Below are 69,133 nucleotides of genomic sequence, written 5' to 3'. Positions count from 1 at the left end.
TACAGTGCCAGATGGGGGTGGGGGGAGTCTACGCAGGCTCTACATGGGCACCTTTGCTCCTGCAAGCACACCTGAGCCGTGTTTGGTTGGATGCAGACCCAGCACTGCCGAGGCCTAGAGAGTGCCATGTGTCACTTCAGGCTGACGCCTGGGCTGCCGTGTCACCCCCGCTATGCCTCTGGGCTGTGTGGAACCACAGAACTGTCTGACAGCCACCAGGCCACGGACTCAGCACAGGCACTGGGAGCTGGTGAGGATCGGGAGGGAGGGAGGGGCCGTGCCTTCCCGGCCAGAGACGAGCCTGCTTAGCAGCCCCCTCCCCGCCACCGCACTCTCCATGCCAGTCAAGAGGACTCGGCACGCAGCCAGGCTGTGCCAGCATCGTCCGTGGGAGCCTTCCTCTCCCTCTCTTTTTTCTTTCTCTCTCCCCTCTACCTTCTGGCCACAGACCACAGAGCTTCAGCGTCCCAGTCCCTACCAGAGTCACCACCCACAGCCAAGTGTTAATTGTGCACCCACTGTGTGCCAGCCACGGGGGGTGGGGGGGGCAGACACATCCCAAACCCAGGCCCTGCCTTTGACAGGTTTCTAGGGGAAGGGCACGAAGGACTGACGGAGCCTGGAGCCGGGACTGCAGCACCAGTGGCCCGGTTTAACCCTCAGGGCAGCCCAGCTGGGAGGCTGAGCAGGGGGCAGCTCAGACGGGGAGCTGTCTCCACGTTGAGACACATCGTGTCCCCTGCAGAAGCCACACAGAACAGGGGGCACACTCGGGGCAGAACCCTGGACCTGGGGGTAAAGGAAGTGGGGAGTCCCTGTCTCCCCTCTCAGCCCCCAACCCGTCTCTGTCCACACTAATCCTCCTCCACTCCAACCCGCCAGTGCCCCACCATTCATTCATCCATTCATTCAGCCCCAGAAAGCACCACTCAGCCCTTCACCACGCCAGGGGCGTCATGGTTATCCCCATCTCACAGAGCAGGAAAGTGAGACCAGGAGGGTTTGATCGTAGGTGGGGGGGGGGGGGGGACAGCCCAGGGCTGTCCAGGGGGAAGCCTCCTGAGCCACCTTCCCACAGGGGGCCTCTGTCTGCTCTGCCCCCAGTCCCTGGCTGTCCCTTAGAAGATCGCACAGCCCGGCCCCTCCTTCCTCTCCACCCCACACCCCGCTAAGGGCCGCGCCTGCCTCCCGTGGCAAGGACACTTATCTCCATCGCTGGGCGGGCGGGCAAAGGCAGGCAGAGGATTAATTAGCAGTTTGCTGAGGGCTTTGAAGATTGAAAAGCAGCCTTCAAGTGGCAGCTATTATCCTAAGCCACACGTGGGAAATCGTGAAATTCCAGGTTCCAAGTGAGGAGCCGAATCCTTTAACAAGGTGATAAAGGAAGGGAGAGAGGGGCTCACTCTCCTCTTCCCTCTGCAGCTCCAAGGGTCAAGGGCTCCCAGCTGACCTGGGCCAGTGACCTCCCCGGCCCCCCGGGACCCCCAGGCAAGTGGAAGTGTTGAAAGGGGCAGGGCTGGGGGTAAGGAGCCAGGTTTCTTGTCCATTCCTGACCTTGCGGGGGTCCAGCTCTCCTGGAGCTTACTTGACCTTGGGAGTTGATGTATGTCATTCCACGCAGCATGGGTGTCCTCAGAGGAGGGGCCTTGCCTTGCGCCACGGGGTCCCCAGCACTGAGCACCGATCAAGTGCCCGCGACTACTCGTGGCCCGAGAGCTGAGCTTGGTGCTGGTTTCCTGGGTTCCTGGACTCCAGGGATGCAGTCTGTCCTTACCCGTCCCCTCAGGGAACGTCATGGCTGGCCTGGCCGGGGAGTGCACACACACACACACACACACACCACACACATACACACAATACACACAATACACATACACACCACACACACACCACACACATACAATACACATGCACACCACATACACAAACACACCACACACATGCACATAATGCACACCCACACCTCACACACACCATACAACATACACATACACACCATACACATGCACACAATACACACCCACACCCCACACTCACCATACAACACACATACACACAATACACATGCACACCTCAGATACACACACCACACACTCCATACACATCATATACCATACACACCTTACACACATACACACACCACACACATACACACAATACACATGCACACCACACACATACACAAATACACATGCACACCACACACACACCACACACATCAATACACATGCACACCACACACACCACACACACATACACACAATACACATGCACACCACACACATACACAAATACACATGCACACCTCACACACACCACACACATCAATACACATGCACACCACACACACCACACACACATACACACAATACACATGCACACCACACACATACCACACACATGCACACAATACACACCCACACCTCACACACACCGTGCAACACACACACAATATACATGCACACCTCACATACAAAAACACACCACACACTCCATGTACATCACATACCACACACCTTACACATACATACACACCACACACATACACACAATATGCACGCACAGTTCACACACATGCACATCACACACTATACATACCACACACACATATACATGCCATGCACACATTACACATGCATACCTCACACACATACATACACCACATACTCACATACACATACCACACACATGCACACTACATACACATCACATGCACTCACACACCCTACACACATATATATCCACACAGAACCCACACATAGACATTATACACACTACATACATACATGCACACATACCACACACACCCCATACACCTCATACACACACATCACACATACACACCTCACACACATATACACACCACACACACAACACATGCATACACACCACACACACAGGTCATACACACACATACACATCACCCACACATAATACATACAACACATGCCACACACATACACAACACACGTAGTATATACATACACAACATACACATCACACACACCACACACATACACACACCACACACATCACATGCACACCATACACACACATATACACACAAACCACACACCACACGCACACACCACACAATTCCCCAGGGGCAGCTGTCACCATGAAAAAGGTCCCCTCAGGGTCTGCACACCAGGCTGTCTCCCACCCTGGGCCCAGCGTTCCCTAGAGCTGGGGTCGCACAGAAACCCCGGGTGGCAGCAACCCAGTGATTATAAAGTGCAATTGGCCAAGTTGTCCATGGCACGGATTTCAGAGAAGTCCCCTCAGAACTGAAGCTCAGCCTCAGCTTCCCCTTAGACAAGTTCCCTCTACCTCTCTGGGCCTTGGCTTCCTCGCCTGTGGCATGGGGACCAGGATAGGACCCGGACACACCAGGTTGCCCTGAGGCTGACCGAGCTCCTCCCTGCAAGGCACTGAGAACAAATTGCAGGTAGAATTTAACAGAGCTGAGAGCAGTCAATTAGTGATTGCTCGTATTACTATAAGTAATACTGTGTTCTCTTTGCTGCTGCCTGAAGTTGCTGTAACCCTTTCACTGTGGGAGGGTGGGGGTGGGGCGGAGCAGGTGCCACCTGGGCTGTCCTGTATCTGCTAAGTCCTGGGGTCCCAACAGCACGTAGCAGGTGTGCAGAACCCCCACTCAGCGTCACATTTGTTCTTCACAAGCTTGAAACCCAGAAAGCTGGGTCCTGTCACCCCGGCCCCCATTTACAGATGAGAATGTTGAGGCACAGAGAACAGGGAGCCGTGTCCAGCAAGCCAGCTGGGCAGGGCGGCGTGCAGATTTGAACACAGATGAGCAATCATTGTGCAGGCGAGAACCGTGTCTTGAACACCAGGCGCCAGGAAAGGGAGCGTGCAAACACAGACAGGTTCCCTACCCTTCCAGAGCTGGCGTTGTAATAAACAGAAGGCAAATAAACAAATATCACCGCTTGTGGTCAGGCTGCAGATCAAGCAAACAAGCAAGATTCAGTGATCCAGAGAAGCGGTTCTTTGAAGAAAACTTCTCTGAGGACGTATGAGCTGAGTCCTGCAACGAGAGGGGCCAGGAACCAGCAGCCTTCCACTGCTCCTGGCTGCCTCGCTGCTCATTCTTACTACAATGTAAGTGGCCGACTGCAGGTCTGAGCCTGGGAACAACATCTTGTTCCGGGAAGGGAAGAAGGAATCTGCGGTCAGTATGGGGACCCTAAGGGAAAGGGGAGGTGGTGCTGGAGAAGGAGAGGATTTGACTGGGCAGGGGAGCAAACACTAAGGACTTGGCTAAACTCAGAAATCCGGAAACCCAGGCTTGCTGGTCCAGGGAGGCAGTGCTGGTCCTGGGAGCAGGGAGGTGGGGAGAAGTCTTCTTAACCAGAGCGGATGGAGGTAGTGCTGCCCAGCAGGTGCCCCAACAGGGAGGCCCCTGCTCCTTTCTTCTCCCAGCCATGCACCTGCCCACAGCCCTAAGGAGTCCCTGCCGTGGGCCCCACACTCTTCTCAGAGAATTAAGCCTGCAGCGGCAGGTGCCTGGAGGCCCCGTGTGCAGGGAGGTGCAGGAAGCCGGAGGACTGCCGGTGAGCATCCGACCGCCGGTTCTAGGGAAGCGGACGGCCGGTGGGGAGCATTTGCTCGCGCTCCTGGTGGTGCAATGCTGCTTGCACGTGAGCGGCTCCGCGACCCGGCTCACTGCCGACCCAGCCAGGCAGAAGCATTTGCTTGTAGGAAGGGGAGGAGGGTGCAGCAGCAGGTGCCTGTGGGCCTTGGAGGCAGGCTGGGATGTCACCGCTCAGTGGCTTTTGTATGGATCCTGACTTCTGGCCTCTCTCACATCGCCCCACCCGCCTCAGGGTTCCTGGTGTTAGGTAGCAAGGAGAGAGTGAACTCGGCATTGCTGGTCTTCCACCTGCAGAAAGAGGGTGGGAGCCTGGGAGCGCCTCTGGGTCCCTCCCCCGGGGGCAGGCCTCAGGCTCCCCATCCCTTCCTGCCTGCAGTCCTGCTGGGCAGTCCGATAGCCCTGGGTGACCTTGGCCTGGGGGACAGCTTGTCATTCCCTTCTCAGAGGAGGCTGGAGCAGGGGTGAGGGTCAGGGGAGGGCACACAGGAGGCTCGGCTGCTCCCAGGCAGGTATGCAGGGCTATTGTTTGAACTGGAGTTGGGGGGGGACCTTCAACCCCCACACTGCCCGAGACAGGCCTGGCACCAGCCCCAAGGCCATCCTAGTCCCCTTAGTCTCACCCTCTAGGTGAGGAGAGGGGTTGCAGAGGAGGAGCTAGGCCTGCACCTGGAGTTAGGAGACTGAGGCAGCTGCATCCACACAGCTGTGAGACTGAGGGTCCTCACTGCCCTCCCAACCCCAGTTCTCACAGAGCCGGGCAGTGACCCCAATGCAGTCCTTGACCTCTAACCTCTGAGAGTCAAGAAGGTCATGCCCCAGGGGAAAGTGAGCAGAATCCTCCAGTGGTGGTCTCGGACTAGGGTTGTGGGGCTGGAGTGCAGAGCTAGGGGTGTGGCCTGGGGGTGCAGGCTGGGATGCGGACTGGGGTACGGGCTAGGGTGGAAGATGGGCTATGTGGGGAACCTCCAGGAGCTTTGACTTCCAGGATCAGAATCTGTGAACTCCATCTGTGCTCAGGTGTGTTTCCGGGGTTAATTCTGAGGTCATTTTTTATAAAGTTTTTAAAATAGACTCTACTTTAAAAAAATATTTATTTACTTACTTGAGAGGCAGAGTTACAGAGAGAAAGGGAGAGACAGAGAAAGAGGTCTTCCATCTGCTGGTTCACTCCCTAAATGGCCACAATGGCCAGAGTTGAACTGATCCAAAACCAGAAGCCAGGAGCTTCTTCTGGGTCTCCACATGGGTGCAGGGGCCCAAGTAGAGAGCTGGATGAGCCGAGGAGCAACCAGGAACCAGCGCCCACATGGGATGCCGACACCTGGAGGTGGAGGCTTAACCTACTACTACACCACAGCGCTGGCCCCTTGATTTTTATTTTTATTTTTTAAGAATTTAAGAAGGCCAGCGCCGTGGCTCACTAGGCTAATCCTCCGCCTTGTGGCGCCAGCACACAGGGTTCTAGTCCCGGTCGGGGCACCGGATTCTGTCCTGGTTGCCCCTCTTCCAGGCCAGCTCTCTGCTGTGGCCAGGGAGTGCAGTGGAGGATGGCCCAAGTGCTTGGGCCCTGCACCCCATGGGAGACCAGGAGAAGCACCTGGCTCCTGCCATCAGATCAGCGCAGTGTGCCGGCCGCGGCGGCCATTGGAGGGTGAACGAATGGCAAAGGAAGACCTTTTTCTCTCTCTCTCTCTCTCACTGTCCACTCTGCCTGTCAAAAAAAAAAAAGAATTTAAGAACAGCTTTGGAGTTCACAGCAAAGTTGAGTGGAAGATGCAGAGGTTTCCCATATGCCTTTGCTTGCACCCCACCGTCCGCACACACTCCCTGTTCTCAACACAACCCCTCACCACAGAGCACGCTTGTTAGAGCTGAGAACCTGCACCCACATCCCATTTCCTCTGGGAGCCCACAGCTCACTTTAGGGCCCACTCTTAGGGCTGAATGTTCTACGGATTTTGTCGAATGCATGGTGACGTCCACCCACCCCATGGTACCATCCGGAGGAGCTGCACCGCCCCAGATGGCCTCTGTACTCTGCCTGTTCCTCCCTCCCTTCCCCCAACTGCTGGCCACTACTGATTTTTTTTCCCGGACTGCAGAGTTTTGCCTTTTCCAGAAGGCCGTGTGGTTGGAGTGAGGGTTGGTAGCCTTTTCAGGTTGATTTCTTCCACTTAGCACTATGCATCGAAGGTCCTTCTGTGTCTCTTTGTGGTTTAACAGCACCTATGGTTTTTTGTCGCTGAATAATGTTCCGTGCCCGGATGCACCCCAGTGTTTATCTGTTCACGACTGAAGGACATCTGAGTCCAGGTTTTGGCAATGATGAATATAAAGCTGCTTTAAACCTTCAGATGTGAGAGTCTTTTTTAAAGATGTATTTGTATTTATGTGAAAAGCAGAGTGACAGAGAGAAAGAGAGAGAGAGAGAGAGAGAGCTCTCCCAACTTCTAGCTCACTCCCCAAAAGCCTGCAATAGCCATGGCTGGGCCAGAGGCTCAATCTGGGTCCCCCACGTGGGTGGTAGGGACCCAAGTACTTGAGCCATCACCTGCTGTTTTCCAGGTTATGCATTAAAGGGGAAATGGAACCAGGAGCAGATTCGGGACTCAAATCTAAGTACTCCTCCTATATGGGATGCAGGTGCCCCACGCAGGGTCTTTTTGGTTTTAATCAATTAATTTATTTGAAAGGCAGAGCTCTCCCACATGGGTGCAAGGGCCCAAGCACTTAGGTGTCCAACACCTGCTTTCCCAAGCCATTAGCAGGGAGCTGGATCAGAAGTGGAGCAGCTGGGACTCGAACCGGCGCCTACATGGGATCACAAGTGATGGCTTTACCTGCTATTCCACAACGCCGACCCTAGCCCTTGCCCAAGCAAGGTCTTAACCACTACACCAAACACCCCAGCCCCCTAACTAGTGTTTAAACTGCCCGGCCCCTGGATGTAAGTTTTCAGCTCATTTGGGTAAACCAAGGGGTGTGATTGCTGGATTGTCATGGTGCTGTTCTTCATTATGTCCCAACCTCAGCCACCCTCAGCTACAAGACTGCAAAGGCAGACACTAAATTTCTCTGTCTCCAAGACTTATGCATGCCAGGTCATCGATACACATCCATCGCAGTGAAAAATGCGAATAGACCATCACAGAGCTCAGGGTTTCCAGGGAACTTGAAGTTTCGTATCATTTCACTCTTTGCAACAAGGGTGATTCAATAAAACCACAGTCAGATGAGGACCGAAACTGCCTGCGAAAGGTTTCCTCTAAACATTCCACACACCCAAGTCCTTGGCCAGATACTGATGCCTGCATGGGGTTTCCAGACAGATGTGCAGTGGCTGGGGGTGCAAGGGCAGGGACCCAGGCTGGGCACCCATGGTTCTGAGCTGGGCCTAGTCCCTTTCCTGCGTGGGGTCTCAGGGCCCACCAATGAAGCAAACACAGGGGTTACACCAGCTGGCCTCCAAGTTCTTTCAAGCAAAACTGTCTTAGGGACCCCTACCAGGTAACACCCCGATCCCCACCCCCGCCTCGGCCCCCCACCCTCTGGGGACACCAGAGGCTGACAAGGTGACAAGGCAGCTGTGCAGCAAGAACCTGAGGTCCCAGTCTCCGGGTGCCCGGCAACAGGAAGGGGTAGGAGCACCCTTTCCCGGGGGTACCCCTTTGCCTTTGTAACTGTTCCTTTTAGCATAGTGATCCTAAGAATATTCACTGAGCACTTACCGTGTGCCGGCACTACCGTGTGTGTTCTTGGTATTGGCTTAATTCTTAATTCTCCATTTTTGGGGGTTGGGGTGTGGTGGGAAGATGTATTTACTTATTTGAAAGCAGAATGACAGAGAGAGAGGCAGACAGAGAGAGAAAGAGAGAGATCTTCCATCTGCTAGTTCACTCCCCAAATAGCTGCAGTGGCTGGGGCTGGGCCAGGCCAAAGCCAGGAGCCTGAAATTCCATCCCAGTCTCCCATGAGGGCCACAGGGACTCGAATATTTGAGCCATCATCTTCTTCTTCTTTTTCTTCTTCTTTTTTTTTTTTTTTTTTTTTTGACAGGCAGAGTAGACAGTGAGAGAGAGAGACAGAAGAGAAAGGTCTTCCTTTTCTGTTGGTTCACCCCCCAGTGGCCTCTGCGGCTGGCACACTGCGCTGATCCGAAGCCAGGAGCCAGGTGCTTCTCCTGGTCTCCCATGCGGGTGCAGGGCCCAAGCACCTGGGCCATCCTCCACTGCCTTCCCGGGCCACAGCAGAGAGCTGGCCTGGAAGAGGAGCAACCGGGACAGAATCCGGCGCCCCGACCGGGACTAGAACCCGGGGTGCCGGTGCCGCAGGCAGAGGATTAGCCTAGTGAGCAGCGGCACTGGCTGCCATCATCTACCTCTTCCCAGACTCACTGGCAGGGAGCTGAATCAGATGCAGAGCTGTCAGGATTCAAACCAGCGCTCCAATATGGATGCATACTGTCCCCTGAAATGACTTCAGCCACTGCCTCACAACCTATCTGAATGAATCTCACAGCTTGTCGGAAGGTCAGAGTGCCACCAAAACCCAAAAAGGGATGCAAGGAGAGAGGGCCAGAGTGATGGGGCCAGGAGGGGCTGACTTCAGTAGGAAGTAGGGTGGCCAGGTTATGCCTTGGGGGAAAGTGAGGAGCAAGAGGAATCTAGCCAAGCGGATTTCTGGGGATAGAACCTTCCAGACAGAAGCATCAGCCAGAGAAGGACTGTTGGGGGGGTGGGGGGGTCTGGCACAGGGGTGTGGGCAAGGAGGGACGAGGCTGAGGACAACAGGGCAGATCACGGCAGCCATGTAAAGATTTGGGCTTTTTTCGGCTGGGAGCTCAGAGCTGGGGGCTAGGTGCCAGACTCGGCAGCCCTGCAGGGGGCCTGTGGGGAAAGGGGAGATACCGGGTCTGCTGCTTCCCCAGGTAGGCTAGAGATGCTGGGGCCACCCAGAGGTGGAAAGCACCCCACCCCGCCCCGCCCTGCCTCCGGGCTGCGTGGGTCCCGTCCCAGTTCCGCTTTGCTTTACCGTCAGTGGCACAAGGGGGGGATAGCGTGTTGCACCCTGAGGCTGACCTCCCCGGCACTGCACTTAAAGAGGAAGCAGGCGGAACCACCGCCCGAGCATCCCCAAACCCTGCCCAGGCTCTGGGGAAGTGGCTCCTCTCCCTGTCATTGGGACTGCGCGCGCGCTTACCCAGGGAGCCAGGTGGGGGTTGCACGCAAGATCCCTCCTGGAAGCCCTGGAAGTGGCCCCTAGGTCTGGGTAACTGAGTCCTGGTGTGCAGTCACCAGCTGCCTGCCGTTGTCACGCCGGGTCTGCTCCAGGGCTTTGACCGCATCTGCTTTAGAATGGGGACAGCGACAAGGTCTGCTTTTGGTGCAGCTGCTAAGATCCTGCTTAGGACATCAGCATCCCGTGGTGGACGCCTCAGGTCTGGGCTCTGCTTCTCATTCCAGCTTCAGACTCGCCCCCTGCCACCCACAAGGCAGACCTGGATGGAGCCATGTGTTCCTGACTTCAGACTGGCCTGGCCCTGGCTCTTTAAGGCATTTGGGGAATGAACCAGCAGATGGAAGATCTCTGTCTGCTTGCCTCTGGCTCTGTCTCCCCGCCATTTCAACAAATAAAATGAATATATACTTTTTCATAGGGACAGCGGTGTGTGGCCAAAGAGAGCATGGATGTGAACACCACTTTATAAACTGCACAAGGTCAGAAAATGAGTGCTCACGGCACAGCGGGAAGCGACCCACACATGCCCAGCTGGACAGGAGCGCAGGGTAAGGGCAGCAAACACCAGGACCCCAGAGAATCCAGAGGGAAAGGGGCTGGGACTGTGACAATCCAGGTCAGGCAGGAGGGAAGAGCATGGGCACAGGCTCAGAGCTAGGGGAGGGTTCCGGATGGCAGAGTGGCACCCTGGCTGCTGGGAGGGACAGAGCCGCACTGCTAGGGCCCAGCTGAGCCGGCCCAGGTCCTCCCGCCCCCCTGTAGTCCAGGTCTGCAGGGGGAAAGGCAGATGGCAGGGGGCAGCCAGCGAGGGTGGGCGCCCGCTCCCCTCCCCCAAGCCTCCCTCCCGCCCAGCCCTTGGAGCCCAGAGACCTGTTTGTTTTCCTTGTCAAGAGGGGAGCCCTGCCCTTTCTGAGATTGCTGCTGGGGAAGGAGCGAGAAATGTCTGCTTGTGCTGCTGCCTGCATTTCCAGCTATTGACACAGACTCTGACAATGAAAGCAAAGGCCAGGAGAGGCAGAGACAAGGTGGCTGATTAAAATGTTCTTCCCGGGGGTTGTCTAGCCCTGCCCTGGCCAGGCTGGCAGGAAAACCCGGGCTGGAGCCTTTGCTGCGGGCCTGAGACCCCCAGGCACTCACAGGTGGCTGGAAGCCATTGAGTTTCCGTGGCCCAGCCGCAACCCTGCAGAGCCAGCTTCCAAACCCACCACCTCTGCTTCATTCCTCCCTCAGCAACCAAGCCACAAGACACAGGTTCCTAAAATGGGGCAAGAATGTGTATCTTCTTTGTGGGTTTGTTCTGGGTCAAATTCTAGAAAAAAAAAAAAACAAGACTCTGAGATGGAGCTGGGTTGCCAGCCAAAACATAGGATGCCCAGTTACATTTGAATTCCAGATAATTGTGGGTTTTTTCTTGTAAATGTAGCCCGTGCAATATTTGGGAAACAGTATGTCCATATTTCATATTGCAATTGTTTAAACGAAAGTCAAGTTCAGCCGGGGGTCTTGTACTTGGTTTGCACACTCTGGCAGCCGGAAGTGGAGGATGTTCCCTGGCAGGGTGGGGGGGTTTGGAAAAGTGCTCTCAGTGTTGGCACCTGTGTGGGGAAGCAGAAGGGGGCAGAGAGAGAAGCAAGGGTGATGATGTCACACAAAAGCCTCAGGGACCCCATGCATGACCCAGTGAGCAGCTCTGAAGGTGGGGACTGGAGCCCTGGCCTCTCCATCCCACCCCTCCTCAGAAGCTGGCTCGCATGGGGAGGGGCATGACCTCAGCGAGGTGGCTGTCTCCACCAAGGGCCATTCTGTGAGGGGAGCTCCCGGCTATGGGCTCCCAATATAGCCTCTAGCCACGGCATGGGGGCTTCAGTTCTAGGGAGGGGCGTGGTCTGGGCAGCAGTATCCACGCCAGCCGTGACCCTGTGCTTAGGCAATTTGCTGCAATGGTTGTATAAACAGCTGGCCACAAGCCTGACCCTACCAGGCAGTGATTCCCCTATCCCTCAAAGAAAGGTCAGGTCACTGAGCCTGATGGCCATCGGCAAGGCCATCAGCCATCCAGGGCCACACACCTGTGTTCCCAGAGCCCCAGTGTGAGTGGGCCTTACCCAGCCTCGGGCCTGTGAATCCTGACTGACATGGCCCTAGGAAGATGGCCGTGGAAACTTCACTCTTCCTGTCTGTCTGGCCTCTCTGAGCCACAAGTCTGCAGGTAATTAGGCTACAGGGGGCTGGGCTGGGCTTTGGCCAACAGGGTGTCCCTACGTGCCCAGCGTGGGGGTGGGCAGAGCCTGGATCTGTCTGCCAGGTTCTGCAGGTTTGGGCTCAGAGGGGAGGGTGGCTGCAGGCAGGTGGCAGGGGCTGCCTCTCTGCATTTGGCCCTGGCTGGCTCCAGATGAGCAATCCATGCCCTGCCCCCCATACACACACACACACACATCCGCGTCCAGAGGGCAGCCACCCACCCCTGCCTCCTCATCTTTCCAGGACAGCTCAGGGTCTCTGCAACTGACACCGACTTCCAGCATTCGAGCCTCCGAATCCCAGCTTCCTTTTTTTCCTTGTCTCCCACTAATGTGAGCCATCCGAGCATTTACGTGAGCTGAGAATCTGGCTTTAGGTAGAAAAGCATCCAAGCTGGAATTCAGAGAGAGGGAGAGAGAGGCTGGGGAGTCTGAACACATTGAGACAAAGCACTTGACATGTCCCCATGCGCTCAGAGCCACTAACAGTCACGGAAGGCTTGCTGCTAGCCCGTGTGCTTCGCTGAGTCCTCACACCTGTGAGCAAGGCACTGTCATCACCCCCAATTTACAGGTCAGGAAACTGAGGCTTGGCAGAACAGTAGGAGCGTCAGGATCCCAAGGGATGTCTGGCTAGCACGAGCACGAAAGCCCCTCACTAGGTTAAACAGCCCCATCTGTCTACGCACAGGCCGAGGGCGAGCAACGCAGCTGTCCAGAACACCACTGATGTTAGGAAACAGGTGAACACGGAGCAAAGACAAAATGCACCTACAGCCACAGTCAGGCTGAGATTGGCCCCGGCAGAAGTTTGCCAGAAGAAGCAGGAATGGCGGCCTGGGTGCAGGTGGCAACCTCTCTCTCTCTCTCCCGTGTAACTGTAGGGAAAAATCTCAGAGCATAAAGTCACGGTCTTGATTATCTGCAGGTGTCCTGTTTAGTGGCAGTAAATGGATGTGCAAAGTTTCTCATCTTGGAAAATGGAAATGCTCCACCCATAGGGCGACTTGCCACGCGCCCCTCCCCTGGTCCCTACAGCCACTGTTCTCTTGTCTGAAACCAGGAGCCAGGAGCCTCTTCCGGGTCTCCCACGCAGGTGCAGAAGCCCAAGGACTTGGGCCATCTTCTACTGCTTTCCCAGGCTACAGCAGAGAGCTGGATAGGAAGTGGAGCTGCCGGGACTTGAACCGGTGCCCATATAGGATGCTGGCACTGCAGGCAGTGGTTTTACCCATTATGCCACAGTGCCGGCCCCACAAATATCCCTTTGATAGTCTGTTTTTAATTCTTTTGGATATACATCCAGAAGTGGGATTGCTAGATTATATGCTAATTCTATTTTTTAATTATCTTTTTTTTTTTTAATTTGAGATACAGAGTTCCCATCCAGTAGGTTACCCACCAAATGCTCCCAGCCAGAGCCAGGACCCAAGAACTTAATCCAGGCCTCCCCTATGTTTAATAGGAACCCAACTAACTAAGCAATCAGCACAGCATCCTGGGGTCTGCACCTGCAGAAAGTTGGAGCCAGGAGCTGAGACATGAGCCGGAACCAGGCACTGATCACCAGCACTCTGACATGGGACACGCTTATCCCAATTGGTGTCTTCACCCCCATGGAATCATTGTGTTAGCAACCACCACACTGCTCTCCATGGCTCGCATTCCCATCCACAACCACAAGGGCCCCAGTCTCCCCACAGGCCCCTCAACCTGCACAATCACTTGCTTCAAAAGTGGCAGCTGTTATGATTTGCATAATAGTTGGAACATCCTCCAGAGGCCTATGGATTGGGGGCCTGGTCCCCAGAGTTCATGGGTGTAAGGTGCAGACTTGATCTAACTCTGGTATGCAGAGCTGGGCCCCTGGGGAGGTCTTTGCATTGTGGTGGGGAGGCTTGCCTGGGGAAGGTGCTTCTCCTAAGAGGATTGGTTGTCTCCACCAAGCCGTCTCTGCTTCCAGTCTCCCTGGTGACACCGCCCCCCCCCCCCCCCCCCCAGTTCCCACGTCCATCCCTGGCAGCCTCCGGCAAACGCCAGAGCAATGGGGCTGCTGGAGCCTAGACGATGAATCTCCAAACTCTAACCCCAAATAAACCATTTTCCAGCCTAGGCTGTTTCTGCCAGGCATTTTAATTAACCGTAAGGAAAAGCTGACTGATACAGTTGTCGTCCTGACGGGTGTGAGCTGATATCTCGCTGTGGTTTTGATGTGCAGTTCTCTAATAGTTAGTAAAACTGGGCATGCTTTCAGACACTCGTGGGCCATTGGTATAAGTTCCTTCGAGTCTGTTGCCTCTTATCATTGCTTGTTGTTGTTGTCAGTTGTACAAGTTCTTCCTACAGATATACAATTTTGTAAAGATTTATTTTACTTATTTGAAAGGCAGAGTTAGAGAGAGAGAGAGAGAGATCTTCCATGTACTGGTTCACTCCCCAAGTGGCCTCAATGGCCATGGTTGGGACATGCCAAATCCAGGAGCCAGGAGCTTCTTCTGGGTCTCCCACGTGGGTGCAGGGGCCCAAGGACTTGGGCCATCTTCTACTGCTTTCCCAGGTGCTTTAGCAGGGAGCTGGATCAGACGTGGAGCAGCCCGGACTTGAACTAGTGCCCATATGGGATGCTGGCGTTGCAGGCTTTACCTGCCAGCCCCCAGATATACAACTGGCAAACATTTTCTCCCATTCTGCAGGCTGCCTTTTCAGTCTGTTGAACGTTTCCTTGGGCATGCAGAAGTCGTAAGTTTGATCTAGTCCAGCTCGTCTGTCTCCCCTCTTGTTGCCTGTGCTTCTGGTGTCACGTCCACCATCACTGCCGAATCCCAGGCCATGGAGCGTCCCCTAGGCTCTCTTCTAGAAGATCCGTGGGAACGAGAGGCTGTCTCTTCTGGTCCAGGCAGGATGACAGCGGAGCAGATGGCCACCCCTAGAACCTCTGACTTCGAGAAGTCCACTGTCACCAAGATTCAGAGCTCAGAGAGCTGCGTGCCAGCCCACGACTTCCCCGTGACACTTAGCAAGGTGGTGGCTAGACGCTGAATAGGCGAGCAGGCACGTCACCTCCCCGGGCAGGCAGGGCAGGCTCTGCCGCTCTGCCTCACTGCCGCAGTCCCACCTTGCTTAGGAGCAGACGTGCTTTCATTCAGCCAGGTGGCGAGTCTGAAGTCAGCCTCTGCCAGACAGAGATGCCCAGGAGCCAGGCTGCAAAGCATGCTGGGAGCCTGAGTGGTAGATCATATGGCACACCAGAAAACCCCAGGCTCCCGCTCAGCTGGGAACAGAGCACTATTTCAATGGGACCTTCCGGGCATGAAGGAGAAGGGCGTTGGTGAGGCAGGGTGGCACCGGGTAGGGCAGTGCAGTGGTTATGGGCACAGACGCTGCAGCAGGACGTGGCTGGCAGGAAGCCAGCCTGGGTCTCCTTTTCCTGCCCCACCAAAGGGTGGCAGTGGGTCCTCTGAAGCTCCTCCCTTGCAGGCTGCTCAGCCAGTCCACAAGACCTGACCGTCCTGCCGGCTAGCTGTTGGGGCGAGTGGGGCCCTCGGCCTCGCGGGCTCCCTGTCCCAGTGGCCACTGCAGAAGAGCTGATGGGGTGCTGATGGAAGCGTACTGCCCTCCTGAGCGTGCAGAAGGCACAGGAGCTCCTGAAGGAGGCCTCATGGGGCAGCGTCCGCAGCCTTGGCTCCAAGCAGGGTGGAATTCTGGTAAGCCACGGCCGAGCCTGACTGGACAGACCCCTATAGCTCAGAAATTTCAAAACTGATATTTTAACCCCAGAACGGGTAAAAATTGGCATGCTTCTGATTGAAGCGGGGGAGGGGATCTCTCCACGTCCCCATCTTCTCCCCACCCCATCAGCAACTGAAGACCCTAGGACCCCATAAAACACAGTTGAAAACCCGACTGGCCTATGGAAAACATTCATTCCTGTGTGAGAAAACCTAAGTGCAGGGACCAGTGCTGCGGCGTAGGGGGTTAAACCACCACCTGCAACACCCTCACCCCATATGGGTGCTGCTCTCCTTTTTTATTTTTATTTATTTATTTATTTGAGAGTCAGAAGTACAGAGAGAAGGAGAGACAGAGAGATATCTTCCATCTGTTGGTTCACTCCCCAAATGGCTGCAACGGCTGGAGCTGGACAGATCCGAAGCCAGGAGCCAGGAGCTTCCTCCAGGTCTCCCACGTGAGTGCAGGGGCCCAAGGACTTGGGCCACCTTCCACTGCTTCCCCAGGCCACAGCAGAGAGCTGGAGCAGAAGAGGAGTAGCAGGGACATATGGATGCCAGCACTGCAGGCAAGGGCTTAGCCTTCTATGCCACGGCACTTGCCCGGCTGCTCTACTTTTGATCCAGCTCCCTGCTAATGCACTTGGGCCCCACACCACCTGGATGAAGCTGACTTCATCCTGGCCCAGCTCTGGCCACCGTGGGCATTTGAGGAGAACTTAATTCTGCTCTGAACTCACTATCATCCACTTGTCTGGTGTGGACAAACCCCTTAGCTCCTCTGGTTCTCAGCGTCTTCATCTGTCCCAAGGGGATGATTTCCCTGCTCTGCCTGTTGTGTTGTGACTGCAGGTTCACAGACATGAGGATAGAGTTATACAAAGAGAAGGGGAGAGAGAGAGAGAGAGAGAGAGAGAGAGAGAGAGAGAGAGGTCTTCCATCTACTGGTTCACTTCCCAGATGGCCGCAACAGCCAGAGCTGCACCGATCTGAAGGCAGGAGCCAGGAGCTTCTTCCAGGTCTCCCACGCGGGTGCAGGAACCCAAGGACTTAGGCATCTTCTACTGCTTTCCCAGGCCATAGCAGAGAGCTGGATTGGAAGTGGAGCCACCGGGTCTCGAACCGGTGCCCATATGGGATGCCAACATAGCAGGCGATGGCTTTACCTGCTACACCACAGCGCAGGCCCCACGTAGTTTTTTAATCATGTACATTTTCATGAGCTTTTGGAAAACCCTCACATGAACAGATTCCAACATCTGTTGCACCAAACTAATCTCATCTTTAAATTTCAGTTTTTGCAAATTTTTTTGAAGTTTCCTAATATAACTGGACTTTAAGCTGAAAACACAACACACATACAAAAACATAAGGTGGAGGTAGGTGTGTAGCCGGGAGATTAAGGTGTCCCACATCCCACACTGGAGTACTTGAGTTGGGCGCTCAGCTCTGGTTCCTGACTCCAGCTTTCTGCCAGTGTAGACCCTGGGAGGTGCTGATGATGCTTAAATAACTGGGTTCCTGCCACGCATGTGGGAGACCTGGACTGAGTGAGTCCCTGGCTCCCAGCTTTGCCCTGATGCAGCCCCAGCTGTTATGGGCATCTGGGGAGCAAACTAGGGACTGGGAGTGAGATCCATCTAGGCATCTCTCCATCCATCCATCCATCCATCCATCCATCCATCCATCCATCTCTCCGTCTCTGACTCGCAGGTGGGATTTACTTTGTTCGCACCTTGCTGCATTCTACAGATGTTTGGTGGGTTAGCACTCAGATAATAAATTAGGCCCCCAGGCTTTCAAAATGAGCTTTGCTGCAATTCTACTGCAACGTGCAAGTCTGCCGTTGCCGGCAGAAGCCCCTGACCCCTTCTCTCATGCCATCTTTCCATGGACTACTGAACCTGGACCTGCAGAGTCCCCAGGACCTCCTCAAGGGGCCCCTATCCCCACTCTGGCACAGCTTTCTCAGCTGAAGACCTCAGCATCCTGAAAGGCACCCCTGAGGCAGGCAAAGCATGGTCCCTCACGAGCCCACCCCTCCCGCCAATTCCACACAACCTATCCTACTTAGACCTCCACCCTGACAGCTCCCAGGACTAGGCCAACTGTAACGTGCATAACTATTTTCCGGGATGACATGGGTGCGGAGAGGGCCCAAGCTGGTTGCCCCTCCTCTAGGGGTTGCCGGTGGGGGGGGGGAGTCCCGGGACTTGTCCAGAGCCCCCCCTCCAGGGAGCCCCTTTGTCTCCACGCTAGGATATTGTGAACTAGTGGCACAACCTTTAAATGGTGTAAGCTCCACACAAAGCAGGAACCCAGAGCTAGCTGGCTTTATGTTTCTAGCAGAGAGGTTTGGCTGGGACTAGGGAAAAGATAGTGGGCTTTGGAGACAGAGGCTGTGGGTTCAACAGCCAGCCTCCTCTGTCCCCGGACAGGTGACATGTCCCTGCTGGTGCGGCAGCTTCTCCGTCTGCAGGAGAGGTGCACATCAGATGAGATCGCGCACACAGGGTCCTGCCCCTTCAGGGGCATAATTCTGTGTGGCAGGGCTGTTCCGAGCAGTGCTGGCTGTCTGAAGGCCTCTGCAGCCTGTCCCTGCTAAATGGACGCTCACCCTGCGTGCGTCATAGCAACCAAAGACGTCTCCAGGGATCGCCCAATCTCCCACTGCAAACCGCTGGTAGAAACAAACACCTAATCAGCTGTTCCCTATCAATTGTATATATGTGACAAACGTGGACTGAATGGATAGAAAGCTGACAGCGGCTTTGGAAGTGAAAATCAGAAATAGCCTCTCCTCTCTCCTCCCCCCATCACACCATCAAAGACCAGGTGTGCTTGGCCAGAGTCCTGCCCCAATCGCCCAGGCTGAGCCCGAGTGCCCCCCACTCCACCAGCCTGGATGATTCGATTCTGGCAGCACGGGCCTCCACCCTTGTAAAGTTGGATGCATTAATACCAGCAAAATATTTCTTAATCTCCTAAGCCTCCGCTTTGAATCCTTAAAAAGGAAAGAAAGAAACGGCACAAATCTCTTAATTAGGAGGGTCCAATCACTTCGATAAATATTTACCCGGTCCAGCATGAGGTATGGAAATCCCGGGCCATTAGTCAATAGAGGTCGCGGAGCTGTACCTTGGGAACTGCAGGAGGCAGGAAGCTCCGGTTTGCAGGAGGTGTGGGGAGGCGGCTTGCAGCCTCCTGCGGCTGCTGTTGCTAGAGACAGGGGAACAAGCACTCCCCACGCAAGGCCACTCTGCAGCCAGCCCTCTGTGCTGTGGCCGAGATGGACACCCGCGCCTCATTGAACATCACCGCCTGGTCGTCCACCTTACACAGCCATCTGGACAGAGGTGGTGGCCTCCTCTACTACTTGGGCCATGGAGCAAACCGCTGTCTCCCCCGGGCTGGGCATCCTTGCTCCTGTCTGGACAACTCTCCCTCCCTTCCGTTCCATCAGACACAGGGCCTCCCCCTGTAGGCAGCTCCCCTGACTGGCAATGCCTACACTTTCTTCTAGGCAATGCTATTTCCCTGAGGTCTCTAGTGCCCATGTTCAGCCTAGAATCGAGGGCAGTCCCAAAGCCAAGGACTTCTCATAGATTCCCGTGGGTTTTCTGGAAACTCTTGCCAGGTAAGCGATCAAGTGCTGTTTGCTCCCATTTTACAGATGCACAAACTGAGAATCCCGAGGGGATCTCGTCTCAAATCTTGTAGCTCCCCAGGCCTCCTGATGCTCAGACTGCTCAGTAGATTCTTTTCCCCTGACCTCAGAAGCCTTCACAGGTCTCTCTCTCTCTCTCTCTCTCTCTCTCTAATACTTATTTATTTATTTATTTGAGAAAGGTAGAGTTGCAGAGACAGGGAGACATACATGGAGAGCTGGTTCAGTCTCCAAATGCCAGGGCTGGGTCAGGCTGAAACCAGGAGACTGGCTCTCTCATATGGACAGCAGGGGCCCAAGCACCTGGGCCATGTTCCGCTGCTTTCCCAGGAGCAGCAGCCGGGAGCTGGATCAGAAGCAGAGCAGTCGGGACTCAAACCAGTGTTCATATGGGATCGGCTTAACCCACTGCACTGCCAAGCCAACCCCTCAGAGGCATCTTTCACTGGAGCTTGCAGTGGGAGTGGGATGGAGGCAGGGGAGCACTTAGCTCTCTTTCTCAGAGAGCAACAACACCTTGACATTGGGAAAAAACAAACAAAAAAAAAGAAGCCAAGGGAGCAGAAGCTCCCAGGGCAGGCGCAGGGGAAAGAAACGGCTTTGTCACAAGCGTCCGTTCTCTGCACACAGGGACTTCCGCCCATCCTTCTGGGCTGAGCTCAAACTCCACCCTTCCAGGACAATCTCCAAGAATCCCCCTCCTCACGGTCCTGCTGCTCCTTAGAATGAGACTGCGACATATATCACTGCTGCTTGGGACTCGTCTTCCCAGGAACCCACCAACTCCCTCGTGGTGGCCTCTACCCACCCCTGTGGTCCCCAGGGCTCGATTTTGAATTGCCCTCTCTTCCTACCTGCAGCCCCACACTTCGGGCGTCCCTGGGCTGCAGGTCATCTGACCTCAGGTGCCTGAGAGCTCGGAGGATGGACACTGGTACCCCTACCTGGGCTTGGCCACACAGTTTTAGGCTACGACTGGGGCTTCTTCCTGTGGCCGGGACGCTAGCCACTCAGACCCCCGGGCGGTTCCACATCATCTTGGCGGCCACCACAGCTAACTGCTATTGATTACTTAATGTGCCAGGTTCTGTACTAAGTACATCCCATGCATTATCCCCATCGATCCTCAGAGCGATCCTCAGAGGGACAGGATGGTTATCACCACTCTACAGATGAGGACGTGGAGCATGGAGGCTTCAGCCTGAAGAGTTCCCCCAAGGTCACCAGGGCTTGGGCCAGCCAGAGAAGTTGGGAGGCCCTGGGGAGAGCCTCCGCCTCTCCAGGCTGACTCCACAGCCTCCCCCCCCCCCCCCGCCAGATTCCTGTAGTGCCAGCAAAGCCAGTGTTTACAAGGAGCCTGGGTGCTGGGTTCAAGTTTGTGAGTCACTGAAGTGACTGTGGGCACATGCTTGTCCCCCTGTATATTGTCTGCTCCGTCTGGAAAATGGGGGTGATACCATGGCCCCACTGCCTTCACCCTGGGAGGACTAAACTGGTTCACATCTGTCCCGCACTTAAGGCAGCCTCTGGGACAGTGTAAGACCCTTTCTGGAGTGTGCTAAACAAAGGAAACCCCCTCCCTCCCTCTTGCTGTTGGGTGGGGTGCTTGATTGTGGAGGGAGGGCTGGAATGACTGGTGGTGGGGGCATTGGGGGGCAGAATACACAGATCATGAGGAGAAAGCCCAAGAATTGGAGTAATCTTGTACAATCACCTCTTTGGACAGCTCCAGAAGCCTCCCCCACCCCCAACCCAAAGCCAGTGCAGGCTCTAGGGAGGGAGGGAGGGAGGGGAGTGGGGGGTCTGTGACCTGGAGCCCCACCCACGGCTCTGTTCTCAGTTGCTGGCACAGAAGCCAGGAGGCTGGCCAGAGCACGGCCCTTTAGGAGGGCCGGCATATATTAGCACTCATCTAAAGTGCTTGGCAATGATTTTTAAAGAACCAGAAGAGTGGCTCTTAGGGCTGGCCGACAGCTGCCCACCCACCACCCTGCACCCCAAAGAGGGGGCGGGGCTGGGGAACCTGGGCTCTCTAAATCCAGGCCGGGCTTTCCGCCTCACCCGCGTGACTTTTTTTTTTTTTTTTTTTTTTTTTTTTTGTTTAATGTGCCAGGAATTCCTCTCCCACGTGGGGTGGACTCGGAGGTACTCAATTAAGCAGCCAATGAAAAGTCAGCGCTCCGGTAGCAAATGACCCTGACACTTCTTGTAACATAAACAGTTGAAACGTTTCCAATTAGAACTGGAGACAGAGACGTTTGAACTCGCTCTCTGCTCCCTCCTTCTTTAAAATAATTGTCAAGCGCTCTGGACAGGGTGTTGTATACATGTCCCCCCAGCCCTTTCTCCAGCATAAAAGCCTATGTATTTTCCCCCCTGCATTTTCTAGTTTGTGCGATGGCATGATGGTGGGGGTAGCGCGGTGCTGATCTTCAGGGGGAGCTGGCCTGATGTACCCCTGCCCCCCGGGTGAGCAGCAGGGCTGGGGAGCCCGCAGCCAGACGCTGGGACGGGGCCGTTCGCACAGGAGCGCCTAGGCGCACGAGTGTCTTCGTCGCGGCAGATGCCCAAGTCCCGCGCGCTTCGAGCTCCGGCTGGCGCCAGGCCGACGGCCCTGGATTCGAATCCTGCTGCCTCTGCCCGCTTGGGGTTCTCAACCTCTCTCTGCTTCACCGGCCAGGTCGCCACCTTCAGGAGCAAGGTGAAGAAAGCGCCGCTCGCTCGGACGCCTCCGCTGCGCTCCCGCGCCGTCCGTCCCGCACCGGGAGACGCGGCGGCTGTGCAGGGCCGGGCCGGGGCCAGGCGCCGCGGCCCGGGCGTCTCCGAGGCGTTGTGTTAATAAACGCGGGCGACAGGCACGCCGCGCTCCCCCACTCCCGGCTCCCAAATCCAGACCTGCTGCAGGATTGCGGTTTACGGGGTCTTAAACCCCCCTCGACTTTGATTAGCGGCTTCAAAGAGCGCCCTTTAAAGGTCGTGCTCCCCGCCCCCCGCTCTCCGCCCCCGCCGCTCTGCGGACTCGGGAGACGACAGCACAGCGCCGCACGCACCAGTGCGGGGGAGGGGGCGTCTTCGGGCGCCCGCCCGCTGGTGGGCCACAGTCTTCGCTTCAGGCGCGCGCATAGGAGTACTGCGCAGTTTGGTTTTTTTCCCTTTTTTTCCTTTTTCTTCTTCCTTTTCTTTTCCTTTCTTTTTTTTTGGGGGGTTTTGGGGGGGTTTGTGTGTGTGTGTTTTTACCTTTTATTATTTAAATTGATACGTTTCATTACTAGGGAGAAAAATAAAATATTCCTTTGATACACAAAATCAAATTGATATTTAGCCTCTGCTTACTTTTTTATGCATGGCTCCTTTATACCACATGGTAGTGACAGATTGTTTGAGCTGGAAGGAAAAGCCATTCAAAGCTAATTAAGCAGCCATTCCAAGCACTATTTGCAAGCGGGAGGCTCAGAAGCCTCGGCATTTGTCAGCGCTCCCCTCCACCCCGCGTGGTTTTGACTGACAGCTCTGGACGCCGACCGACAGCTCTCGGCGGCTCCACCAATCAGCAACGGAAAGCCCCTCGGGCAGCCTGTGATTGGCCTTCCAGGCCTTGCTCGGGGGCGTGGCCGGCGCCCCCCACGTGGGCACCGCCGTGCGAGAGGGGCGGGGCGGGCAGGAAGCGGGTGCGCCCACCCGTGACGTAAGGGGGCGGGCGGAGAGGGGGAGGGGAAAGGAAGCTCCGGAGAGGAGCCATTTTGTGTGTAATGTATGCTGCGGCCAGATGCTCGCATCTGTCGAGCCCGGCTTCTCCCTACCCCCCTCTCCGGTGCGCGCCGCACACGATTTATGTTTTTATTTAGGAGAATAAATAAATGAAGAGAGGAGCACGGCCGGGGCTGGCGGCCCGAGCGGGCGCTCACGTGTGACTCCCCGCGCACCGGCCTCGGAGCGGCCGCTCGCGCTCGCCTCATTAAGATGCGAAAGCGAAGCTCCGGCTGCTAATGAGGGGAAAACACTGAGCCGGGCGCGCGCGCGGGCGCGGGCGCGCCGCCGTCTCCGGGCCCGCGGAGGCGCTGAGGCGCGACCCCCGGCCCGCGCCCCCCTCAGCCGCGAGCGCGGGGCCGCCGGAGCTGGCGGTGTGCGGGCCGGAGCTCGGCAGTCCCGCGCGGCCCCGACCGCGTCTTCTCAGCGCCCTCGGCGCGGGCGAAGCCGTCCCACAGCGGGGACCCCCGCGGGGGTCTGAGTCCCTCTGACCGCTCCCGGGCGGGCGGCCGCCGCGCGTCGCAGGCGCAGTTTTGGGCTTAGGACGGGCGAGCGAACAAAGAAGGGACGCTGGGGGCTCCCAGCGGGCTGTGAGAGGTCGGAGGCAACTTGGGGAGCCACCATCTTAGGGGTCCTAGAACGAGAACGTGACGAAGTGGTTGTCTTACAGTGTCTAATTGGGCCGCTCGGCCGGCCTAATGGGATTACAGGGGCGAACCGTTGCCGCGGCTGCGGCATAAACCGATCCGGTCCTCCCAGCCACAGGTTTGGAGCTCCGCGCCGCTCGCTAGTCTTTTATCCTTTTGTTGTTATTCCCGTCATCCGTCCTAACCCCCACCCGCCAAATAATTATTTGCTAGTAGATCGTGGGAAAAAAAGAGAGGCGGGGGCGGGGAGGAACTCCAGCAGCCCGGGACTATAATATATATCTATTTATTATATGTCTTTCGGTTAATTCCTGATCTGAGGAGCGCTGGTTTTCACTCCCATGCGAAAGTCACCAGCGGGTAGGGCCTGATTGCTACTTTTCATGCATAGTTTTAGACACAAGAGGGCATTGTGACGTCGCGCCCGGCGGCGGCCAGTCGCGGGCCGAGTTCCGCGGCCCCACGTGGGGACGGCTCGCGCCCATTGGCTGCGGCCGGGCGAAGCTGCCACATTATTTTGTTACTTTTCAGTCCCTATTTGGAACTGCTCTCGCGGCAGTTCAGACCTCGTGCTCGTCCCCCTCGCCTGTCTGTGTGTGGTATCCGCAGGTCCCGGGCACTTTTTTTGGGGGTGTGTGTTTGTGTGTGTGTGTGTGTGTGCGCGCGCGCGCGCGCGCTGTGGGTGGGGGGGAGGTGTGTGTTTTGGGGGTTTGTCGGGGCGCGGAGAGCCGGGCCGAGGGGAAGGGAGGAAGCCGCAGAGCTGCCCGGCCTCCGGCTGCGTCTCCCCTCCAGCGCTCTCCTGCCGGCGCGCTCCGAGGCGGCCGCGGCGGTGGCGCCGAGCGCTCCTCGTGGGGAACGCGGCGCTCCAGCCGGGAGCGGCGAGGACCCGTTCACGGAGAAGCTTCCGGTGCCCGCTGGAGTTAGGATGCCAGGGAGGTTGATTTGCACCTACTGAGCCCGGAGTTCCTCCCCGGCCCTGGGAAGGGCTTGCGGCGGCGGCGGCGGCGGCGGCGGTAGCAGACGGAACAGCAGGCTCTCCTCTCCGAGGGGGGGCGTCGAAGCGCCCGCGGCGGGCTCCAGCCCTCACTCTCCGGCGCTCCTGCGGCCCCGAGCTTCCAGCTCGGCGCCTGTCTTCTCTTCTCGCCGCGAGCCGCGGGCCCAGCTGCTCTGGGGGTCGGACTCGCGCGCCCCGGATGCTTGGGGCAGCCCCGGCGCGACGCGCTGCTGAGTGATCCGGAGGGGCCCCCGGCCTCGGGACCCCGCGCCGGACTCGCCGGGGAGCCGACGATGTCCGCGCAGCCCCCGGCCCTGACGCGCTCGACGCAGCCCCGGGAAGGCGGCCGGCCGAAGCCCGCCGAGCCCTAGGCGCACAAAGCTCGCGCCCGCCGCCCGGCCTCCGACGACTTTGCCGCCCGCTCCGCGGCTCTTTGTCTCCGCTCGAGGCGGGCGCCCGACTCTGGGATTTCGCTGCGAGAGCGAGCTGGGGGGGCCGGGGGCGAGCTCTCGGTTTCCCGGCCGCCCCCCGCTCGGGCTCGGCTCCCCCCTCTCCCGCACCTCCCCGGCCCGGGCTCTCGGCGCTTCCAAGCTCTCGGAATCACGACCCCTCCCTGCCATGTATCCGCAAGGGAGACATCCGGTGAGTAATTGCAACTCGGTTTATTTAAGCATCTATCATGGCAGGGTAAACGAGGCAGTTTATCCGGCACCTCCATTTTGCTTGTTGCTACCTTTATGGGGTGTGTGTGTCTGTGCGTGTGTGTGTGTGTCTGTGCAGTGTGAGTGCGCGCGCGCGCGCTCACACAAAGGGGCTGGGGACCGAGAGACTCGGCGGACCTGCGAGGTCAGTCCCGAGCCGGGGCCGGAGGGGAAGCCGTTCTCGTGACCCCCCCGCCCCCTTTCTTAAGTCTCCAACTCGCCCCGCGTTCTCCCTGCCCCCGCCTCTCTGTTTGCGGGTGGAAACCTCGCGACTGAGCCGGAGGACCCGGGGCGCCCCCTCCCCCCGCGCCGTCGGGGAGCCGAGGAACTTGCGGGGAAGGCTGTGGGCTGTGAGGGCGGCCTCTCTGGTGGGGCAGCCGGCGGGGAGGGGCCGAGGACGCGGCGGAGGCCCCGAGCCCCGGCTGACGCCCGCGCCCCTCCCCTGTCTCGTCCTCGCGGGCTGCAGGCTCCCCATCAACCCGGGCAGCCCGGATTTAAATTCACGGTGGCTGAGTCTTGTGACAGGATCAAAGACGAATTCCAGTTCCTGCAAGCTCAGTATCACAGGTAAGGCCGGGGGAGGGGGGTGGGCAAGCGCCCCGGGGCCGGCAGGGAGGGGGCATCCCCGTCGCTGCGACGGAGGGGGCTCCCGACCCCGGGCGGCGGGGCCACTGGGGCCTCCGCCTTTTGTTTCCCCTTTCCGAGCGCGCCGCCTTAACCCTGTGCTGCCCGCGGCCGAAGGTCGGGGTCCTTCCCCCTGCGGTCGCGGTGAGCGGGCTCGCTCTTCCGTGGGAAGTTTCCAGTTGCCTTGCTCCCCCATGCCCACGGCGTGGACCCCAGCCCCTGTGCGCCCCGACGCTGCGGGATAGTGGGGTGCCCCCCCCCGGGGAGGGTTGGTGTCCAGGAAATGGGAAAGTGGCTCTCGGAGGCCCTGGGGTTGCGGCCTCGGAGGCGGCCGTGCGGGCGCCAGGCCTGAGCTGGCTCCTCTGCCCTCGCAGCCTCAAAGTGGAGTACGACAAGCTGGCGAACGAGAAGACCGAGATGCAGCGCCATTATGTGATGGTGAGAGGCGGCCCGGGAAGGCGGCGACCCCGCCGGCGGCGCGGGGACCGGGGCTCACTCCCCACCGCGGCCGCGGCGGCTCTTCAGGGAAGGGGGGCTGGGCGGGAATGCCCTGCGCCCCTCACTGGCTTCCCCTGGCATCGGCCACTTGGGAGGGGGTGGGTGAGCCCAGGGGCGGAGGGAGAAACCCGAATTGCAGGCCCGGAGAGCCCTGCTCCCTTTGTACGCCTTTGCTGGGTGCTTTTAAGATTCCCTAGGGCTGCTTGCCCTGGGAGAGCCGGTAGGATGGTGTTGGATCAGCCCAGGAAGACAGGACTCATAGCATAGGATAAAAATCTCTCAAGGCCTCCTGGGAGCGCTTGGAAACTTTGTGCTTTGCAACCCTGGAATGTAGCCAGAGGAGCCCAGCAGCCCTCCTGGCCCAGGGTGTGTGGGCCTTTGCAAGCCCCACTGTGGGCCAGGGTTCCTCACCTGAAAAGTCACGGGACCTTGGGCAGCAGGTAGCCTGGCTCCCTGTACCCAGGGCTTGCACCTGCAGCTTTAAGTCATTGTGGGAGAGCCCAGGAGACACATCAGCCAGGCTCCCAGCACTGCTTCTCACCTAAGAGGCCTTGGGCGCAGTGCTAAGTTATTCTCAGAGAGAGTGTGCACCTGACTCCCTGTTGGGCCCCTACCTTGTACAAACAGGATATGTGGCCCCTGCAGTGCTGGGGGCAGGGGAGCGGCTCTTAGCACCCTGCCCTTGGGGGCTTAATTTAAAGCCCCTTACCATTCGCATCAGAAGAGGCCAGAAAGAACTCCTTTTGAAAAAAGGAGCAGAATTCTGGGTTGTCTGTTAATGGTGCTTCTTTCTATTTTTAGTACTATGAGATGTCCTATGGCTTGAACATCGAAATGCACAAGCAGGTAAGTGCTTTTCTCTTTAAAAGCTGTAGTTTTAAATTCAGTGTAGGGGCTTCGTAAAGGGTCCTCTCCTGGATGGAAATGAGCTTCCCCTTGAGGGTCGAGCGGGGCCAGGCCCTGAAATTTGAGGTCTGGACACCCTGTATGTACCCTTAGCACCCAGGCTTGTGAAGCTGGTCCTGGGCTGGGAAAAAGGACCAGGAGGAGAATGTTGATCTAGGGTCTGTCTGACCAGCCCCCGAGAAGGCACAGGTGCCCATTTGCGTGTAAAAATCTCTAGAGAAAATGCAAGAGGGCTTGGTTTTTTTTCTTTTAATGTGATGTTCTACCTTGATAACACTAGACTTCCAGAGTCTTAAAAAAGCCAGGCTGGGCTGTGGAAATGTGAGGGCATGAAGCCACCAGCAGGCTTAAAATCCAGCTCTGAGGCCTGACGCTTGGGAGGCCTTGCTCTCGCTCTGTCAGGTTGAGGGCAGCTTCCCCGACCCCATTTTACAGAGCTGGAAGCCCAAGCTCCGGGGTGAAGTAACTTGCCCAGAGGCAGCCGAACCAGAACTCTGAAGCTGGCTGGGGGTTGAACTCAGCTTTGAAATCCTGAAGTCAAACCAGTTTAGCTAGTATGGTGTCATTTGATGGATATGTAAACTACCTCGTATTGTCACTCTTCTAATAACAGTATACCTCAAGCCGAGCAAATACAAACAGCCTTTATCTCCATGCATATCAGTAACTAGGCCGGTGCTAGGCTGGGCTGTGGGAGAGGCCTGTTGGTGTATTTGTGTTCCTAGGAGAGGCTGCCTATAATTTGGCTTGGCCCACGGTTAGCATTGACTTGGCACGTATAAATGGCACAGGCCCGCCGCTTGTTCTTTTTAACAATTGGTGTTCTTGAAATCTCAGAAGGCTGTTGACTCACTCTAGCCCTTGGTGACTGTGACTCGAATGGATTTTCTGCTCTAAATTAACAGTCGTTTACATGGTTTGAATCTTGCTCTTTAAAGGGGGCAGGACCCAGGGCAGGTGACAAGGCCAGGTGACCCTGCCAAGCTTAGAGCGTGGCTGGCACGGGTGGTTTTTGGTCAGAGCTTTTTTTTTGGGTGGTTTTTGGTCAGAGCTTTTTCCCTCCTTGAACGGAGCGCCTGGTGTGGGGAGAAGGGCACGCAGGAAGGGCTTTAGTTTCTCAGCTGGACGGGAAACCCAGCTTCTTGGGGGGATCAGGGACGCTAGCTAGCACGGTTTTGGTTCTTGGCCCACAGAAATCATATACAGATAGCTTTCTCTATAAAAACGTTTCTCCGTGGGGACTCGGTTCAGCCCTGCGATGGTGGCCCTGACCTAGTCTCACTTGTCCAACCGGAGTGCCTGAGGTAGCGCTGGGGTCCCAGGTGTTTCAGGGACCTTGGGGGATGTTGTGCAAGGTGCCACTTCCTCCCTTTCTCCACACCCACTTTTCTGCTTCTCAGCGCTTAGTGTCTTGGGTGTGTTTAAAGAGGGTAATTGCGCCCAGGTTGAAAATTTATAGCAGCGGTTATTCTAAGAGCTTCGTAATGAAGGTTTAATATGTCGTTGCATGTTGAGGGCTGCATGGGTGGTGTTCCCTGCGCCTGCAAGCGGATGGTTCTTAGGCACAAAGGCTCCACCTTGGCTGGCAGAGCAGAGCTGGTCTGAATTCCCGGGGCAGACGGCTCTGGCTGAACCCAGGAAGAGTTAAAACGTAGTGCCTTGGGGGGGGGGGGCTTTGTATAAAGAGCAGCTGTGTGCATCTGGGATTTCTGGCTGCTCCCCAAGCAGGCTTCTTAGGGGGAGAATGCCTGAGGTTTGGCTACATTAATCCTCTCAGCTGCCAGTGGTGTTCAGAGGGAGTGCTGAGTGCTTTGCTCCCCTTTTATGGGTGAGAAAACTGAGGTGGAAGGGAGGCCAGAGCCTCTGGATCCTGACCCCTGTTCCCACTCGCCTCAGTTCCCAGCAGGAGCTGAAGCAGCAGCAGGTTTATGGCTGTCTGAGTGGGGTGAATTCACCCTGAGGCCCCAGTAGGAACAAAGAGGCAGAGGGGTGAAGAAACCTTGCAACCCTGACCTAATGGGGCTTGGCCACTCCCTGGGTTCTGCAGAAGAAAGCCCTGCCACTAATTGCAGTGTGGGTCCTGGGTGCACTTGGCGGATGGTGGTTAGGCCTGAGCAAACAAGTTTATCAGCTGACCTGTTTAGCGGTTGACTGGTGTTTTATCTGCACACACAATCAAGTGACTGGAGTGCTTGAATTATTCATGCAGTGTCCTGCCCTCTAGACTTGACTGTTCGTGTGATTACATCTGCCTGGAACAAACAAGCTGGATTCTTTAAGCTCCGTGGGGGTGGGGCCTGGCTGTACTTTTATATAATAGATGATCCACAGAGCTAGCACCTTAAGAAGTGTGGCGTCCCAGGCCTGCTCACACGCTCTCTGTCTGTCTCTCTCATCACCACCCCCACCACCTCATATATAAATATATTTTATATATTTTTATGTATTTTATATATGTGTGTATTTAAATCTCTTCTTTGCTGGCTCTTTGGGCAATGCCAGTTAACTGGGTACCTCGCATTCTGCCTGATGGGCCTGGATATTGACAGAGGGCAGCTGGTGAGGTGCACACGGCCCCCATTTGTATTTTACCAAGAGGGGAATCTCGCAGTGGCTGGCTCCTTCAAATCCCAGAGAAATCATAAGTGACTGCTCCTCCTACTCTTTCGCCTCCCTCCCTCATTACGGTAAAGCAAAGGTTGCAGAATCACAGGCCTGGCCCGGGACTTAGGGGTCACCCACCTCCTCCAGCTCCTGCCTGCAGGCAGAATGTCAAGGGTGATTCATCGAGGCAGCGGGGCTGAGCAGCGTGTGCCCACAGAGGCTGTCCAGTGTCTGTCCTGTGGGCTAACAAAGCCCGCTTAGAAGCAGGGGCTCCGGAGCAAGCGTTGTGCGTTGCATTGGAGGCACTGGTGCTGGGAGCAGCTGAACGCCGCCTGCTCCTCACCCAGTGTGGCTGAGCCCGGATGTGTTGAAAAGTGAACGGGCTGACTGGGGGCCCGGGGCCACACCAGCCTTCTCTGGAAACAGAATAACACCTCCTCTCTCTTCCATCCCCACCTTTTGAGTCACATACTAGCTGTGCCCAGGACAGAGAGGGCAGCTGGTCCAGGCCTTCGAGACGGGACAGTGAAGCGTGCCCCTCCACTAACCGACGGCACTCTCTGTGTTGTTCACTGTGCTCCCTCTTCCGATATTGTTCTCCAAGGGGGCTAAGGTTACAAGTGTGACTCCACCAAGGTCCAAAGTACCCTGTTGCAGGTTGTATAACCCTATCAGCTGGCCCTGTTCGTCCATAGTCCTGTCTCGAGGTGCCAGCTATTTGCACAGCTGATGATTGGATGTGTGGGGTAATCGCACAGAGCACCTAACTGACAGTGCCGTGGGAAAGGTGCAAGAATCCAGGGACCAAGCGGTGGCCGGAGATGCAGGGCTGCGCGGGCAGTGGAAGTCTCCATCTGTCACTCCCCCTCCTCTCTCTGGGCCCTCAGTGAGTGACACGGGGGTCCGGCACAGCAGTTGGAAGGCCTGGGACCTTGGTGGAAGTGGGGTGACAGGCCCTGACAAGGAGTGCAGTGTGTCTTGGCTGGGAGAAGATGTGAAGGGACGCAGGTTATTAAGTTTGGGAGTGCACGTGTGTGTGTGTGTGTGTGTGGCGTCTGAAATCCACTTTTTAGCCCTCTCCATCCTGGCTTCCCCTGCCCTTTCTCACCATGGGCTCTGCTCTGAAACAGATCCTCTCCACCATGTGGGTCATCTCCTACTGGACACCTGCTGAGCTCACAGCTCAGTGGCTCACCATGTCTGACCACCGGAGGGAGCCGGCCAGCCCCTTTGCTGTGCCACTCCCTCACCTGTGAAAGGACCCTGGGGGTGGGCAGGTGATCCCTGGCTCTCACTTACAGATCAGGATCCAGCAGACAGCCTGGATGGACGCTCATTCCATGGCCTCTCCTCGAGGCAGGAGGAGGGGCACTGAGCTGTGTTCCCTCCCCATTTTGTTGAAGGAGTGAGTCAGTTAAGGAATGGATTCCCTTCCCTTTCTGTTTGGGAGAAGGACTTTGTACAAAATCTCTTTGTTTGTACAAAATACTGGGACCCAGAAGGTGTTATGGCCATAGGGGTGCAGGTGGAGCCCCTCCCCCATCATCTCACTTCTCTTGCTTTGGCCACAGCCCCGGGCCCAAGCTTGACCCTGCAGCAGGTGCTCAGTGGGCACACTGGTTTTTCTGTCCTTGGACTCACGCAGGCTGTTGGGGGTGGGGGACTGCCTGTAAGAAGTGGGCTTGAACTGCGGCCTCTTCCTTCCCTTGGCCCGGCATCCAGTTTCTTCATCAGGCAGATGAGGGTGTTGGATTCAGTCCCCAGGCAGTTATTAGGGGCCTGGGATGTGTCGGCTGTGGGCTGGAACTGCTTACGCAGACACAAGACACCATTCCCTGGGCCAGGGAGTCTGGCATCTAAATAAGTAATTGTGCAGAGAGCTAAGTGCTGCTGTGGCCAGAGTGTCACGGACAGCACCTGGGACACAAGCCTGACTCCTGAAAGGGGGCAGGGCACAGGGGCTGTGACTTAGGCTGGGGAGGTAGGCCTAGGCTGGCAGGGTGGCCAGAGCCCCTGGACCGACAGGCAGTGAGATGGGAATGGTGTGGGCGGAGACTGCCTGGGGGAGGAGAGGGGAGGTGGTGACATTTGCTGGGAGGCCTCTCTGCCCTCACATTCACAGCTCACGACTCAGTGGCTCCCGCCGGCCCCAGATGGCTCTCCAGAGCTGGCCCGAGTCCATCTGCCGGGCGGTGGGGGTGGGGGCCACGCCAGGCTGCCTGTGCCCTCCCTGCTGCTTCCCCACCGGGAGACGCTGGCTTAAACTTTATTCCCCAAAGTGGCATGGTCTCCTCCCTCGTGTTGGTAATTCTGTAATGACTGGTTATGACCCGCCCCTCCCCCATATTTAATTCTCATCAGCCCGGCTCTCCACTCTGCTATTAATGATAGCAGCCAGCAAAATAGCTTTCAACATGCCATTGACAGTCTGGTTTAAGAGAGCACTTGAAGTAGTGCTAGACAGCTGAAAGCACCCATAATTGTGTACCAGAGTGAGAACTGCGTGCTCAAGGGCCTTGTTTTTATATGCGTCGGGGGACAATATCTTGTTTTCAACAAATGTTCTCGGAGAGTCGGGCAAGGTGCTGTCTTCCTTCCCTCTCGGCTTTTCTTTCTCTTGCCTCTCACAACAGAGGGTTCCCTCCAGTTGGGGCTAAGAGAAGAGGGGCGAGGGGGACATCTGGCCTCCAGAGAAATGAGGGGATATCGAACCAGGTAGCAAAACAGGGTGGGGGGTCAGCCCCTTCCCACTGAAGGAGGGAATGGACGAGTCTGGGTTGATTTGGAATTCTTTTGTGTGCTAAGGAAGGTGCACAGTCAGCAGCGAGGGTGGTCTGCAGGGACTGGGGGGAGGGGGTCCCTGGCAAGCCCCTCCCATGCCAGAGTCCTGGAGCTGGTCATTGTGCAGAGCTCATCAGGTGGGGTGAGAGTGAAGGGGGTGGGCTGGGGACTTGCATCTAAGTGGGGGTTTGTACCAGGCTGGGGATGGGGTAACCCAGATCTTATCTGGCCAGCCTTGAGAGCAAGTCCCGGCCTCCCTGTCACCTGCAGCCGACTTTGCCATTGAGTTCCCTTGGCCTGTGGCTGTGCAGGCTGCCGAGAGGACTGGTTTCACAGCTTGGGAAGCCCTCTCAGGGTCTGGAGTCTGTTGGCCATGGCCTTGACCTTGTTCTCCTGGCAAAGGGTGAGAGCGTGGGTGGGCTTGGCTGTGTGTCTGAGTGACAGAGACGGGGCCCAGAGTTCTGCCACTGCCCTGAATAATCCTTAAGGAAGAACTTGATTGAGGACAGAGCATTGGGAAAATGTGATCTTCTGGCTAGTAGCAGTATTGATGTAGCAGACATTTTTGCCTCAGGTGCCTAAGATAATGGGCACAGGGGTCCCACCAGGCATCCGAGGGCATGGACAGCCTGGGCTAGGAACGCAGAGGGAAACCCGGCTGAGGCTGTGAGGTGCCTAGGGGGCCAGCAGCACCTAGTGTTTGTTGAGGGGCTGTGCTCTTGGCCCATACTGGGTGCACCGTGGGCTGCAGAGCTGTGGTTGTAGGAAGACTTGTAAAAACATCGTGAACTCTGTCGTACCAGGTCTCTGATGTCTCTCGACCATTTTTCCCCCCGGTTTCTGACCATCTAAGAACAAAAGGAGAAGAGAAGAGATGGTCAGGCGGAGATAAGAGGAAGGAGGGCTGGGCAGTGAAACTGAATCTGGGCTGTGAGAGGGCATGGGGAAGGTAGGGAGCAGCGCTGGCCAGGCTCCTCTGTTGGGCCTGGGTTGCCTTATCTCATTTGCCTTTTAAATCCTTGATAAGTGTTGTTCACAGCTCCTTCACTGGGTTCTGTTTTGTTTTACAAATTCTAAGTGAAAAACTCTTAGAAAGCTGTGAGAGCACCCCCTGCAGGGCTGGGACCACCAGCCTTTGGCCATGCCAGCTCTGGGCCTCCGGTCCCCAAGCCCTGCCCTCCCCGCTCACCTAGGCTCTGAGACTGCTGGCGCCTGCAGGGCCACGCTTGGGCAGAGTGGGACGAGCAAGGCAGTTCAGCGTGGACCAGTGGGTGAGGGTGAGGGTACAGGAACTGCAAGCTTTTGCCTAAGAGCAAAAGTCCTGGGGAAAGGTGGAGGCCCGGAGGTGGCCACTCCCACCTCCCCACCCCTGGAATCTTGCACTTCATTCTGGAGAGGTGAGGGCGCTCTCCAGGAAGCCAGACTTAAGATGGAAAGAAGCAGCTTTGTTTGGAGTCCCTAGAAGCTGCCCTGCTGAGGTCTGGATCTCCCACTGTTGGCTGAAGCTCACCTCCCTGCATTGTGGCTTCCCCTACCAGCTTCCCCGGTTCCTGGCCTGCAGGACCTCCTGCAGGGATGGGAGGGGTGGAGTGTGCAGACTCCTGGCCTCATTGAGATTCCTCTCTCTCCTCTCCCCTGGCTCTTAGCCCCTTCTCCTGAGACCTCTGGCTGACTCTTCCTCACCCCACATAGTGCAGACCGCCCTTACTCCCCTCCCGTGATGCTCAGTGCCCAGTGGGCATTTCTCTGGCTGGCTGGGTGGTGAGGAGGTTTGGGATCCTGGCAGCCAGTCTGTACTGACACCTTTTTGGCAGTGGATTCACAGTTTCTCCTTCAGAATCACCTGGTTCTTGCAGGGGCGTCTTGGGAAGCTGGGTGCAGCGCCCCGGGAGCTGGTGCTGGAATGTTCTGATGGCTGCGAGATAGGCTGTAGTCCTAGATCGGTACTTACTGGTGTGTGACTTTGGGCAGACTTGGTGACCTCAGTGAACTCCCACTTGTAATGAGGGTAATGATACTAGCTGCTACAGCAGTACCGTCCGGTAGAACTTCGCACAGTGTCGGGACCGTTGCGTGTCTGCTGTTGAGTCTTGCAGCCGTCATGGCAATGTTTTGTATTCTAAATATTTATTTTGTTTATTTGAAAAGCAGAGCGACAGAGACAGAGGGGGAGACAGAAAGAGAATTGATATTCCTAAATGGCTCCAGGCCAGGCAGAAGCCAGTAGCCAGGAACTCCATCCAGGTCTCGCATGTGGGTGCAGGGGCCCAAGCAGTTGGCCCATCTTCAGCTACATTAGCAGGGAGCTGGATGGGAAGCGGGGCAGCCACGTCTTGAACCAGCACTCTGGCATAGGATGCTGGTGTCGTGAGTGGCAATTTAACCCACTGCACCACAGCAGCAGCCACCACAGGTGGCTCTTGAGGGCTTGAAATGTGGCAGCTGTGACTGGGGAACTGAGTTTTTAAAGGTGACTTTAGCCACACGTGGCTGGTGGCAGAGTGCAGGTGTAGGCAGTGTTAGCAGGAAGATGTGGACTGCTTAGCCCAGTACGGTGCACACAGAAAGCCCTCTGCAAGGTATTTGCACAGTAGGACAGTCTCCAAGTTGCCAGGGTCTCAGAGGACAAGATCTTTGGTATTACGGCTGTTAAAGCTTCTGGCCAGAGCCCTGTGTGTGTAACAAGAGCACTGATGTTTAAAGAGGTTGAGCGACCACCAGCGTGTGATCTCACCGCGGCCCAGCAGCATAGGCGAGCCTGCTGGAAATCCCGGGCGGCTTCACCCCAGGCCCCCCACATGCCCTCCCCAGAGCCACTGGACTGCAGGGCCTTGAATGCAGCACTGGGCATTGGCGTGGAGAGCAGGGTTTGGGGCTATCTAGTGCTGTGTGGTGGGACTGTGCTGTGCACTGTAGCATGGGACACCCAAAATTGAGGGGCGGGCAGAATCACGCACACCTTGATGTAGGGGGCGGAATGCTGGCTCGGCATTGAGGACACTCAGGCTGCTCCTTGCTCTCTGTCATTTGTAAAACACAAGGTTCCAGGAGGAGGTGGCTTAGGAGGAGGTTGGTTTCAGAGGGAGTGGATAGTGTGCTACAGATTCTGTAATACGATGGTGATTTTTATGGCCTGCGGGATACCACCACCTCCTGCCATCCTTACTGGGGGTGGGGAGAAGGACCCTGCGCCCCTCTAATTCTAAGGGAGGACCATGGTGATGGGTGGGCAGAACATAAGACAAAGACCATCCTCTGGGGATGAGAACCCGGTGGCTCTGTCTGTGCCTATGGTCAGGCTGCCCTCTGCCCTCGCTGCATTTTCCCGTCATGCCATCCGGGTTCCCCAGAGAGCCCTTGTCCTTAAAAGGGGGCATTAAAAAGCCAGCATTTGGCCTGCAGCCCTGACCTGGTGGGTCCAGCCTCTGCAAGGGTCAGGTGACTTTTACAGCCTGTTGAGGGGCAAGGGGAGATTTGCATAATGTTCCAGGGGGATTAGGTGGCTGGGGTTGCCATGGCAACCCCACAGGGATGAATTGAGAATTTTGCCTCCTGGCAGGAGTTGGCTGGTGGTGTCGGGGAGGGTGGGGGAGGGGGCGGGGTTATCTGAGGGGAGCTCCAGGCGAGGTAGGGAAGGGGGCTTGGGCCTGGTGATGAATGGGCAGTGTTGGGGGGAGGTGGGATCTGAAAGAGCTGTCCCTGCGGCACAGCACCAGACAAGTGAGCTCTTTGAGAGCCGCCCCTGCGGTGGGGGTGGGAGGCAAGCGGGGGTTTAATGCATTTGGGAACCAAGAAATTAAAGTGAACAAATATTTAAAGATTCTTGGGTCTTGTTAACAGGAAACCTGGTGGCTGGAAGCGCAGAGTCTGAGAAATGGGAAGTCTCAGGGTCTTAGCGTGGGGGAGTGAGGCGGCCGTGGCGTGGGCCCAGCTCTCCCCTGGGCAGCCAGTGGCCTGGGTCGGTGTGCTGTGCTTGGACACAGCCCCTAGTTCAGCTCTGCCTCTCATGGAACGGAGACCATGGCCCAAGAGGGGACAGTGGCCCGGATGTGTCCCCTGCAGGAAGAAAAGGAGGTGGAGTCCCTTTTGGGGGTGCCCATAGGAAGTCATTTCACAACCCCAGGACCCTGGACTCACTGGCCATTGGTTGGTTGGGAGGGCCGAGTGTCTCCCTCCACTGCCTGCCCTGCAGGAGCACAGCTCCTGGACCGGAACAGGGCCCTGGCCTGTGTCCTCTTCCCTCTCCCAGAAGACAGGTCCTCAGGTCAGACTGAGGGCTGGGCCTTTCACGTCCCAAGTCCTCCTGGCATAAAGAATTCAGCAGGCTTCCTTGGCAGGCATGAATATTTAAGGCCTCGTGTTATATATAATCTGATCAATATGTCAGTGCTAAAAGGGCCTTTAAAGGAGCTCCTCTGCTGGTTGTGGGCTGTGATGTGAGCCTTCCCTGCCCCTCCAGGGCACAGGGCAGCACCTCCATGGCTGCAAAGGGGGCCATTTGTTCCCTAGGCCTGGGCCCTGCTTTCCCCTATGGCCTGTGGCCTGATGGAATGTGGCCCAGGAACCCCACCCAGGCTGCCCCCGGCGGAGGGGTCTTACCCCTCCCCGCCCTTCCTCCATTGCTGAAACACCCGCTTGCTGTCCCAGTGTGAGGAGAGACTGCCTGGCGAGGAATGTCACCTTGTTGTCAAATAATTGAGGAACTTGCCTAGGACGTGCGGCTGGGTCGTCTAAAACAGTCCAGACACATCATTCCAGAACCGTGAAGTACCTGCTCGTTGGGCGACTGTGGGGTCTGCAGCCCCCTACCCCACCCTCCCTGCACTCCCGTGATTTTCATTCCAGATGAATCAGACTCACTGCATACATACCAGGATTAGAGTCACAGAACCAGGTAAAACGTGATGAGAACTGCAGAACCCCCAGGCTAACTGAGACCTCACCCGAAGCACGCGTTTCAGAGAGACCACCGGGCCTGCCATGGAGCTGGGGAGGCAGCTGCCAGTTTCCCCTCCGTGTTTCAAATGGCAGGGCCCTTTTCTTCGTGTCTGCTTCCTGACGCACACACAGTGTGCAGACTCGCAGCACAGTGCTCGTAGCGAGACGTCTTCGTTGTAGGAGACGCATGCCGGAACCTGGAAGTGGGAGGCAGCCCCTTGCCTGCACAGCAGACACGGAATTACTTCCTGCTGAGGGAAGCATCTGGAGCCCGTGCCCGGCCGTCTTGGGCTCAGCGGCTGGTCTTGCCCATGAATCGAGGCCTCTGGACAGTGGGTGCCTGTGGCTCAGCGATGTGGCGGCGCTGCTGTCTCCTGGAAGCCCTGTGGCCGTCATGTATGGTTTCATCGACGGACAGATTTGAATGGCTCGTGCTAGGAAGAGAGCTCCGGCTAGCCTAGCCCACCACCCCGTACCTGCCGCTTCTCTGCTGGTCCTTGCAGTCTGCGCTCTGCCCTGGTCGGTGGAGCCGCCTGGAGGAAGTGACGTTTTGTGGGCCGATTCAGGAATGTCTAACATGCCGAAGCCCTGAGTGAGGGCTCCTGGATCTCGTAAGTCATCCATCTCGCGCCTCCGTTGTGCAGACAGCAAAATTAGAGCCCAGAGGAGGGAGGCCATTTGCCCACAGCCACAGGGCTGGATGGAGGAGCAGCCAGCTCACTTCTGTGTGGCTTCGGATTGGAACTGCTCTCTGCAGTAGCGGATTTCTTCCTCTCCTGGTTTTTGCTTGACTATGGTGAAGATGAAGTGTGCGCTTCAGCTCCTGGAGCAGACGCCCCGGCGGTTGGAAGCTGAGTCGTGGAGAGACCTTGTCTGGTGGAAGTGGCTGTTGACTGCGTGTTGGGCACTGTCAGCCGGGAAAGGCGGAACTGCCCAGGACTGGCTGGCTTGCTGAAGGCCCAGGAGCAGCCGCCGGGGCACTGGCACCAGAACGGGCCCCATCTCCCAGACAGCGGCAGATGTGAGTGTGGGAGGCCGTGGCAGCAAAGCGCACTTGGAGAGCGAATGCTCAAGTACCCCCGGCTTACTGCAAGATGTTCAGAGGCCCTGCCTTGACGAGGAGCTGATGGGGCCGCTGGGAGCCGCTAAGGCACGTGGAACAGATTGTTCTCTGGAAACTGTGTTTGCCCCCCACTATCTCGCCCGCTGCCATTTATTTGCCTAACCACCTCGAAAGAGACACAGGGCAGATGTGCGCCCCCGCGCCCCGCGGGTGGCCCCTCCGTCTGCGGCTGTTTTTCCAGCAGCAAAGCCACTGCCTTTGAACCACACTTGGAGAGCGAGATTCAGCGGCGGTGCCAGCAACCCCTCTCCTGCTGCCCCTGGGGTTTGCGGCTCGAGGCCTGGCAGTGAGGCGGAGGCGGGCCGTCTCGGGGACCCCACGGGTGCGGCTGTCCACGGAGTGTCCGGCGTGTGAGCAGGCCCTGCCCTGTGTCTGGTGACCTGTCCCGATGGTTGAAGTCACACGTCTTGTTTTTGCTTTCCTTTTTTTCGGAGCCAGTGTTTGGAGGTTATTTGCCTTGGAGCCTCTGCTGCTTTAACAGCTGTGCTAGTCGGAAACGTTGTCAATGATTAACCCAGACAGTGGGTTTTTTCTTTCAAAAAGCGTTTCTTTAAGCTCTTTGAAAATGTCGAGATTTGGCTTCTTGATAGGAAGTCATTAGAGTGGGTCGCTAATTGCTGAGCCTCAGTTTCCCCATCTGTGAGATGGAGACTTCTGGAAGTTCTTCTAGAACCCCCTACAGCGGCCACGAGCTTGCACGTGTGGGGCGGCTGTGGTGGGCAGCATGCGTGTTGTTGGCCATCAGCATCGCTGTTGCTTCGCGTAGTCCTGTTTGCCTGGGTGTCCCTTTCTGGGGTTTCCTCCTCCAATCACCACGCTCAAAACCGTGAGCCTAAAGAAGCCGTTGAGCGAGCAGTGTTTGTTCTGTGACCTATCAGAGTGGGCTGGGCTCAGCCCCTGCCGCTGCCTTTTGGAGAGACCAAGGGCCTGATACTCAACAGCAGACCTTGGCAGAACCCGGCTGGGAAGCTCTGCCCTCCCTAGAAAGTACTCCAAGACCCAAGGACACGGAAGTCTTGGTTTATTACTATTAAAGTTCTCCAGACATGAAGCCACCTCCCCTCTGCCTGCCCCTACCCTGCACAAGCCTGTGTCAGCTGTGCTGGGGTCCTTCCTGCCATGAGGCACCTTGATTCCATCCTGTTTGGACCCCCAGGAACGATGGGCTGGATGCTGAGACCCCGGGCTCCTGGGAGGTTCTGTGTGTTCTCCTGTGCCGGAGCCCTCACTTGGTGTTTGTGGTGTTGGGAGGCAGGAGCTGGTATAAGTAGGTAAGAGGCTGAGACTTCCCTGGCGCTTGTGGCCTGGGTGCCGAGCCTTGAGCTGGCCGTGGCTGAGTGAAATCCTGGTGGGTCCCCTTTTCCTTACAGCCTGAGGATGCTGGGCTCTGGGCCACATGGCAGGAAGATCCCGTCTGGGGGAGCCCGCGGCCACGTACTTGCTCGAGGATGTATGGAAGGAGATAGGCTACCTCCCACACCCCTGACCTTTCACCTGTGCGCCAAAGCAAGTAGGCCACAGCAGGGGCTCTTCTAGAACCCTCTCTCAGGGGTGAGAGCGAGTGGTGGGGGTTAAGTAGCCAGAATAGTTGGGAAGTTCTGACCCTGCCTCTGGCTGGCTGGGGTTGGGGAGAGGGGGAAGCCTTGAGGCCCTCCGAGGTGGCTTGTGGGTGGTCTGATCCGACAGTGTTGCCCTCATCTGAGTGGTAGGGGAGGTCCTGCCTGCCTCCCAGTATGGGTCAGCGTCCTGCCAAACAGCCTCTCTCTCATGCTGTCCACACTGGGGCAGGCCAGCTCTGCAGCCATGGGTCACTGCCACATGAAGTCTCCCAAAAGAATCGCTGGGAGGCTGGCAGTTGTGCTCTGTGGGCCAGATGTTGATGATGTGTCTGCCGCACACTGGTCCCTGCGCTCCTGGACGCCCGAGGTGCAAGGCGTTGGTCCGGTGAGCTTCCTGATCTGCAAGGTGGGCTTGTGTCTGCGTTCCCACGGCCACGTGACCTGTGACGGGCGAGTGAGCCTGTGGCCCTGCGTGGGTCCGGCCCGAGCTGCAGCCTGGACGGTTGTTTCTGGAACTCCTGCTGAACTCAGAGCTCACTCCCCTTCCCCACCTTCGGTGGCCTTGGCGGAGGAGTGAGCAGACCTGACCGCTTACTGCGCTGGTTTCCACAAGAACATCCCAGTTACCTTCCCAGATCCTCACAGTTTCTTGGGTATCTGGTGAGCAGAGAGGCCAGACATGCTGTTTAAAGTCCTACAAGGCACAGAACAGCTCCGTGCAGCAAAGAATGGCCCATAGCATGGAGAGTGTGCAGGCTGGAGGCCAACCCCAGTGCCTTGCTGGCCTGGGATGTGAGGGACGAGGACTTGTCCCACCCCGAGTGCCAGCTGTGGCTTCTGCTGGGAAGTACTGGCTCTGGCATGAAGGACCCAGGCAGAGGTGGACACCAGCGATCCCTGGTCCCCACGGGAAACCCAGTCAACAATGGACAGGCCCTCTGCTGAAGAGCCTCGATGATGTGGGCGGCAGCCCCAGGGCGTGGGGCCGAGACCCGGTTCTTTGATGGATGACCTGTGTTCCCCAGCGAGGGGCATCCTGTGCAGTGGCCAAGGGCGGCGGCCGCAAAGGTGTAAGCCCCAGGCATTCTCTGAGGTCCGGGTCTGTTTGTAAGCCTTGTTATTTTATGAGCACAAAGAGTTCTCATCCAGAATCACTGGATGTGCAAATGATCACAGATTTTTAAAGGCTGTTGTCATGGTTTTGTCTGTGAGAGATTGCTGTGCCCATGAAAGCTTTGAAGCCAGCTCTGGGACCTGGGTCCTGGCGGCTCAGGATTCAGTGAGATAAGAAAAGCAATTCCGAGAGTTGTCTGTCCGGGGCTCCAGGCCTTGCTGTCTGGACTAAGTTAACCGTTTAGCACCAGTCTTGGTCTTTCCTGGGGTCATCTGCCTTTCTGTGATCCACCTGAACGAGGGGCGGGCCTACAGAGTTACCTTTCTGAGCAGCTTCTTGGGCAAGGCAGGGCTGCATCCTAAGAAGTGAATCCTTGGGGGTAGGGGTGGGGTGGGAGGCAGGCTTTGTGGATTAAGCCATTGTTTGCTGACTTAACATATGGATGCTTGTTCAATTCTGGCCACTTCGCCTTGATCCACTTCCCTGCTAGTGCCCCTGGGAAAGCAGCAGAGGATGGCCCTAGTGCTTGGGCCCCTGCTACCCGCATGGGAGACCTAGATGGAGTTCCAGGCTCCTGGCTTCTGATTGGCCCAGCCCCAGCCATTGTGGCCATTTGGGTAGTGAAGCAGTGGATGGAAGATTTCTCTGTCTCTCTCTCTCTCTTTCAGTCTGCCCACTCTTTCTGCAACTCTGCCATTCAGATAAATAAATGAATCTTTTAAGAATCATAAAAAAGTAATGGTGGCATTTCTGTGGGGAGGAGAATGGACCTGGGGTGGGGGAGACCGCAGTGAAAAGCAGGAGGCGAGGGAGACCCACTCTGCTGTGGGGGGAGGGGGGACTTTGCCTCTTGGAGCCCTGGGGCTTCCCTCGTGGCCCTTCCCTCAGTGGCAGGTGGGCACAGCAGCAAACTGGGTTTGATTCCTGTGGTGGCTTTTGCTGGGAGGATGGGGGTGGGTTTGTTTGTTTTTAACAGGAAGATGCAAACTATGCTGAGTGGAGGCAGCCTGGGGGCGGGAGGGGGTGGGAGTGGGAAAGGACGGACCCCAGGGTGAGGGCTGAGGTTCCGGGGAGTTTGCCTCTCTCCCTGCCCGAGACGTTTCTGGGGCCTGGTTTGTTTGCCTGAACTTCATGCAGTCTTTTTGGCTTTGCAGACGGAGATCGCCAAGAGACTGAACACGATTCTAGCGCAGATCATGCCTTTCCTGTCACAAGAGGTGAGCGCTCTCACTGCATTCCTTCTCCCTTGCTTTTCTCGCTGCCACCGAGCCCCAGGCCCTAGGTGAGCCCCAGGCCCTAGGCGTTCGTGTTTTCCCAGCTGACTTGGGGATTTCTTCACACAGCCTCCTCTGGCCTGTCCTGGGGCAGGGGGCCGCGGCAGAGGGAACATTTACTTTTCCTGGTCAGGATGGTGTTGTGTCACCACCTGAGTCCAGAGAGGAGTGTCAGCGATGCACAGTGGGTGCCCCTCTCCCACCAAACCTGTTTTCCTGTGCCCCGGTCCCCACCTCTGAGAGTGAGGCAGGCGCCCAGTTGGTGCCGAGGGCCAGACACAGTGTGGGGGACCTGAGCCTCCAGGCCCAGAGTGCACCTGCCAGAAACATGACCAGCTAGCTGCCCACATACCTTCCAAGAGACACGGCCCCCCACCCCTGCCCTGTGGTTGCAACTGGACTCAGGGGTGATTGGAGAAACATCAAGGGCAGGTGGGGGACCCTCTGCACCACCCCACCCCACCCCCCCCGTGGCTGGCACATGTCTGCTCGCTGGGTCTCTGGGCCAGACTCATGGCCCGTAGATGATTGCGTTGGGGTAGGACGCGGAGCCGCCCTCAGAGCTACAGCCCAGCACCAGGCAGAGAGTGGTGTGTGTGACTCGGAAGGGAGTGAGCGCAGCACATTTTACGGCACAGATTCTGTTTTTTTAAGAGCAGCTTTAGGTTCACGACAGAATTGGGAGGGGGGCGGTACAGAGATTGCCCACCAGAGACCTTCACCACAGAGTGGGATGTGAGTCTGAATTGGCCCAGCTGCCGCTCAGTGCTCCATTGTCTTCTGGGTTCAGCCATGCTGTCTTCCTGTCTGTCTTTCTGGATCCATACCTTGTTTTCTGTCTGTTTAGGCAGAGTTAGCTATACACGGACGCACACACTCCTGACCCCATCCTGTGTAAATCGCAGGCACCCTGGGTCCTGTGGCTGCGTCCCCTGAACTCGGGGACACCCTTCCCCGTGATGACAGTGCTGTTACCGTGTTCAGGAAATTCGTGATCTTTCTCTGAGGCCATCTAAGAGCCAGCTCATACTTGAATCGCAATGGGAAAAGGTTCTTTTGTGTAGGTGGTTAGGGGGATCGTTGACTAGTAGCCGTCTCTGGCCGGTCCATGTGAATTCCAGAAGTAACACATGGCGCGTTGAACATTGTGTCACTCGTTCCACCTGCTGGCTGGGCCCGTTGGAGCCCCCTGGTGTCTTCTCTGGGGGAGGGGGTCCTCCCCGTGTCTGGGAGGGTGGCCGCATCTAACCTGCCCTGTTCTCTCCAGCACCAGCAGCAGGTGGCGCAGGCAGTGGAGCGCGCCAAGCAGGTCACCATGACGGAGCTGAATGCCATCATCGGGGTACGTGGACTCCCCAGTCTGCCTCTCACCGTGTGTATAGCCCTTTTATTCCTCTCATTTACCATAACCAGAGAGCGAACCTGGCCTCAGCTGGCCTCAAAGAAGGGCGGCCCCATGGCTCCAGCTTCCCCGAGCATCCCCTGGGGTCTCTCTCCCCTTGGGCTCCTCCCCAAGTCCCTGAATTCAAGGGGTGCGAGACACACCCTGGCGCCACCTTGTCCTCCCCTGGCTTGGTAGGGTGGGGGCCTGGGATCACCTCTGAGGCCTGTCTGCCCCTCCCTGGCAGAGGCCTGCCCTTCTTCGGCCGCCTGGGACCAGGCCTGTCTCTGCTGTGCTGTGGGGCTGGGGCTTGGGCTGAGCTGCCTGGCTGAGTGTGCATCTGCCCTTGTAAACACCAATGGGGGCACCCAGACAGGTCTTCCCGGCCTTCTGGAAGGCCCCTCCCCAGTGCTTCTGCAGCTACTGACCTGACCGCTCTGTGGAAGGGGAAGCAGGGGGTCTCCCTGCCCGTGCCTCTGCCCTGGCTTTCAACTTCAGTGCATCTCTGAGGTCCAGACAATGTCCTCCCCTGGCTACTGCCCTGGGGTGGCCTGGGGCTACTCCAGAGAAGCCCTGGAAGGAAATGGTTTCCCTGTGTGCCTCCAAGGTGAGGCTTTTAGTCTATGACGTGGAGGTTAACCACTGCTGCTCAGGCCACAGCGCCACCTCTGGGAGCTTCCAGGACGTGCCCAACCGGGCTGCTTTTCCAGATCATTCTGAAGCAGCAGGAGCAGCGGACCTGATCCTGCAGCCCTGGTGTTGCTGGCATCCTGCTTCTTCCTTGTTCTTGCTCTTGTTCTTACGTCCGGGCGTTATTTCCAGGTGGGACCCCAGGCCTGCCTTTGGTTTTCTTCTGCCCGGTGGAATGCGTGAGAGCTTGGCTTTCCAGACTGGGATGGAAGCGCACAGGCCTGTGTTGTCGTCCTGGTTCCATCCCAGCTGACTGTGGGCAGGCCTTTGTCTTGTCCTCCCTGCATCTGGGGTGAACTAGCTCCTCCCCTGGGAATGCTGGGAGTCTGCAGTGTGCCTGGCCAGGTGACACTTCGTCAGTCCAGCCCCTGCATCACGCCGTGAGGACCCATGATAGAGTCCGTTAGCAAGGATGCCTGTCTTTCTGGTCCAAGCCCCCTGTGCTGTTGGGGAAGGGATGGAGGCTGGAGCCTGGTGAGAATCCTGGCAGCGCAGGGAGAGGAGTCAGCTCTCACCTGCCCTGGGGAAGTGTTCCATGTGGGAGGGCAGCGCTCTCAGAGTGTGGGGGGGGTGACACTTCAAATGAGGTCCCTCAGAGCCATCCAGCCCAGGGCCCTTCAACCCTGCAGTGCAGGGATCTGGGGGCAGGACGTCCACCAGGGACCCTGGCCTGCGCCCACGACCGCTGCCAACACCTCTGTCCCTGTGCTTGAGGTGCCCAGAGCTGTCCCTAAACATTGCCACATGTCTGTGGGGGCAGAAGGCACCTGGTGGAGGGTCACCGATGGAGCCCTGTGCCCATAAAGGGACCTGGGACCCCCGCCCAGGGCTGTTTACTGCTGCCCTGGTGTGTGGCCTGCATCCCCTGTCCCCGTGACCAGCGCTCAGCTGGGCGACTGTGCTGATGGCAGGGCTGGGATTGCACCAGGAGCTCCCCCCCAGCGCCTCCGCCTCTTCCTCTTCCTCTCCTGAGGCGCCCCCTTAAGGTGTGCAGGCCGAGCTCCTCACCCCTGCAGTGGCCACAGTGGGGTCCCTGCTTCCTCCTCTCCCTCTTTCTTTGGAACAGGAAATCCTCTTAGGAAAATAATGAGGTTTTTTTTTTTTTTAAGTTTTAAGAAAAGAGTGAAACTGGGGAGAAGCACTGCCTGGATTAGCCCCACTTCCTTTAAGTAGTATTTAGGAAGCTGCAAGTTAGGTCAAGGCAGCTCGAGGCAGTTATTGGAATTCAATTAAAGCCAACGAGTGGGGCCTGTGACCCCCATTTTCGAGGTAATTGCTTCTTGGGCTCTGAGTGAATGCAGCCAGCGCCCTGTCATTAAGCAGGCAGCCGTCTCATCGCCGCGCCTGACAGAGCTGGGCCAGGCAGGAATTACGGACAGCTGAGGCCTGCGCGCCAGGAGCCGTGCGTGACCGTGCTCTGCGGAGGAAGCTGAGCTTTATCTCCCGGGCGAGCCTGCAGCGGAGCGGCCTCTGGGAGGGAGGGGAGGGCCGGCCGGGGGCTCTTGGCAGCAACCAGGGGCTGTCACCGCCGTGGCACTGCAGAATCTACTGCTGGCATCGGGCCTGGGATCTAGTCAGTTCCTTCCCCCAGGCCTTGATTTCCCCATTTGTGCAGTTGGGGAAGGATGAGGAGGTTCCGTGTGGCTCCTCTGCCCTGGCAGTTCCTCCCCCTCTCGAGGTGTGGAGTATTCTGAGGGGTGACTGCTCGGCTCAGAGAGAAGGGACGGGCGCAGTTGTTAAGTTGCCCTGGCAGTACCCACCCTGCTCCGATCCTGCTCCTGTGCGCTCTGGGAGGCAGCGGGTGATGGCTCAGGACTTGAGTCCCTGCCACCCACCTGGGGGGCTGGGTTGGGTGCCTGGCCCAGCCCTGGCTTTGGAGGGCATTTGAGGAGTGAACCAGGAGATGGAACTCTTGCTCTGTGTTTCTGACTCTCTGCCTTACAAATAAAGTGAAAGTAAATGAAATCAAGCAGAGACATCGGGTGCACCTGGTGTGAGCACTGTGACAAAGGCCAGGATCCAAATTAGAGTGGTGAGCCTGGAGACGGCCGGAGGGACAGACGGAGGGAGCCAGGCGTGCTGGCCAAGCCCACCCACTCCCCTCTGTGGGGAAGACAGACCCCAGGATGGCCTCTGTGCTACTCGGGGCCCTGCGGGTCTTGGTTACTGTTGTCCTGTTCCTATTCCACGCCTTTCCTTCTTGGATCCACGTCACTGGGGGAGCCTCAGGAGGAGGACACGATTCCTGGACCCCAACCCTTGGCAAACTGCAGAAGGCAGCAGCTGCCCTTCCCACGCAGGTCACAGAGCTCCAGGCTGACCGGCTATTTTCAGATCCGTCTCTTGACGTTGCTGTGTGACAGCCCGAAGTCTTTGGACAGGGAGGGAGGTGGAGGGACCCTCACCTGCTTTGCCCACCGGCCACTTGGTCTGCGTTCTCTTGGGGATGATTGGTGGAGGTGAGGTTGGAAAACACTCACTTGACCTTGTGCCAAGTGGGAGGCAGAGGGAGGCTGGAGCCCGGCCCAGAAGGCCCAGAAGGCGCATGGCGTGCTGCAGCCACACCTGAGGCTCTTGCATTCCTTCCACTGTGACGAGGAGCTGAGTTCTACAGGAGGCTTGGGATGACGCGGAGAGCACCTTAGACTTCGTCGGTTTCTTCCAAGCTGGGCAGGTGACGCTGGCTTTTCAGTCCTGGTGCAGTGGAGTCCCTTGGGCTCCCTGAGCGTGTTGCCCGTCTCTGAAGTGGGGATTGTGAGGGCTGTGGTGAGCCCCGTGAACGAGAAGGCGCACCTGGAGGCCCTGGGCCGCTCTTCTTTCCCCGGATGGCAGGAGGTACTGGTGTGCAGCGGGACCCTGTCTTCCTCTGCATCTCTGGTCCGTTCGGCTCTGGAAATGATTAGACAGCTTCACTGAGTTCCGCCCAAATCTTGAACCTGACAAGACAGACATTAAGTCAGGCAGCAGAATCATCCAGCCTGACACCCAGAACCCAGTCTCACAAGCTGTACCCACAACATCCGCCACACCTCCTGAGCCCGGGCCACGCGTGGGACGTGTCCTTTGACGTGCTTGTGTTCTGGTGTGGAAGGTTAAAGGCTCCTGGGTGGGTGGGTGTGGGTCCAGGAGAAAGAGGGAATCGCCCCTTCCTTTCAAATCGTGGACGAAGTTCCAGTGCTGTCGTGAATGGCAGGTCCTAGGACAGGTGGGTGCCCCGGGGAGGCCGTGGGGAAGTTTCTGGCTATGCAGAGCGGTACCCTCCCCCTTTAAGATGAGCAGGCCTTGGGCTTTGCTCTGTGGCCAAGCAGGTGCCCCCATCGGACATGCTCAGGCAAGAGACCCCGCTCAGCTTTGGAGTGAGTGCCCTGCAGACACTCTGCCTTTGACCTTGGGCTTCCGACGCTGGTCGGCCAGCTCCTGTTCTGGGGAAGCAGGGCACCCCGCTAAAGCCACTAGTGAAGCTCCATGCCCAGCTCACTGCTGGCTGCATCCATCTGGGCCTTCCAGAGAGGGCACGAGGCTGGGGGCCAGTTGATGTCCCCTCTTGTTTCCCGGTTTCTCCCCTTGTTCCATCTCCAGCACATGTCCATGCTTGCCCAGAAAATGCACGGTGCACAACAGTGGTGCTGGCTGTCTTCCTGGGGCTCCCGAGTGTGGTGCGAGATGAGGAGACCTGGCAGCTGCTGTGGGTTTTGGCCGAGCACCTGGTTGGCTTGGCCCATGGTCACACATGTGTGTGCCTCCTGCAGCCCCGAGGGTCTGAGCTCCACCTTGGCCTTCATTTCACAGATCGGGGGCACTGAGACCCTGAGAGGTCGGCTGGCTCATCATGGGCTCACGGCTCCTAGGAATGTACAGCCGGGCCTGGCTCCCAAGGCTGAGCCATTAGGACTCCTGGAAGGGAGAAATGCGTTCTGGCCAGGATGGTGGGGAGGACGCCCTGGGGGAGGTGGCACTTGAACTGGACAGAATTCAGCCAGGGAGACCTGGTCAGCCAAGAGTCAGGATGTGGGGAGCTATTGGCTCGAGTCTTTCCCCAGATACAAATTTACAATAAGCAGGTTTTTTTGGTCTTGTTTTTTAAAAAGACTTACTTATTTGAAAGGTGGAAATTGAGAGACAGTAATACCATCCCATCCTCTCATTCACTCCCCAAATGACCACAATGGCCAGAGCTGGGCCAGGCCAAAGCCAGGAACCTGGAACTGCATCCAGGTCTCCCATATGGGTGGCAGGGGCCCGAGCACTTGGGCCATCTTCTGTTGCTTTCCCAGGTGCATTAGCAGGGAGCTGGATTAGAAGTGGAGCAGCTGGGACTCGAACTGGTGCACACATGGGAAGTGGGCCCCTGCTATAGCATCTTCCCTGGGAGCCAGATTGTTCACAGAAGGGGTTAGCCATGTACACAGGTGGCAGAGCCGCCGCCTTTTTTTTTTTTTTTTTTAAGATTTATTAATTTATTTGAAAGGTGGAGTTACAGAGATGCAGAGGCAGAGAGAGAGAGAGAGAGAGAGAGAGTCTTCCATCCACTGGTTCACCCCCCAAATGGCCACAATGGCTGGAGATGAGCCAATCCAGAGCCAGGAGCCAAGAGCTTCTTCTGGGTCTCCCACCCGGGTATAGGGGCTGAAGCACTTGGGGCATCTTCCACTGCTTTCTCAGGCCATAGCAGAAAGCTGGATCGGAAGTGGAGCAGCCAGGACTCCAACCAGCTGGCTATGCGGGATGCCGGCACTGCTGGCAGAGGCTTTACCCACTATACCACAGTGCCGGCCCTGGCAGAGCCACTTTGATACCAGCCTGCCCCTCCTTCCTGCCTTTGCCGAGGGTCTTACTGGCTCCACATTGTGAAAAGCCGGTTTGCTGCCTCCATCCTTGCTCTGTTTCATCGGCAACTCATCTGAACTAAACGGGGCGTGCTGGAGACTCATTTCAAAACTGGGTTCCGATAATTCTCCACATCCCGCTACATGAGAGAATACTATACAGCCACTAAAAGGGCAGGTGGCTTTCTTCAGAACACTCCTATTAAAACCAAACTGTTAACAAGAACCCTTCTGTTTATTAGACATGCATTTAAAATTGTACATTTCCATAGAGGAAAATCTAGAGCAATTAGCAGGGGAACCTTAGGGGTGGGATTGAGGGTAATTTTTCCTTGAGTTGTAATCTATGCTTGCTCTCAGTATTGTCCTACAATGAGAGTGCATTATTTTTGTAATAAGGATTCTATTTTCTTTCCAAAGAAAAGATGGGGAACCCCCGCTGGGAGAAATGCAAGTTCTTGGCCAAGAGGCTTGGGTTTCTGCCCCGCACGTTCCTGTGATGCTTTGCTGTGGTGTCTGGGGGCAGAGCTGGGGTCAGCCCACCCTGGGACCAGTGCCCACCAGCAGCTTCCACACATGGCCTGGCAGCAGGCATCCCAGGGGCCCTGGGGATCCTGAGCAGCCCTGCACCCACAGCTGAGACACAGAGTGTCATGGCCATTAACTTTGGGATGGCGCCAGCTTGGCTTTTGTGGCTTGCTTGGGGAAGTGGGGGTGGGGAGGAGCTAAGTCTTTACCTCAAAAATGAATTGCCTCCTAGAGTCTGCCTTTTGGCCAGAACTGCCTGCCTCCCTTCTCATCTGTTCTAGTGCAGAGAGCGTTTTGCATTGGCACGCAGACTCCCTCGGTCAGCAGTGAGCTATGTCTGCTGGTCAGGTCTTTGCTCTTTGTCCACTCCTCTTGCCTCCTGCCTTGGGGATCTTTGAGTGCAAATCCCATTTCCTGGTGGTGGAGTTGGGCCAGTTACTGGCCATCCACTCCAGCCCCTTAAGCATCAGTTTGCCCCTCTGCGAAATGGGCACTACTACTCCTTTGCCAGGTGGTTAGAAGAATCAGAGATCATTGTTGGAAAGTGCCAGGTGTTCAGCGAGGATTGGTTCCCTTTTGCACTAACAGAGACGAAAGCTGTGGGCACAGACCAACACGCCCACAGCCCCAGCCAATCCGAAGAGAGATTTCCGTCCCTAAGCCTGCTTGCACGGCACCCCCATTCTTGGTGCAATCCCAGGAAGATGAGGGACATCCGTCATGGCTGCTCGGGAGTGCTCAGGCCCCCACTCGTCCCCTGAGTGTAGGAAGGGCAGGAGAGAGAGGCCTGGGGCCAGAGTCTTTGCCTCGGGGCTGGGGTGAAGCTGTGATTGCCTTTGATGATAATGCCAAGCCCACACGTGTGAAGAGTTTAGAGTGGGAGCTCACTGTGCCCAGTGGAAGCACGCACTGTCCCGGGGTTCCAGGAGTGGTAGCTCGCCTACGCCAGCTGACAGCTCCGGTACACAACAGGGAGTTGAAGTGGGCTGCCCAAGGCCACCCAGAGCTGGGGTTTGAATCCTGGTCTGTGATTCCAAAGCCTCAGCTCTGATGACCAGCGACCCTTGCTCCTGTCCCAGTGGCCCCAAGCTCACCCTGCTGCCTGCCCTGGCCCCACCTGCCCTATTGTGCTTGAATCCATCAAAATTAAGGACTTGTGCTCTGGATATAGGCTCAGGGTGGGAGACGCTGGCTGCTGATGGCGGAGGCATGTGTGCATGAGCTGTGAGCTTAAAAATGGGTCCTCCTCCGCGGAGAGGGGCCCTGATGACTTTCAAAAAAGCATGCATTATTTATGCTATTGAAATACTGATCCTGAACTGTGGGGGTGGGGGTGCTTGAAGATGTCAGTCTTGTATGTGAATTGTGAATTGCAGTGCGTTAGCATGTGGGTTGATCTGGGGGCAGAGGTCTTGGGGGTGCTTTCCCCTGCCACCGAGACGCTCCCTCCCCAGCCGCCCTGCCCCCTCCCGCTCACCTGCACTCACCACCAACTTCATTACAGCAGCAGCAGCTCCAGGCGCAGCACCTGTCCCACGCCACACACGGGCCCCCCGTGCAGCTGCCGCCCCACCCGTCAGGCCTGCAGCCTCCAGGGATCCCCCCAGGGACGGGGAGCAGCTCTGGGCTGCTGGCACTCGGTGCACTGGGCAGCCAGGCCCACCTGGCCGTGAAGGATGAGAAGAACCACCATGAACTTGACCACCGAGGTGCGACCCGAGCTGGGGCTGGGGGCAGAGGGTGGGGAAGGGCCAGGCGCCTGGCAGCCCCAAGGTGAATGGACCCAGCAGATGCGGACGCCCCGGGCCCAGGAACTGGCAAAGGGTTTGGAGTTCCCGCTGTGGAGCCCCTGGCACTCGGAAACCAATAGCCCATGCACACGCACCGTCCCCCAGACCCCGATGTGCACCTGGTGCTCTCTGTCCTGAAGGACACCTGACCCTTCATCCTGCTAGGTGGGCTGCCATCTAGCCCACAGGGAGAGGAGTGCACAGGTGTGGATGGAGCAGGGGTTCTGACAGGTCCTGGGAACTGGGGGCTAAGGTGGTGTCCCCGTGGTGGGATTGTCTTGGCACTCGAAGACGAGCTCCCAGCAGCCTGGAGAATGGGGAGCTGGTGCTGAGCCCAGCACACAGTCCAGGCTCCAGCTTCCAGGGGCTTTGAACAGGGTTGATTGGAAAAAGGGCCACTCCCAAGTTCCTTTTATTTTTTGTTTACCAGTCATGTTCTCAATTCCCGCGCCCTGCAGTTAGTTTCCGTAGCAGGATCCTGCCGGAGCCTGTGGCTTTAGCAGCCAGTCTGCTGAGGAGCCCACCTGGCGCTCCCGGCATGCCAGGGGGAGCTGAGTGGAGGCCTCCGGAGTCTCCTGGGGAACGATGGGCAGCGGAGGCCGAGGGCTGGGCCACCTGCCCGTTGTGAAGCCAGTGGGATGGTTTCTGCCCCAGCCACCCGGACTGACCTCTTTCCTTTTCTGTGTTGGTTGTGGGGATCCTGACCTTCCTCCGCCTTGGCCTTCTTTCCCCCCGAAGAAAGGGAATCCAGCACGGTGAGTGTCCAAGTTCTGGGACCCGCGGGGCGGGGAGGGGCGGGGAGGAAGAGGGCTGGGGATAGGGGTGGTGCCTGGAGGCCATCCATCCTGGGGTTCAGGCCCAGGCTTTTGCTGTTAGTCTTGCCCAGAGCCAGAGACTTGGCTTCAGTGCTGATGCCTTGGTGATGAAGTCTTAATGCAGACGCGATGAGGGGGGTGGGGAGGTGGTTACTGTTGCAAAGCTGGGATTGTCATCACCTGCTAGGAGTGACCTTGAGCTCTGGAAGGCCTTAGAGCTCGGCGTGAGTGAGCTCTAACTCCCCGGTGAGCGAAGTGATTCACCAGGGAAGTCTGTGAGCACCCGTGCAGCCAGTGGGCTCCGTGCAGCCAGCGACTGAACCCGGGATGCGGGACCCCAGTGTCCCACATCCTGAGCCCAGGTTCTCGCCCACCACCCAGGGCAGAAGCCTTGTGGAAGATCCTGGAGCCTCTGGATTGCTCTCCAGCACCCGAGGTCCACCCTGTGCTGGGCTCTTGCTCAGGTTGAGGAGGTGCTAGCAGGCGAGTGCTGAGGCCGGGCCGCCTGCGTGTCTGCCAGCTCTGAGGTTCACTGTAAATCTTCCTGATCGCACAGAGGCTCCGAGGTTCTGTTTCAAGTGAATAAGCGCAGCAGAGTCTGGATACAAAAAAACCCTCCCGCGATTAGCAAAGCTATTTTATTCCTCGCCACCGCCTTGTATCTGGGGCCATCTAATCTGTCAGGAGGCTTTGGTTAGTGCCTCGTGTTAAGTCGGCCCTGGAAGGGCAGGCAGTCAACTAAGCATCCCGAGCAGCTCCCTCCAGCCCGCGCCCCGGGCCGGCTCCAGACCTCCCTCTGGCCGTGCTGCTGTCTTCCCTCACTTGCCGAGGTGCGTGGAGCCCACATCTGATCCCAGGAATGGGGAGGATTTACGAAAGGAGCCACGGAAGCCGAAAGCCCATTTCGCCTGCTTTAGTGTTGATGTTCAGTGGCATTTCGAGAGGCAGTTTGTGTGGGTGGGAGCAGGGCTAGGTTAGGTGCTGTAAAGCTTAGGTCTGGTCGTAGCTTTTCATGGGATGTTGGCTCACCCTCTTTGCTTGTCTGAGCCTCTCAGTGCCATGCTGATAACTCCCTCCCAGCCAAGACCTGTCAGCTTCTCTTTGTATAACGGTACCTGTCTTGACAAGTTAGAAAACAAGATGCATGACAGGTCATCTGGTGGTTCACTCCCCAAATGCCCTAGCTCTGGTGGGAAAAGCTCCTTCTAATGGACGCGGGTGCAGATGAGCTGGCTAACGGGCTCTGCTGCCGGCTCAGCTCCCGTCTTTGTTCTCTTCTTCATTCCTATTTACTTTTGATTCTGTGCCCCCATCTGTGAAAACTTCCTGCTAAAAGAAACCCACAGGGGATTCCCAAGAGCTGAGCCCCTCCCTCTGCAACAGGCACTCACATCCCCTGCCCACAGCCCCCGAGCAGCGGCCAGCCCGGCCACTGCAGGTTCAAATGAGCGTGCAGCTGCAGCCCCCGTGCAGGTGGGCGGCAAGGCCTAGGTTGCAGGCAGCAGGGCTGTGTGCATGTGGAGCCGGAGCCAGCGGGGGCTGCAGCCCCGAGCAGTCGGCCTTGGGAAGCCAGGTTGTCAACAGATGAGGCCGGTGGCAGGGAGGACAGAGCTGTGTCGGGGCGGGAGGGGCGGGCGGATGGGCTGGAAGCTGTCCCAGAGGGGTTAGTCTGGAGTCCAATTAGAGGTAGCTTCATTCATATTTCCTCGCCTAGCCGAAGCAATAAAAAATACTTAGTTTTTTGGCCGCCTGCCAGCCAGAGGCGGGCTGGATCGAAGCCGCTAAATGCCTGACATGACTCTCCGGTAGCGCGAGGGTTTTCAGCCCGACTGCCTGAGAAGAAAGAGCTCCCTGTTCTCCAGGGCTGCGCACCGGGCCGTGGGGAGAGATGCGAGCAGCCGCCGCCCGCCCGCCCGCCCGCGAGGGGCGGCCAGCCCCAGGCGCTGGGAGCGCTTCTGCTTAGCACGGGGTGGCCGCCGCTGTCGGGCGACATGAAATGAAAGCACGGTGATTTTTTTTTCCTTGCCGGTGCTCACAGCAGCTAATTGAATTGCGGCTGTGCGCGGGCGGCTGCGGGCAGGCTGGAGCTGCAGTTCCATTAGAGCCTCCATCTTTCCTTCAAGGCTTGATAACTCTGCCATTTTAATTTGCTCCAGGCAGAGACTTGGCAGGCTAGGGCCACCCAGAAACCGGTTTAGGAGAGGAAATGAAGTTCTGCTCTCTCTGGCTCCCATCCTTCTTCCCCCTTCCCCTCCCCACCCCCAGAGGCTGCCCACTGCCTGCCCTGGCCCCCTCACCCCCCACCCCGCCGCTGTCTCTCCCCGTGACTTGCCCCCAGCCAGCCTTGCAGGAAGCTAGGGAGCAAAGCCCTTCTCATTAGAACAGATGCCACCCCGTCCCTGTGTGACCTCGTCGTGCCGGGCTGCCTGGGGACACTGACTGGTCTCGCTCTCTGTAGCAGGACTGTAAGATCCTGGAGGGCACGACGGGGTCTTGTTCATCCCGCCACCCCTGGCACCTGGCAGCTGGCCTATCCCCTGGGCGAGTGCTTAGAAAGCTGGATGAGTGAGAGGGTGCAGGTGTAGCTTGGCCTCTTAGAAAAGAGAAAGCCCCACGGCCGCCCAGGGGGCATCAGTCTTGGTGAGAGGCTGTCCTACCGAGGTCGGCTCCCCTGTCCCTGTCCCCAGCCACAGCAAGGTCACTCCTCCCCAGGCCCGGCGGCCAGTGCATCTCCTGCCTCAACTGTCGGGCCATTTTCCCTCTTCCCAGGCCTGCAGCCCCACAGGGCCCTCCCCCTCCCTTGCTTTACAGTGAAGAACAAGCTCATTGTGGTGCCATTGGCTTGAGGGACATGGACGTCCATGATGTCAGCTTCTGTTCTCCATAACCCCTCCAGGGCCCCTGCTTTGCAATGGCTACAGAGGGGAAGATGCTGTCTGCTCCAAGGCTCCTGCCCACCCTGCAGCGAGCAGCAGAGCCTTCATGGCCTTGGGCTTCTTGTTCCATTATGCTCCTGGCCATCGGGCTGTGTGGATGGAGCAGAGCTCTGGGCTCAGATGCATCTTTTTTATTTTTTTTTTAAGACTTATTTTATTTATTTGCAAGTCAGAATTGCAGAGAGAGGTAGAGACAGAGAGAGAGAGGTCTTCCATCGCTGGGTCACTCCCCAGATGGCTGCAATAGCCGGAGCTGCGCCGATCTGAAGCCAGGGGCCAGGATCATCTTCTGGGTCTCCCAGAAGAAGTGAGTGCAGGGGCCCAAGGACTTGGGCCATCTTCTACTGCTTTCCCAGCCCACAACAGAGAGCTATATCGGAAGTGGAGCAGTGGGGACTAGAACTGGCGCCCATATGGGATGCCAGTGCTTCAAGCTAGGGCTTTAACCCTCTGTGCCACAACACCAGCCTCTCAGATGCATCTTACCAGTGTCGGTTCAAAGCCCACCAACCCCTCCTTTGCTTGAGGAAGTGTGGCTGGCGTGAGATGGGACAGGTGGTGATCCAGACACAGGTGGCCCTCGCGGCCATCACAGGCCAGCAGGTGCAGGGCTAACTACGAAGTTAGTTATCTGCCAGCAGCAGTGTTGCCGCAAAGGAGAGTTTGGGGTGCTCACAGGGCAGCTCCTGGAGGACCCAGGCCAGGCAGTCGGATGAGAACTCACGAGGTTTCTGACCCCGGTCCTCTCTTTGCTTCCAGAATAACTCGGTGTCACCTTCAGAAAGCCTGCGAGCCAGCGAGAAGCACCGGGGCTCCGCCGACTACAGCCTGGAGGCCAAGAAGCGCAAGGCGGAGGAGAAGGACAGCCTGAGCCGATACGTACGTCTGCGGGAGGCGCGCGGGCCTCAGCCCTCCCGGGGCCGGGCCGTGAGTCACGCAGGCACACGTGGGGAAAGACGGCCCCCCTGAGGTGGGCAGGGCTTGGAGAGAGGACCCTGGGAGCCACTGTGGTCAGGCGCTGGATGGGGAGCTCCGTGAGGCCCTGAGCAAGCCCACCCCATCACCGTGGTGCCCTTACGACCCTAATCTGCCCCACTTGGCACCCTCAGCTGTGGCCTTTGATATCACCTGATGTGACAGCCCCGGCACTGGAGGCCGTGGCAGTCACGTGGCCATCGTGCCTGCCCGTGTGGGGCAGGTTGGGGGCATCGTGGGGCTTGATCAGTCAGCCCCTGGCTGTGCTCTCTGCCTCTGGCATGGGCGTTGGTCTGGCCGGGACAGTTCCTGGCTGCTGGAAGGGGCGGGGCAGGTGGGGAGAGCCCCACTGGAAAGGCCCGGCCTCTCACTGACCAGCGGCTTGCTTGTCCTTTGCAGGACAGCGATGGGGACAAGAGTGACGATCTGGTGGTGGACGTTTCCAATGAGGTAAGGGCGGCCCCGGGTTGCAGGGAGGGCATAGCCTCCGCAGGCGTGAGGACCTGTTCCACCTGTCTCTGGCAGCCCGTGCAGGGCGAGGCAGCCTCGGGTCTTGGGGCATCGGGCAAGTCAGGAGGAGCCGGGCTGGGTTTTGCTGCGTGGGCACCCAGGACTTGCGGCGTGGAGTCTCTGGAGGGAAGCTCTCAGGGAGGGGCCAGCTTCTAATCCCCGTGGGCTTCAAGTCAGCGCTGCCTGTCCCCATCTGGAGGTGAGGGTGGCGAGCCCCCAGAGGTGAGCCTCGGCCACGTGGGAGGAGCAGGAGACCGATTAGAGTCTGTGACTTGTGTCTGATCTTGGACAGGTCACCGCTCCCTGACCCCAGACTGCAGATCACACGGGGGTGACAGGTGGCTGCCCAGCCTGGGGCCTCCAGCCTTTGAGCCAGACTCTTGGGCCCCTCCCCCACCCACCCACCCACAGGGAGCAGGGGAGGCCGTAGCCTGGGGCTCACTCTCAGGGCACCCCTCTGTGTTTAGGACCCAGCAACGCCCAGGGTGAGCCCGGCACACTCCCCCCCTGAAAATGGACTGGACAAGGCCCGGGGCCTGAAGAAAGATGCCCCCACCAGCCCTGCCTCCGTGGGCTCCTCCAGCAGCACGCCTTCTTCCAAGACCAAAGACCTCGGTCATGTACGTGGGGTCCACCCTTGGTGCCCTCTGCAGAGGCTGAGGTGGTAGGAGCAGAGCGGGAGGCAGGATATGCAGAGGCCGGAGCTGGAGCTGCACTGGCGGGAGGGCAGAGCGACTGCAGGTGTGGGGCCCTGCGCTGACATTCCTGAACCCCAGCTGCTGCACGTGCCCCCACACCCTGCTAAAGGAGGCTGGGCCGGGATCAAGCTGCTGAGCTGAGGGTGGCACCTGGCTGGCGCTGGGCTGTTGGGGGCACAGGTCCTCATGGCCCTTCTTGTTGTCTCTTTCCTATTCAGAATGACAAATCGTCCACCCCGGGGCTCAAGTCCAACACACCGACTCCCAGGAACGATGCCCCGACTCCAGGCACCAGCACCACCCCGGGGCTCCGCTCCATGCCGGCCAAACCTTCAGGCATGGACCCAATAGGTGTGACAGGCAGCCAGCCTGGGGTGGGCTCTGTGGGGCGGGCGGGCACCATGGCCTGGGTTAATGAGAAGGGCCCAGGGCTGGAGCTGCCCAGAGGCTCAGACAGGTCAGGACCCCCAAGGCCTGCTTCTGCCCTGGCTCTATGAGGCTGTGTCAAAAGAGGTGGGCATCAACTCCAGCTCAAGCCTCCCCTGTCTGCAAGCTGGGGTCCCCTCTGGGTGGGTTCAATCCGAGAGGGCTTCCCGGAGCAGGCAGTCAGGGTTGCTGCAGGGCAGGGAGGAGCGGCCCCCTCCCGCTGACTGCCGCCCCCTCGCAGCCTCTGCCCTGCGCACGCCCATCTCCATCACCAGCTCCTACGCGGCACCGTTCGCCATGATGAGCCATCACGAGATGAACGGCTCGCTCACCAGCCCCGGCGCCTACGCCAGCCTCCACAACATCCCGCCCCAGATGAGCGCCGCCGCTGCCGCCGCCGCGGCCGCCTACGGCCGATCGCCCATGGTGAGCTTTGGCGCTGTACGTAGACCTTTTGGTCCTTTTGGTCTTTTTGGGGGGGACTGGGGAGGGTGGGGTGTGGAGGTGGGCGGTTGCCGTGGTGCTCCCTGCGTGCAGAGGGGCCCGGGGCCTTGGGACGGCGGGGAGGGGGTTTGGCAGAAATCGTGGAGACTTGGCAAAAAGCACATGTGCTCCAGGAGTGGCCGTGGGGCCTCACCCATAGCAGCCTCTCAGGGAATCATGGTGGGTGGGGACGGCAATGCCAAGGGTCCGGGAGCCAGGGCCTGTTGCCAGGTTACTGCTGATGAACAGTTAGGCTTTGGGCCAGCTGAGGTAGGGCTCTTTGCAGGAGGCACCTTCTCTGTCCATGTCCTGTCCACGCACAGGCCCATTAGGCCAGCAGGGCAGGGAGAAGCTTGGAGAGCTTAGTGGGAACAGCCCCCTGCCTTCCCCCAGCTGCGTGTGCCCTCCCGGCTCGCTGTCTCATTCTGAAGAGGCAGAGCCGCCCTAGGAGATGTGTAGGTGAAGGGGAGGCCGCGGAGGGGCCATCTCTGACACAGCGCTGCCTTATCTTCCAGGTTGGCTTTGACCCTCACCCCCCGATGCGGGCCACGGGCCTGCCCTCAAGCCTGGCCTCCATCCCTGGTGGAAAACCGTAAGCTTGGGCTGTGTGAGGGCTCGTGCTCCCTAGGGCTTGGCAGGGCAGAGCACAGAGCCGTTCCCCCCCGCCCCTGGGGGAGGTGCCAGTCTCTGCAGAGGCATTTGGCCGAGGTGCCACCCTGGGAGCTCCCCTTCTAAGAGGGGACCAAGGTGATCGCTTTAGGTCCCCCTGTTAGAAAACACCCCAGGCACTGTTGGTCATCCTCACACTGCCCTGACCTTTCACCTCCATGGGGCACTGTTGGTCATCCTCACACTGCCCTGACCTTTCACCTCCATGGGGTGCTGGGGGGCGAGAAGGTGAGGCAGGCCCACGATGCCGGGGCTCTTTCCTGACTGTTCGCGGGGCTCCCGCTGCCCACAGGGCGTTGACCTCAGAGGGCATCGCCCTGGCCTTTGCCGTTCTGTTTCCCGTAACTGGCCGCCCAAGGCCTGGTGCTTTGTAAAGCACAGAGGTGCCCCTGGCTGTGGTTCTGGGGCCTAGGGAGTCTCTGCATCGGCGTCCGCTGATGGCTCTGCTGGTGGAGGTCATGACGCCGTGGGACAGCTCGCCAGCCCGGCCTCTGCTAGCTCCCTCATCGAACCACTGTCACCCCCAAAAGCCCTGGGAGCAGAAGTGGGGGACACACGGAGCGCAGCACAGCAGGGCCAGCAGATGTGCCTCGCCGGCACCTTGGCCCCGTTAGGGAGGAGGTGGCAGAGTGCCATCTGGTCCGGAGCAGGGACTGATGGACGGGAGTTAAAACCCAGGCTGGGATCCTCGGCAGCCCCACTGTGGAGAGGAGCTGTGGGGTCCCTGCGTGGGAGAGATCTCAGGAGAGGGGCCTGCAGGCAGGGCGGACGGCGCACGTGACGCTGCCTCTCGTTCCAGCGCGTACTCCTTCCACGTGAGCGCCGACGGGCAGATGCAGCCCGTGCCCTTCCCCCACGACGCCCTGGCGGGCCCTGGCATCCCCAGACACGCCCGGCAAATCAACACGCTCAGCCATGGGGAGGTGGTATGTGCTGTGACCATCAGCAACCCCACACGGCACGTCTACACCGGTGGCAAGGGCTGCGTGAAGATCTGGGACATCAGCCAGCCGGGCAGCAAGAGCCCCATCTCCCAGCTAGACTGCCTGGTGAGGGTGCCGAGACCAGGGTAGGCTGAGCAGTTGTGGTCAAGCTGCCTGGCGTGGCCAAGCCTTGGTAGCGTGGTTGCTGGCGAGAAAGGCTTGTTGCTTTGAGAAACAGGGACGACCTGGCAGGGCTGGTGTGGCTGCTTGGTGTCGCGCGGTGTGCCTTTCCTGGGCCTCAGGACTGGGCATGGGCTCAATGAGCGCTCAACCCAGCCCCTCCTCCCTCCAGAACAGGGATAACTACATCCGCTCCTGCAAGCTGCTCCCCGACGGGCGCACGCTCATCGTGGGCGGCGAGGCCAGCACGCTCACCATCTGGGACCTGGCCTCGCCCACGCCGCGCATCAAGGCCGAGCTGACGTCCTCGGCGCCCGCCTGCTACGCCCTGGCCATCAGCCCCGACGCCAAAGTCTGCTTCTCCTGCTGCAGCGATGGGAACATCGCCGTCTGGGACCTGCACAACCAGACCCTGGTCAGGTGAGGGCCGGGGCGGGGAGCTGCCTGCTGTGACGGCCGCGTCCACGGCAGCTCTGATGAGCGATGCCCGAGGGAAAGGCAGCTGAGCTTGTCGGGAGAGAGGCTCCGTGGCTCAGGGAGCTTGGGAGAAGGCTCTGGGGAGGAGGGGGAGTGGTAGGGAAGCTGAGGGCAGGGATCAGAGGAGAAGAGTGGTGGCGAAATGCGGGCTTTGGGAGCAGAGCTGCAGCCCTGAGCCCAGCGGTGGGCAGGTGTCTAGGCACACCATGGGCAAGGCGGGACTTCCGGGCCTGGCTCAGTGCACGTCACTGCCTGTTCTTGGGTCGTCGTTAGTGGTGGGGCTGCCCCAGCCCCGGGGTCTGTGCAGGGTCCAGAAGACACCGGGGGTTGTGCCGAGTGCAGGCCAGGGAGCCGCGTCCAACAGAGCAGGCTGGCTTCCTCTCTCTGAATCTTCTCAGCCAGAATCCCCTGGGCCCTCCCACCTTTCCCCCGGAGCAGCAGGGAGCTCTCTGCAGGGCCTGTGTTCCAGTAGCCTGGGCCAAGGTTCTGGTCCTCGCAGCCTCGCTTTGCGTCCTGCTCACTAAGGGATCACGGCCCCCGGGCCTTGGTTTCTCCTCTGCACTGGCACAGAGCTTGCCTGCTCCCTGAGGTGCAGGCAGCCGAGCTCAACCTTCGTCCCTGCGTGGCCTTCACAGGCAGTTCCAGGGCCACACGGATGGGGCCAGCTGCATAGACATCTCCCACGACGGCACCAAGCTGTGGACCGGGGGCCTGGACAACACTGTGCGCTCCTGGGACCTGCGGGAGGGCCGGCAGCTGCAGCAACATGACTTCACCTCCCAGGTGCGCCCCCACACCTCGCCCTTCCACCTCCCCTTCCCTGGGAGGAAGTGCAGGCTGCCACGTGGACATGACCCTGGAGGTGGGCAAGCTTGGCCTGGCTGTGGGGATTGCATTCCCAGCTCTGCCGCTGTGGAGCGCTTTTTCCTCGGCTTCCTTACTCGACTAACAGCAGCTCCGATGGGAGGGCCAGAAAGGGTCCTCCCGAAGGTCTGAGCCGTAAGCATGGCTCGTGCCAGGTGTGGCTACTGCTTATTTTTATCACTTAGCTCAAAAAAATTTTTTAAAGATCTCTTTGTTTATTTGAAAGTCAGAGTTACACAGAGAGAGAGAGAGAGAGAGAGAGAGAGAGAGGTCTTCCATCCGCTGGTTCACTCCCCAATTGGCCGCAACGGCCGGAGCTGCGCCGATCAGAAGCCAGGAGCCGGGAGCTTCTTCTGGGTCTCTCTCGCTGGAGCAGGGCCCAGGGATTTGGGCCATCTTCTGCTTTCCCAGGCCATAGCAGAGAGCTGGATCAGAAATCGAGCAGCTGTGTCTCGAACCAGCACCCATATGGGATGCTGGCACTGCAGGCGGTGGCTTTACCATCCCAATTACCTCAGCTATTTTAGTCCTGAGTAGCCAATATTTTAATCTTAAGTAGTTAACACTTCTTAAATACTCACTATTTCAGTTTTTGGGCGTTTTTTTGTTAAGAAAAGATATAAAAGGCAAAGGGACGAAGGTGACCTTGGTCATGACACAGCTGAGCCTCTGAGCTTGATGCCTGGCTCTGCTGCTGCCTTCTGGAGTCAGCAACGTCCTTGAGCCTCAATTTCCTTACCTCTAAAATGGGGGTGGGAAGGGTCTCGGCACCTCTGGGGAGGCCAGAGGGCGCCCAGGTCAGTGTGCTGCCCGTCCCCCCCCCGCAGATCTTCTCGCTCGGTTACTGCCCCACGGGGGAGTGGCTGGCCGTGGGCATGGAGAGCAGCAACGTGGAGGTGCTGCACCACACCAAGCCCGACAAGTACCAGCTGCACCTGCACGAGAGCTGCGTGCTCTCCCTCAAGTTCGCCTACTGCGGTGAGCCCGGGGTCCGGCCTGACGGAGGGGGCATGGGAGCCCGCGGGGTGGGGTGCCCAGGGCTTATGGCAAGGGCACAGCCATCCCTGTCACAATGAGCGAGGCCCCAGAACTAGGCCTCCCGGGGCCTGTGGCAGAGGAAGCGGGATGGGCAGTGGGAGGACAGTTCGGGTGCTGGTGAGCACGAGCGTTGGCATCTGAGCGTGTCCCTGCTCCTGGTGCGCTGTGTGGCCTGGGGCATCTCTCGGCCCCTCTGTGGACAGGAAGCGGGCGGTGCCCACCAGGGGACCACAGTAGCTTTCACAAGAGTCTTTTGGGGAGCGTGGCTACGGCAGTTTGAGGCAAATCCACTCTTCCAGAGAGGCATTCTCGCCTGTAGGAGGGGCCGCGCAAGCTGCACGTGGGCCGGGGTCTCGCTTGGCGGTCTCGGCCTGCCTGACAGCCTGGGCCTCCACCTGCAGGCAAATGGTTTGTGAGCACTGGGAAGGACAACCTCCTGAACGCCTGGAGGACGCCCTACGGAGCCAGCATTTTCCAGGTACCGCGCTGGTGGGGGCCGGGCGGCAGGCACAGGGACCCGAGGAAGGCGGGGCTTGCAAGGTCTGGGGACCCCGCACCTATTGAACACACTCACCCCCACTCACTCATTCACCCACGCACAGCTGTGCACCCTGGGGTCTCCACCCTGCCACTTCTGGACCCAGGCTGCAAGGCCCGGGGTCGCCTGTGTTGTCACACTGACGGCTTCCAGAGCCAGCCGGCAGCTGCTGCCGAGGGTCCCTTCCTCAGAGCGGTTGAGCGCTCCCAGGCCAGGGTGTCAGGTGCCCGAGGTTGGGGAGGGTAGAGTTGGGGGACAAGCCAGTCAGACAGCCCCGAAACAGCGCCAACTACTCAACAAGTGAATTCTGTATTTCTTTTTTCCTCTCCGCACCCCACGCCTTCCCGCGTCTGCCTCCTCCAGTCTAAAGAATCCTCGTCTGTCTTGAGTTGTGACATTTCGGCGGATGACAAATATATTGTAACGGGCTCCGGCGACAAGAAGGCCACCGTTTATGAGGTCATCTACTAGGCGAGGACTGTAACAGGGCTGTCAGACCCTGGGAGAAGCCCACTGGGCTCTGGCAGGGAGACCCCGGGCGCCGGCCCCAAGCGGCGGAGGAGGGGCTGCGAGCAGCCGAGCGTGTGCGTGCCCGGCCTGGTGTGGACTCCTGGGCACGGATGGGCGTGTCTCGCGGGTGGATGGACTCTCCTCTCCTCCTCCTCCCCTCACCACCACTGGCAGATGCTACAAATAGATTTCTTTTGGAGGCTTATGGCTCCAGTCCCCCAGATGTCCCCATGAATGTCTCTTCTGTCCCCTGTCTTTGGAGCTGTCCCCCCTGCCTGCCCTGGGCTGGGGGGCACTGTGAGTGGACCACATTTGCCGGGCTAGGGGAGGGGGGCCCTTGTACCCTTGTGTGTAGGGCACAAGGTTTGTGAAAAGTGTAAATAAGAGTTGTTGGGCAGCTGGGCAGCGAGGGGCAGGAGGCCCCTCCCCGCCCGGCTCCGGCCACGTCCTCGCCTGCTGTATCTGTAGCCCGCTCTGGTGGGGCTTCGTGTGTCTTTTTTTAAACAGGAGTTCCCACATGGGGAGGGGAGCCACTTGAGGAGGGGGTGGGATGGGGAGGGAACCTGCCCGCTATGGCCCACTGGAGTGAGCTTGCTCCCCGTGGGCTGGGGTGTCTGGACTGAGTGCCAGACAGAGGGGCAGGATGGTTGGTGGACAGTCCCAAAACAGGGCCGACACCCCCCAGAGGCAGCCAGGTGTCCCAGGTCCCCTGTGCTCACCCACCCTCTCCCGCCCTCTGCCTCCCAGGGCCTCAGCCCCTCCTCTTTCTCTTTGGTGCCCGATTGGGATGAGAAGTGCAAGTTCAAAGGCACTCGCTCCCCGCCCGGCTCGGCCTGCGGAGGACACAGAGGTAGGAAAGGCCTCGCAGCTCAGCTCAGGGAGCGGCCAGAGACGAGTTACAGCTGGCGGGGTGCTTTTTTTTTTAATTTGAATAAAAAGAATGAGAAGTTCTGTCCTTTTATATAAAATGCCTTCTGCCCCTTCCCTCTCCCCCTGGAGGGGAAATCTGTTAACCCGCAGGGTTGCCAGCCTGAGCCCTGATGCCCCTCCCCGACCTGGGTGGGGCCGGGGGCGGGGCCGAGGTCCTTGGCGCACCAAGTGCTAACTCCTTGCAGCTGTCAGTCTCAGCTGTCAGTCTCGAGGGCCCAAACAGGTTGCAGTGGGGTTCCGAAACGTTCTGAGGTATTGGGATTTTGTTTTTTTCTTTTGGTCTTTTTTTTTTCTTCTTCTTCTTTTAAAGAGAAGCTAAAGGCCGTCGAGAGCCCGGGGTGGGTTCTCTGTGGATGTAGCATATGGAAGATAATTTTTATACCGCATTTTTATGGATTATTTTATAACGTGTGGTCTGCCTAGGGAGCAGGCGGGGAGGGCCCTGGGACAACTGCGGGCAGCCGATGCTGCCGGCACCTGCCTGGGCGTGATGTGGAGGTGGGCACGTGGGCACCCAAAGTCTGGAGCGCTCTCTGGGTCTGGGATGTGTGTCGGCTGCCTCTTGTTAAGGCTCGAGCCGGAAGGGAGGGCAAGGGTAGAAAAAAAAAAACGTTATTCCTGAAGAAGAGAAAAAGAAAATGCAAAGTCATTGTTATGAGCTGTTTTTATATTTTTAAAAGTTCCTATTTAAAGGTTGGCTTGACTGTTGCGTCTTAATTGCCCCTCCCCCAGTGGGTCAGCCCTTCCTGACAAGGCCAGGGCCAGCCACGGGGACTCTGGCCTGCCGGGGCCTGGGCCGTCCCTGCTCCACGCTCTTGGGATGTCACCGCGCAGGCTATCCCCTGCCACAGCCTGCAGAGCAGTGTCTGCCCCGTCCCGCCTGCCCTGGTGTGGGGCGCGGGGGGCCAGGGGTGGCGAACGGGGGGTGGGGGCTTTCCTCTTCACAGGACAGAGCTCCCTCCGGGGAGCACAGGCCACAGCTGTCAACACCAAACTTTTTGGAAAAAAATTAAGTGCCATGAACCTTCTGGACACGGAAAACCTGCTCCCTTTTTTTCCTTTATTAATTGTGAGGTTTCAGTGCAGGTCAGTGTCCCCTGGGGAGGGGGGGTGAGCAGTGGGCGCCTGCAGGATCCCCAGGGGTGGGTTCCTGGCACTGGGATTGCACCCACCCAGGCTGGGGACCAGCATGCTCCAAGTCAGACAGGAAGGGGACGGCAGCCTTCAAAGCAGGACTGGGCGGAGGCTGGGAGGGAGCTGAGCCGAGGTCCCAGTTACAGCTGGGACCTGGAGTGGCAGCACCTCTGGACCGTGCCTTGTGCACGCAGATGCAGCCCTGGGCTGGAGAGGGGCAGCCCCGCGAGCTCTGGCTGGAGCTGAACTCCGTGTGTGTGTCCAGGCCCCAAGTTGCCCCCAGTGCTAAGACAAGGTTGAGGTTGCGGCTGGGGCTTGCTGCGGGGGAAGGAGACGGAGCAGTGTCACCTCCAGGCTCTTGTTGCCCTTTCCAAGAATGGCCGTGCCACAGGGGCTTCCTGGACCTGGTCAAGAACGGGAAGGGGACCACAGCTTGGCCAGTCCCTGCTGTAGAAACGGTCGAGGCTGGAATGAGATCACAGTGCCGAGGTGCCAGCAGGTGCGTCGCCCCTCCACACCAGCGTGTCCTGGTGCTGCTGGCCTGTAGGCATGCTCAGGCCTCAGGCACCGAGCCTGCAGGTGCACTCAGGCTGCACAGGCTGCCCCCGCCTGCCCCCGCCCACCCAAAGCACTATGCTTGTGATGTTGCTAGCTTACAGGCTGGTGCGAGAAGGCTTGGAGGTACAAGGTCTGGACCCAGGGGCCGGGTGTGTCCCTCACGAGCCTGCTAACTTAGGGACCAACCGTTGGCCATCCCAAGGTGGCAGACTGTCAAGAACACAGTCTTTTAAAGTAAACTCTTTAAAAATACAAAATATAGCAAACCTGATTTTTTTTTATAATGTGTGTGATTAACAAAATTACTGGACATCATCTGATTTTTTTAAGATTCATTTATTTGAGAGGCATAGTTATAAAGGGGGGTCTTCCATCCGCAGTTCACTCCCCAAATGGCCACAACAGCCACAGCTGAGCCAATCCAAAGCCAGGAACCAGGAGCTTCAGGTCTCCCACGTGGATGCAGGGGCCCATGCACTTGGGGCATCTTCCACTGCTTCCCCAGGCCATCAGCAGGGAGCTGGATCGGAAGAGCAGCATCCAGGACACACACCATCGCCAGAATGGGATGCTGGTGCTGCAGGCGGAGGCTTAGCCTACTGTGCCACAGCAGCGCCAGCCCTGTCATTTGATCTTTCTTTGTGATAATATAAAGTACAAGGAGCTTCACACACAGGAGGCAGGTTGAGAAGTTTGCCTCTGGGAACGATGTTCAGCCTAGCAGTTGCCCCGCCCACATCCCACCACGGGGTGTCTGGGTTTGATTTTCAGCTCTGGCTTCTAAGCCCAGCTTTTTTCCCTTGCAGACTCTTCTGTGCAGCGGGGATGGCTCGAGGGATTGGGTCCCTGCCTCTCCCATGGGAGACCTGCATTGCATGCCCAGCTCCTGGCTTTGGCCCCGGCCCAGTTCCAGTAGCTGCGGGCATTTGGGGAGTGGACGAGCAGATGGAAGCTCCCTCCATCTCCTCTTTCATCTCTGCAGCTCAAATTTCAAAGATGCGAATTTATTTAGATACAGAATCTTTTCTTGAAATCCATACACAGTTTTTTCACAATACACATTAACTACTGCACACTGTGCAAAAATGCTTAACAGCAAAATTCACTCCCCCCATGTTTCATGAACTTTTGAAGTAACCCCATACACTCTAGACTGTGAACCATCGCCGAAGATGTTACCAGCACTGGACGCTTTGCGCTAGAAGGGGTTTCTGTCCTGTGCCCCTGGCTTTACAGGCTGGGTAAGCAAGGCCCGGAAAGGGAAGTGGCTTGCCGTGAGTCACACAGCCTCCCGTGCATGCATGCACTTGCCCCTCTCCCGCAGCCATCTACGTGGCCGTCCTGTCCACCCGTGCTTCCAGCTGGTATTTACACAGGGAGAGTCTGATTGTGCCAGGCAAGGCTGCTGTGATGCAGAGATCCGTCCATCAGACACGACGCCTGTCCTCACAGGGCCAGCTGGGAGAAAGTAGTCACAGGAGTTGACAGCCGTGACATGAGGTGTGTGAGGGTGCACACCCTGGAAGTTGTCTCACGTATATGCGGCATTGACCTGGGCTAACAGAGGCATGGCAGGTGTGAGTGCGACAGACACCAGTGCCGTGGGCATCCCAGGGGGAGGTGAGGAGGGCCATGTGCCACCTGGCACGGTGTGTATTCAGGCCCAGGCTGAGACAGGATCCTAACGCCACGTGTCTGCCCAGCTCCAGTCCAGTTCCTGCTCTACGGATGCTGGCACTGAAGACGGCAGCTTAACCTGCTGTGCCACAGCGCCAGCCACTTTGGTCCAGATCTTGCTACCTCTCTCTAGTCAGTCTCCTACAGCCCAGGAGCTGGCCTGAAGATTGCACGCTGAGGGGCTGGCGCTGTGGCATAGTGGATAAAGCCACCACCTGCAGTGCCAGCATCCCATATTGGCACTGCTCCACTTTCCATCCAGCTCTCTGCTATGGCCTGGGAAACCAGTAGAAGATGGCTCAGGTCCTTGGGTCCCCGCACCCACATGGGAGACCCGGAAGAAGCTCCTGGCTCCTGGCTTCGGATGGGCGCAGCTCCAGCCATTGTGGCCAGTTGGGGAAGTAAACCAGCAGATGGAAGACCTCTTGCTCCTCCTTCTCCTCCTCCTCCTCCTCTCTCTGTGTAACTGACTTTCAAATAAATGAATCTTAAAAAAAATTGCACACTGAGTAGGATGGTTGAGCTCTGGAGAGCTCTGGGCAGAGCCAGGAAACGGGGAGGGAAGAGTGCGAGGGA

At 58.0% G+C, this 69,133-nt stretch overlaps 1 protein-coding gene across 10 annotated transcripts; it reads left to right on the top strand.

Annotated features, from left to right (window-relative positions):
* The first annotated feature begins 25,386 nt into the window (after positions 1-25,386).
* Positions 25,387-65,884, top strand: TLE3 (TLE family member 3, transcriptional corepressor). 10 transcript variants are annotated; one of them, XM_008249824.5, is made up of 20 exons: positions 25,387-25,521; positions 26,047-26,147; positions 26,579-26,642; positions 27,504-27,548; positions 42,882-42,944; positions 44,269-44,343; positions 51,934-52,135; positions 52,955-52,971; positions 56,727-56,846; positions 57,342-57,392; positions 57,920-58,072; positions 58,369-58,501; positions 58,818-59,002; positions 59,575-59,651; positions 60,528-60,777; positions 61,004-61,251; positions 61,944-62,091; positions 63,000-63,150; positions 63,612-63,688; positions 64,112-65,884. In XM_008249824.5, the coding sequence occupies exons 1-20, from the start codon at positions 25,498-25,500 to the stop codon at positions 64,217-64,219; spliced, it is 2,292 nt and encodes a 763-aa protein (XP_008248046.1). In that variant the 5' UTR covers positions 25,387-25,497; the 3' UTR covers positions 64,220-65,884. The 10 variants fall into 10 exon arrangements, with proteins under 10 accessions (XP_008248046.1, XP_008248045.1, XP_008248048.1 ...); XM_008249823.5 differs by having other exon boundaries at positions 58,818-59,017; XM_008249826.5 differs by having other exon boundaries at positions 51,931-52,135.
* The last annotated feature ends 3,249 nt before the right edge of the window (positions 65,885-69,133 follow it).

Source organism: Oryctolagus cuniculus, chromosome 12 (genome assembly GCF_051225735.1).
Source record: "Oryctolagus cuniculus isolate XC-2025 breed Fujian yellow rabbit chromosome 12, ASM5122573v1, whole genome shotgun sequence".
Classification (NCBI taxonomy): Eukaryota; Metazoa; Chordata; class Mammalia; order Lagomorpha; family Leporidae; genus Oryctolagus; species Oryctolagus cuniculus.
Note: the sequence above shows the minus strand (reverse complement) of the source record. Positions and strands in the feature narration are given on the sequence as shown.

Excerpts from the sequence above, each read along its gene's own strand:
- TLE3 (XM_008249825.5), top strand. The coding sequence starts at position 25,498 with ATGTATCCGCAAGGGAGACATCCG. Across the intron at positions 42,945-44,268 it reads TGCCTTTCCTGTCACAAGAG|CACCAGCAGCAGGTGGCGCA; the intron begins GTGAGCGCTCTC and ends TGTTCTCTCCAG. Across the intron at positions 63,689-64,111 it reads ACGGAGCCAGCATTTTCCAG|TCTAAAGAATCCTCGTCTGT; the intron begins GTACCGCGCTGG and ends TGCCTCCTCCAG.